We start from the raw sequence: 72089 nt of genomic DNA, 5'->3' as shown, positions 1-72089 counted from the left end.
TGACAGCTATGGGGAGAGGGGGGGGGGGGGGCTGGTTCCGGTGCCTCCACTCCTAAAGAGCATCAAGCCAGGGGACACACTTGAAATAATTTGGTATATGTGTATGGGCCCACTCATATTTTCTTTACCAGCCATATATTGGTCCTATAACCTTGTCGGACATGATGTAGATCTCACCACTTCGCATATATCACTCTTGTTTCCAATACTACCCTGCATACATCCTCCTCGACCTCACTGTATCTTACCTGTATTCACCATTACCAGGCAGGTATTGCGCCTATAGCATTGTGTATGACACAGATGTTGTTACCAGGTCTCATGATAAAGCAACATAAGAGTTTGTGTGCAGTATGGCAACCAAGAGGTTACAGGTCTCACCAAACCAGCTTTTGACTCCCCTTCCCGCTAGCAGGAAGGGCTAGTGTTGTCAAAAACTAAAGCTCTCTTGGCTTAATTGAGGAAATTCCTTTTTTTCTTCAGGAATGAACTCCCATTAACGCATTATATTAAAATGGCAGATGCGCGGTGATTTGGTATCCATGTGCTCGGTGGTGTCCGTAGGGGCGAGGCTTATCAGAGCTGGTTATTTTCAAAGACCAGTTATACACGTAACAAGACTTGCCCTCTCTGAAGCCGTGGCTGAAACAAAAACAATCTGCGCCTCCGGAGACGGTATCGGCGGGGTGTCCATGCTTCCGGATCCGACTCCCAGCAGCGTTAGGATGCGGACCCGCTGCGGCCGGCGGCGCGCGCGGCCCGGGCCACCGGACCCTTTCCTACAGTCTGGAGGTCACCACTGGCTCCTTCCGACGGGGCTGACTGCGTGCTGTGACGCGTCAGCCGGCCGATGCTGCAAGCTTCTGGTGAACAGAAGCGCTGACGCGTCACGTGGTGCAGCAGTCAGCAAATGAGGGAGGAGGGAAGTCTGTGAGGCAGCAGTGTCACTGATTTTTAGCCTCATAGACTTCAGTGAAGTTTCCCTGTTACAAATCAGCACTTCTATTAAAGTGTAATTTGTGTGCCCAGAACCCTCAAATTGCACAGATTTTGGTCCTTGGAGGTTGTCACCTGCACTGGAACTTTATTTACTCAGCTACTGTGCTGCGGGAGGGAGGGAAGTCTGTGTTCAGTGCATGCTCTTTCTCCGCCCCCCCCCCCCCTTCCAGATGTCTGTTTGCCGGGAGCTGCAGAGACTGGGTTGGGGGTGGCGGGGAGCTGCAGAGACTGGGTTGGGGGTGGCGGGGAGCTGCAGAGACCGGGTTGGGGGTGGCGGGGAGCTGCAGAGACCGGGTTGGGGGTGGCGGGGAGCTGCAGAGACCGGGTTGGGGGTGGCGGGGAGCTGCAGAGACCGGGTTGGGGGTGTCGGGGAGCTGCAGAGACCGGGTTGGGGGTGGCGGGGAGCTGCAGAGACCGGGTTGGGGGTGGCGGGGAGCTGCAGAGACATTGCCACCCCCTGACCAGTTTTGGCCACGCCCCCCGACCTGCTTGGCCACGCCCCTCGCTCTCAAAAATGCTCCTTGTGGACCGCAAATAGCTTCAAGTGCCTCTCCACGTGCCGCCTGTCTGCAGTGCGGGCGCGTGGTCTGAGGCAGTGGGGCCTTAGTCTTCCGGGACACTTTGTCCTGGTGTCTGAGACCATAAGCTTTGCTACATCTGTAAATAGTCATTGACACCTTTCCCTGAGGGTCATACCTAGGCCATCTTATTATTAAAGACCATAAATAAGAGTTGTGTGCTACCTCTAGCTGTCACTTATAAACCTGTATAACCTCGCCAGAATCTGTCATAATGTGAGAATCTGTATAATGCTGCGATGACACGGCAGATCATTAATTTCACACACAAGGTTACAAACAAGTCTGTCACATGTGGTACCTATGCATCCAGCAATAATGTGGGTACCATGAATTCGTTCACCAGTGAGCGAATTAAGTATTTGATACTCCATGATTAAGTTTATTTATAGTGCTCTACGGGAAGGTGTCAGACAAATGGGTGGCCAGTTATTAACCCTGCGTGCGCATATGCACACCAGTGTGGGGCCAGGCATGAATCACCCTTATATCCATTGATGCACTGCATGTTTCATCCTTAATACCTCTATGTATCTCTACCCATTGATACAAGGCCCTTATAACATTATGTATCACCCTAAATCCATTCAATGTGATCGTATAAACCTCCAGCCAATGAGCACCCACAGAAGACCTGTTGGCTAGAGGAATTCTGGGGTTGTAGTCCAGATGTTATGCTTAAAACAATAGGACCACATTGTGACGGGAGCTTTGTGACAGGCTATAATAATACGCACCAAATATAACTGGGTTGAACTGGACGAGACTTAGATAAAATATAATTTATTCCTTGAAAAAGGTGAACACACGAGATATACAAATAACAGACAAAATATGGACACTTAAAGGTTAGGACAAGAAAAGCCATCAGGATACAGGAAAGGTTAGGACAAGAAAAGCCATCAGGATACAGGATGGGCCATTTCTTCCATAATTCAGTTTCAGATGTTGACATCACAGCAATACATGAAGATCATGCATGAAGACCCATGAAGACATGAAGGACAATAGCCATAGGCTGAGCCTGGTTCTTATACAATTATTTCCCATTGAACACAACCTAAACCCAGCCCCTCTCATAAATCAGTGGTGAGGTTGACAGTTTTCCTCAGAGTAAAACTCCTCCCACCCAAGGATGTTTAAAAACTGCTTTTCCTATCTAAATAACTTCATAACTTCAGTTCAGTAGTACTTACTGGCACGTGAGACATATTAATACATTCCGGCACGCATGACACTCCCAATAAGACTAAATATTACTGTGTAGTACTAAAATGAAGAGATATTAATATCTGGCTCTTAGTTCCAGCTAAACATCATGTGTCTGTAATCATTATTTGCGGCTCGGTCCCCCGGTTACACATATGTAACTCGTAGCATGTTCAGCCGAGGACATCTCATAATATTCTTATATTTAATAAGGTCACTGATTCTGATATCTCCTTGGGTAACCGAGCAAAACAAAGCTGTATGGTGCTCTAACATAGACCTGACCAATATAGGTTGTAACAATATAATGAAAAAAATCAATCCATTCCCAGAGATATCCCACACTATATTGGACCATCTATAATCTGAAACATCACATCCATTTGATCAATATACCAGAAGAGTAACACCTTTGTATTGATGACTACTCACACTTGCTTGTGTCTGATCTGTAACATTGAAAGGGATTCCTGTGGTGTTAACTGGAGTAATTCACTCACTTTTTGCAGATTGGTCTTCAGTGGGTTCTTCATAGGTGTGTGCTGCTGGTTCTCCAGAGTAGTAGACAGGTTCAGCAGGGAGAGATGGAGCACTACTGGAAAAAATTGCTGGAGAGTGTGTTCCCAATAAAAATAAGGTTTATTGGATCAGAGCATGACAATGAGGATGAGCCCCAGGGCCCCCACCAACGCGTTTTCGAGCTTCCGCTCTTTCTCAAGGTGATAACACTCTGATCAAATCTCTTACCTTATAAAGGCGGGAAAATGAACCTTTATAAGGTAAGAGATTTGATCAGAGTGTTATCACCTTGAGAAAGAGCGGAAGCTCGAAACGCGTTGGTGGGGGCCCTGGGGCTCATCCTCATTGTCATGCTCTGATCCAATAAACCTTATTTTTATTGGGAACACTCTCCAGCAATTTTTTCCGGTAGTGCTCCATCTCTCCCTGCTGAACCTGTCCTTGGGTAACCGCACCCCTGGCCCCCATCAAGAAATCCTTTGAAGCAGGGACTCCTGTGTAGTGAACATTTGTCACCAGTGCTATATTTCACACCCAATGCCCCAGCCTGGGTCCTAGCAGTCTACCAGCCAGATGTGTTAACATAGACCAAACCCCCTATGTACTTTTCACACCCAACTTCAGTCAAGCCTTTTGAAGCCCAGATATTTCTGAAAAGACACCACGCATCCTAATGTATTTTCCTAGACTGCAGCTCATTAACCCCTTAAGCCCCAGTGTGTGTGTGTGGGGTGCAGACACGGGCCCAGAAACAATACATTTATACAGGGGAATAAACAGTTGGATGGCTGAAGCAAGGCAAAAACACATTACTGGACCCCAGTCCAGTTAACCCCTTGCTTCCCAGGTGAGTAGAGGGTGGCCCAATGGGGTGTAACCCCTTTAATCCCAGGCCAAATCCCCTCTCTCTTGACACACATTACCCAGCATGCTGTGGCTCCTCTGATTTATAGTACTGATTGTCCCTGCAGCCTCTGGCTCAGTATCCTGGAGTCTTGCTCAGGTCTCTCTCTGTTACCAGGGACCTGCGAGGTGACTTGGAGGTCAAAGGTTACCTGAATCTGGACACTCTGGTACAAAGTGATGTTCGTGCTGTGCTACAGACCCTGCAGTTTTTTGTGAACCGATCCGTGGACCTCAGCTCTGTAACCGTGGACGGTTAGTGACTCCATGCAGGAATATCCCTTTGAGCTGTGTATTCTGAACACTTGTAAAACTGATACTGAGGTGTTGGTGTACAGACCCATCACACGAGAGAGATGACCCCCTGACCCAAACAGCTTACAATATACATGATCAATTAGTGTCAGTCTGTCCCCGTCCAGCACTCGCATCCCTTCCTTCTCTGTTTAGGTCAGCACATGGACCTGGAGGTTTTCCCCATTAACTTCCGGGTCACAAATAGGCCGTTTGTTGTGACTCTGTTGGATTCGTCATCGTCTGAATTCCAGGAGCTGAGCAGGAACCTGTCTGTGGCGGTGAGTCCCAGGATGAGGGATTTATAGAACGTGTACATATGACGCACCTCCCAGCGGATGCCCCGGTTCTCCCCCCACAGCATTTGTACTGTAAAAGTTCTGGGCCATAGGGAGGCGGGATCACTCGCACTGCTCAGTGTCGCCCTGTTTCTACCCAGGTCCGGTCAGCGCTGAGCCTTAGCGACCCCATCCAGGTGATCATTCGGGAAGTCCGGTGAGTTTCCGACTTTCTCTAACTCCTTTTTATTTGTGCATAAGGAGGTAGGGGTGGGGAGAAAGTTTGGGGATGGGGCTTGTGTGGGGGAAATTCGTCTTGATCGTAAACTAACAAGTAAGTCTTCAAATTGTGTAATATACTGGCTGAATCGTGGATAATGCAGTGAGGCTGCCTTCACACTCTGCCCTTTACCACGCTCAGTATGTATGTTCTTGCTGTCCCTGAGACCCCCATTTAGCACGCTGAGTGCTTGAAGACCCCAGATATGTGAATGGTTAGAGTACGGGCCGCCCCTGATGACCTTGAGCAGAAGCCTCACTTCTGGGCAACCAAAGCGTTAAAAGGTCACTTTTCTCCTAGAACCGCTGTACTAAAAGCAGTGACCTGTTTTAGGAGTCCCATGTGGGTGATATTTAATTTTGTTTTTTTAAAGCCGACGAAGCAGCTGCAACTTGTACGGCTGCATAATTACTGCAAACCCAACAATTAGGATATTGTGTTGGTGCGCCCATGAAGAGCTTGGGGTGCATGGGGATGTGAGACTTTGCTTCATGGTGCCTTGTAATGAGTGTTGGGTTATTCTGAGGGGTACACGAGTATGTGGCTTAGCTCTGACTCTCGCTCCCCCTCTTTCCCCCTCCCCCCCCCCCCCCCTCTTAGGAGCGGGTCTGTGCTCTGCAGGGGGGATGTAGTCTATCGGCGCCCGGCTCCTGACAGCGGAGACGTTCTCCGGGATTTCCTCGGTGCTGTGGGTGCTGATGGCATCTTGGGGTCTTCGCCATACAAGGTGGATCCTGCCTCTCTAAGCATCGGCGGTGAGAACCTTTATTACCTCTCGTCCCATGGGATCACTATTCCTGTAAATATATAGGGATTTCTGATGAGTTCTCCCATAGCTTCCAATGGGTCACCCTATTAATTCAGATGGTAATACAGTAGTTTAGGAGTGGCCATGTGGGCAGATAGTTTCATCTGAATTTAACCTTATTAAGGTTTTTTCTATTTACACATTATATTAGATTGTAAGCTCCCTGGGGCAGAGATTGCCTTTCTATTGTCTTGCTTTGTCTAAACTTTGTCCTCCCTCTGACACTGTACTGTGCTGCAAAATATGTTGGTGCCATATGGATAAAAGATGATTTTATGCTTTTCTCTTTCCCCTACTAAGTTTATTTACCATCTCCCCAACCCACTCCCTGCAGATTCTCCCCCTCTCCTCCCACTCCTCCCTCCCTCTCCTCCCTCCCCTCCTGCAGATCGCCCTGTGCAGCACTCACGCTCTTCCCCTCCCACCTCTGATTCCAGACTCCAGCCCCGAGCCTCGCTCCGAGTACCTGGACTTCCCCGGCTTTGCTGTGGCCATAATAGTGATGTGCGGACTCTGTATCCTGGCGATTCCAACCCTGGCCTTCCTGGTAAGTGATTTTATATCCCGGTTACCCTGTCTCCCTCTACCTGTGATTAAACACCAAATACCGCTTTAGCTTCCCTCCCTTCACAGGGGTTGCCCTCTACTGTTCAGTTTTCTGCTAGTTACTGGCACCTGCCTCTTATGGAGTCTCGCTTGAATGGACCTTCCGGCACTGAATGGACCTTCCGGCACGGAAAGACATGGCATAGCACTGCTTGGTGAACATGGGCCAATTTGTTTAATGTTAATGTGAGCTGATTGGCTCCTGTTGACCCCATGCCCCGGACCTCTGCTCTGGCGTTTTTTCTCCTGAATGGAGCGTTCTGATTGGTCTGTCGTTGCGGTCCGGGGGTTCTTATTCTGGCTTCGGTAATAATGGCTGAGACGGTGTTCTTGCTCCATCCCTGTAGTACATTAGAACTGGGATGCTCGGACACCGGAGTAAAGCGACCATCCAAAGGCCCTCTGATCCCGAGGCCCAGAACCACCAGTTTGAGATGGATAACCGGGCTTTCCGGGCCACTATAGAACAGGTGAGAATTGTTTTGGGAATTTTTTATTTATTTTTTTTAAACCCTGATCCCACCCAGCCCTTCCAACAGACCTCGGACAAAAGGGGGCAGCTTGAGCATATCGGGCCCCCTCCCACATCTCCACTTTAGAAAAAACTAACAAAGGCCTAAATCACCCAGGGGTGAACTTGTAAACACGTCACCTATTAGTACCCTTTGCCCTTAGGAGGGACTGACCCCTTAACCCTGTTGCTGCCGTTAGTACACTTTTGGCCTTGGGAGGGACTGACCACATGGGGGGTGAGTGGTAGATCTTGATTGTAAGGTCTTTGGCTTCGCTGGGCCGTGTGCGCCTCTGCTGCTGGCCCTGTCTTTTTCATCCCACTTTGTACTCTGCCATGGTATGTGTTTGCATCCTACAGAGAAGTCCCAGAGATGAAACTAGCTTTCTTTTTTTTTTTTTTTTTTTTTTTTTTTCTTCCGGTTTAGCCGTAACCTGCACGGACTGGACCAGCGATTGGAAGTATTTTACTGGAACACAGAAGTCCGGGAGCAGCTGTGTGACTCACAGGAGGTGACGACCAGTCGGAGCTCTGTTTTTAGAAGGTTTCGTCGGAGTAGTTATCTGCGCTACATGCGGGGGCTGCAGATGCTGGACTGAGACTCCCACATTTTATCTGTCTGGTGGTTTGTGTGCATGGGCATCTCTCTGCAGCACAGGACGGGTTAATAAACAGAAGGGCAATTATCCGGTGAAGTTACGGCTTCTATTGGAGTCTGCATCATTTTCAATCTGGCCCCATATCCTTAATGGGATAAATGACCGGGTTCCACAATTCCTTGTTCCAACGAGACGGGTTCGCAATTCTAGAACATGTCCATTGTTTCAGATCGGCTTGCAGTTCTAGAAATTGCTAATTTTGCTGGCATCGCAGCTCCAGAGCAGGCCAATTCTCTATAGATGGAGTTGGATTCACCGTTTGTAGAACAAGTCCATTCGGTGTCATTTCAGCTTGTTTGGCAATTCTAGACTATCAGTTCTAGAACAGGACACTGTGTTAATTCAGCTATATTTTGCCATTGTAGATAGGTCAATGCTGGATCTGGCAGTTCTAGACAAGCCCAATTGCGTGCACAGATCTAGAACTGCAGAATTGACAAAATTCTTCAAACTCTAGAACAGGTAAATTCTTGGTAACTTTATCTGGAGTTACAATTCTTGGCCTCACTAGACAAATACGGGATTTACACCACAATCCTTTCTGCGCTGGGTTTCCACAGTTGAGGGGTTTGGTTTATGGAATAAGTTATTGTCCCTTTATGTCCACCAGGGGGAGCTGTTTCATGGTTTTACCCCACTGTACGTTTAAGATGAGCAGTGATTCATGATGTGTAATAAAGTCATATAAACCTCTTTCTTTGTTGCATTGTTCTTGGTGTGACTCCGGTTCAGTGGTTTTCTAGACATTCCCCCTCCATAGTTTGTTTTTCTTCCTGGTTCATTGTGAATACAGGATTTTGGGACCCTGAATACCTTTCACCTGCTGTTGTGTGAGTGACTCTTCCATCGGGTCTGCAGTAATTTAATCGGGGTTCCCACAAACCAAGCTATTTACTACACGGCTACAGAGCAATAGTGTTTGGTTAATCGTAAAGGGATAAAAAGCCGAGGTGAGCACATATCCCTGATTTACCACCACTGGTAGTTGCAGGAATACGAGACGTCTCGCATCAAGCCAGCATTTAAAGCTGCAATTCCATATGGTTATACAGTAACTAATACAGGGTTGCATTATATGAACAGAGGTTATACAGTCAATACACAGACATTTTCATGGACGGATAGAGTTGGAAAATTGGGTACAGGGGGTAAAATGGTTGAGTTTCAGATTGAAATAGAGAAGCTTTAACATCAGCAAATGGCTCACACCCTTTAGCTGCGCCAAAGGCTGTCCGCCTTTGGGGCGACTCAGATGTACGCTTAAGGGGTTCAGATTGAATGCAGCTGCGAATTCAAAGTTCTTTGGGTGGGGTTAGCCCTTAGCGCGTTTGTCCTGTGCAGAGGGGAGCAGCTCTTGGAGTGCCCCATTTGGCGTCTGCCTTTTGGGGCGGCGCAGATGTAAGCTTTGCTCCTTGGAAGGACTGACCCCTTAACCCGGTGACTGCAATTAGTACACTTTGGCCTAGGAGGGACTGACCCCTTAATCATGACACAAATTAATTCAGTTTGGCCCTAGGAGGTACTACCTTAACGAATAAGGACAAAATCCTGTAGGGTTTGGCTGTAGTGATCACATTACTACAGTAGCACACAGGGAAGCTTTCTTCCTAGCTTCTATTTTGTGCTGTTATTGCACCCATACAGTATGTTTTTAAAGTCTTTAGTAAAGGTTCTGTTTTATTCTGTCATTGGGTTGAAGTGCAGTTAAAAAATATATTTTTAAATATATAAATGTGTAACATATTCTCTCCCCCACGCTGGGAGATCTTGCTGCTACATGGAGTGTGGTGGTGCATACCTGCTATCTCACAGTAGATTTGAGTCTCCCGCATGGTGGTAGGGAATGCCAAAACAGGCTTCTGGGGTAACAACTAATTCGTACTCACGGTGACAGCGCCTCCATCTCTTGCAGGCCCCAGGGGTGAGGGGAGAAATCCCTGCAGGAGAGTTTCCTTGCTCTCCTTCCTGATCAATTTCAGTCTCCGGCAAGAAGGTATACTAGAACACTTTATTCACACTGTAGTTTCCACAGCAAACCCATCAACGGTAGAGCTTAAGGCCTTCACCCTCAGGATGTTCCTGGACCTGCACTCCCAGCCTAGGGCACCAGAAGCAGTCCCAGCTCTTCTCTTACTCCCTGGTGGAGTAAGAGGAATGAATAGTCCTCCTGCTGCTCCCCTAAGGGAGGGCCCACAGATTGGCAGAGCCCTGCACAACTGGTTTGGGTAGACTGACCTCTGTCAAAGGTAGAGACTAACTGAACTAAATCAGGAAGTGCAGCTTATTAAGTGCAGGAACCAGGTCTGAGTCCCTGATTGGACACAAGGCCTGGTTGCAACGCCTCCCCTGTGACTCACTGAAGCTGCATAGGAGTGGGGAAAACCCATGATTACTCCTTGCAGGCCTGCTCTTCTGGGGCTTACTCCCAGGAAGTAGGACAGATTGGTAGCCCAAAACCAGCCAGGGCTACATAAACTATTCAGATCCGAGAGATACAGGACCATCCTTTCTGCACTGGGTTTTCACAAGTGATTAGATGATCACTTTGCCCTCACTTGTATGTTCTGAATGGATTAAAAACCTTGTTTTTACGGCACTTTATTGCTTGGTCCCTGCTTTTTGCTGCTGTGCTCTTCTGGTTCCCTGCTTCCAGCCGGATCAACTAGGAAACCCTTCTTCGTTTCACAGTTGAGGGGTTTGGTTTATGGAATAAGTCATTGTCCCTTTATGTCCACCAGGTGGAGCGGTTTCGTGGTTTTACCCCACTGTACGTTTAAGATGAGCAGTGATTCGTGATGTGAAATAAAGTCCTATAAACCTCTTTCTTTGTTGCATTGTTCTTGGTGTGACTCCGGTTCAGTGGTTTTCTAGACATTTCCCTCCCCCCCCCCCCTTTTTTTTTTTCCCCCTTCCTTTTCCTGGTTCATTGTGAATACAAGATTTTGGGACCCAGAGTACTTTTCACCTGCATCATATTTCCTGTTACAGCAGTATTTATAACATCATGCGGTATAATGTTCCTTTCCATATCTTGGTTTACACAATGTTCTCAAATACACCTTCTCCCTGTAGCCATTATACTGGCATGCTCTGTGTTTAGTTTCCTGGACCCCAGTCCCTCATGGTTTTTGGCATAGCTGTTGGATACATCCCTCTCGCGTTAACTTGCTGTGTGGCTCTGGACATGCTCTATTCCCCCTTTTCTTTTCTTCTTTTTGTCTTTATTATTTATTTATGAAATGTTTTACCAGGAAGTGATACATTGAGTTACCTCTCGTTTTCAAGTATGTCCTGGACATAGTCCAGTATCTCGTCTTCTCTTCTGGGAAAAGGAGCTGGTCCAAGTACAGTAAATGGTATGTTTGGTAGCTGGGCGACCATGAACCAAACACAACCTATTAAACCTTAAACTAACAAACACACGTCTGTTTCAAATCTATTTTGCAGTTGCTCCCTGGCATATCCTCGGTTTCATTATACAGGTGCGCCGACGAGTATTCTAAAACTTGCCTTTGAAAATCTGGGGCTATCACCAACAAGATCCAGGTACATGCTGGGTACATGCTGCAACATGTCAGTGACATTTCTGCAGAGACTAATGGCCCATCGGATTAACACAGCAGGGGTCAGTTTGAATGGGACAGCCAGGGACCCCCGCTGTTAATCCGATGGGCCATTAGTCTGTCTGCAGAAATGTCACTGAGATGTTGCAGGATGTACCCAGCATGTACCTGGGTCTTGTTGGTGATAGCCCCAGATTTGTTTTAGAATACTCGTCGGCGCTACAGTATATTAGTTAATAGTATTTCCTCCCAGATTTCTCTATTGATGAATTGATTGCCCTCAGAATGTCCAATGTTTGATCATCTTTGAAGTAGGCCCCTAAAGTACACCATTTGTACTTTCCTGCCACTTATTTTCCCTAGTCTTCCCTCCCCATATACAGTAATACCGGTGGAAATTGTATGTATTTTCTTAATATCTTTGTTGGGTAGGGCGATGGGGGACATCACTGGGTAGAGTAGTTGGGGGAAGATTTACATTTTTATCCGGTTTCCCCCTTCCCCAAAATGAAAAGTTTGTTCCGTAATGTAAGTTTTTTCTTTCACTTCCCCAATTATAGGGGTAACGTTAAGTGTACAACTGCTATAACTAGATATTTGATATACATGGGGGCCCATTTGAATGGAAAGGTAGCTCCGATATTGGGGTTTTGTCACATCGTGGCGCACTGTGAGCGCTTCCGACTTGCTAAAATGTTATGTAGAAAACAAGAGTCCTTCGCGCTGGTCTTGGATGAAGGTGCACAAGAAACAAAAAATAAAAATATGAATCTTCAGTGATGTATACCACACACACACACACACACACACACACACACACAATACTTGATATGATGGGAATATATATATATATATATATATTCAGCAGGTGAAAAGGAACCTTATACATCGTCTTTGTGGTGTATAAGGTTCACTTTCACCTGTTAAATGTATATATATTTTTCCATCACCAAGTTATATATGTCACTTTGAGAATTTGAATCCATTGGCACTGTGAGGTATTTTACACACTTAGAGCAAGAAACAACATTTTTTTTTTGATCAGCTGCTCAGCTTCTCCTCCGGTTGCATTCACCGGCCGGCCTCCCCTCGGGACGTCATCCATCACCGCTGGGGGATCTCCGAAACACTCCTGTGTTAACCCTTCACCCTACGCGTTTCACGACTAGAATGTCGCTTCCTCGGGTGCTAGGCCGGAGAAGAGCAGCTGATACAGCACGTCCACAACCAAACGAATAAGCCAGCCGGGATCCCCAAACACACCGAGACCATCTGCATACCTGGCGCATGTTCTAGATATTTCTAGTGAGTAGATTGTAATTTTACCCACCGTCGTCGTCGTCCAGAAAAGATGTCAGCTAATATATGTTTTTTTTTTTTTTAAAAACCTTGTCTATTCAACTGCTTTTAAAAATTTTATTAAATATTGTTCCTCGGGATCACAAGTCCCACTCTGGTTTATATCAAGGATACTAATTCATTTTCATCCCAAGTAATGACAAATGCGGATCACCCGGGATAATGCACTATGGTTGCACTTTGTTCTTGTATCCATCTCTCGGCATGTGCTGTATGTCAGCACTGCGATAATCACTGAGGGTTTCCAAGCAGCAGAGCTGATTTCCAAGGACAGCCACGACGGGTTTGATTTAAGTGTGTGATTTATTAACCGTTCAAGCGCCATAAAAGTCTTTGTTCCAGGTCTGCATTCTGATTTCCCCCAGAAAATCGGTACACGTTTTAGACGGCTCATGGACTTCTTTGCATTGGACGTTTAAATTGGTTGTTCATTATTAGACCCTGGATCATTTTGTTGCTTATTTGTGCACACTATATTTGTTGGCACTTATTATAGATTCACAAGTATAACTAGCGCTTCACACTAATTATCACTTAATTGCCATAACTAAGCTGTCTCCCGATATTGCTGGTAAGAATGTGCCTGCTTTATTGCCATATATATGGTATTTACATTTATTTATGCTAATCTTTTCAGTAGGATTAATTCATGTTCTCTCTTTGCTTGCAAGAATGTTTCCTTATTCCCCCGATGAGGGGTACAGTAAGTTTTTTAAAGTCGGAAAGGCCCACGTGAGTGTTGCAGCTGTTAATACGGATTAATTTGCTTTCTTTTTGTTCAAGCTGACATAACTAGTAATATTCCCTCTTCGTGCCGTTTCAGCGGTTTCCCAGAATAGATGTCCTGTGTGCTCTTTGCAAAGTGGTTTCATGCTGTCTGCCAAAGTGTTTTGAAGTGTTTATTTGCTGCTTACGTTGCTGGGACTCTCTCTCCTCCATGTGAGGTGAGCTCTTTGTCCCACTCTGTCACGAAATACACTGGGGCGTGATCAGAAATGGTTAAGATTCCTAAGCTAGCTTTGGTAACCTGGAGAACAGCAGGTGAGTTGGAGTAAAAAGTAAAGTCTCGCTCTGGGGTGGTTAAGGTGTCTCCAGGTATCAGTGGGGTTCAGCATATTACTAACATTTTGTCGTTTTTGATTTTTCTTTTCAATTCTTTGACTTTTTCTATCTAATTTTTCATCAAAGACTAGATTGAAGTCCCCTCCCAAAATCCAAGGGGGCTTGGGTTGGAGTCGGACTTTATACAGTATTTTTTTTGTTAGTATTTCAGAGAAGAAGCTTGTGTTGAGGCTGTTAGGGGCATATATGTTCGCCAAAAAGATGCTCCTGCCAACCAATGTTTATTTATTCATTTATTTATAAAATGTTTTACCAGGAAGTAATACATTGAGTTACCTCTCATTTTCACGTATGTTCTGGGCACATCCACATCGACATAGCTACCATTACAGTCTCTCTCCATCTTATTGACCGTATAATTGTAACCCCCCCCTCAATGGGGTTGCTGTGATGAGTTGATAGTGTGTGCTGGGCCACACCCTGTGTTACCATGGGCATACTGATGTCAGAAGGGATGTAAAAAGATAGGGGGAAGGGTCTTGAAGTCGGGTTCCTGGAGGACAAGGGGAGAGGAGCCTCGGGGGAAAGTAGATGGGGATGTTCATAAAGTAATAGCAGAGACTAGCCGTCCGTGCTTTATTATGTTGAAGATAGGGACAGTGCCCCTCAAAGTTAGGATCCCAGAAGAAGGCTAATGGAGTCCAACATATCTCAAAGATAGGAAAACAGCATGCCATAGAGGGCCTCAGGAAAGAGGGCTTCCAGGGTTCGTCGGATCAGCTCTAACAACGGATCCACATTAATATTCCTCTTTGTATGGAAGTGGCAGTTCCCAAACAGGAAAAAGGTATTGTGCTCACTTGCAAAGGACCAGCCAGGATTCCCATATTGGCCTAGTGTAAACCTAATGAAGATCCCGAAAAAACAAAGGGGGGCCGGGTCCCACACAAAGTAAAAGTAAAGTGAGTAAGTCAATGCACCTCCACTTGAGTGTTGAGTGGGCACTAATGGAAGCCCTGTATTTATGTATGTCTGTTGTAAAACCAGTACAACGTTACCATGTACGTGTGACTCGTCCCCGTGCCTGGGGACACGAATAAAAGACAGTTGAACTACAAACGTTCCTGGCACCCATTATTTTCCATCCTTGCTGCCTCATCGCCCAGCCACCTGAATCCAGGACCCTGAGTTGAGGTAACCCCTGTTCAGTAGCCAAATGTACACCAATGTAATCTCTCTAGAAGCTGGGTAGGGAGGGTTATATAATGTAGCCCTTCTCTGATTATAATAGCTACTCCCCTCTTCTTCCCATTAAAGGAGGCTGACCAGCATTCCTGTACCCATTGTGTTTTTAACTTACTGTGCTCTGATTTCGCCTAAGTGGGTTTTCCTGAAGTAATGTCACACCCGCCCTTGAAGCTTTTAAGTGTTGTGGCATTTTGGCTCTCAGTAGTTGTGTGTGTGCCTTTCACATTCCATGTAACAAATTTGAGCTTGCTCATGGAGACGGAATACTATTTGATTTGGAATCAACGGAGAGTGCTCTGCAGGTTCTATACTTACTGTGTCTGCCCAAACGCCGTCAGCCTCCTTTACCGGGGATTTCACCCCCGTGCATCATCCAAATGACGCCACATTAGGATCACCTAATGTCCTGGGTTTCTCAATTTCTTGAGCACGCCTGAAATGTTTTGTACAGACCTTCGGTAACAAACCGAAATTAGTAAACAGTAACAGCTAACATACAAACTAATTACAGGCATACCCCGTTTAAGGACACTCACTTTAAGTACACTCGCGAGTAAGTACATCTCGCCCAATAGGCAAATGGCAGCTCGCGCATGGGCCTGTCAGCACGTCCTGAACAGCAATACTGGCTCCCTACCTGTACCGAAGCTGTGCGCAAGCGGGGAGACTATAGAGCCTGTTACACATGCGTTATTTACATCAGTTATGCACGTATATGACGATTGCAGTACAGTACATGCATCGATAAATGGGGAAAAGGGTAGTGCTTCACTTTAAGTACATTTTCACTTTACATACATGCTCCCATTGCGTACGTTAATGCGGGGTATGCCTGTATTCTATTCAGTATTGTGATATGAAATCACAAATCCTGATTTAAGTTTCACTCTGAATGTTTTTGATGGTATAGTTTTGAGGGGGGGGGGGTATGGAAGTGGGGGGGGGGGGGGAAAGCTTGTCTATAGTCCTAGTTTCTGTCTGTAATGAGCCATCTAGGTGCTGTTGAAAGTTTATATATGTGTTGGCTCTGATATCGATTCTTTCAGTTGTCCTCTGTCTTTTACATCATTGAACCTGTGTAGAAACGCCTGTGCTTCTGCTGGGCTGTTTATGAATACACTTCCTTTTTCGGGTTGCTTCTGAAGTTTAGCCGGATACAGAAGTGCAAACTTGATCTCCTTGTACAGCTTGGAGCATACTTCTGCTACTTCTTTTTATTTTTGTGAAACCTGCATGGAGAAATCTTGGAAGATCAAAATGTTGTTGCCATCTACTTGGTTTTGTATGCTGTGAATAGTTTGTTCCTCTCTGCCCAGTCCAAGAATTGGGCGATTGCAGGTCTCGGTCTACTCACTGATTCTGATCTGGCCCTATTTTGTTTGTTTTGTGGGCCCTATTTGATGGAAGCGTTCTATTTTGAAGTTTCGCTTCCATATTCAATTCTAGATATTCCGGGATGGTTTTTGCTAGTAGTGTAGCTAGCTGGCTTCCTCCAATTGTTTCTGGAATTCCAAAGAACCTTAAGTTGTTCCTTCTGGGCCTGTTTTCTTCGTCTTCCATTTTGTCTTTGAGTATTGTTTGGGCCTCTTCTAGTTTCTGGAGGTTGTGTTGTAGTTGTGTGATTCGTGTCCTCCAAATTAACAAATTATTTTGCTTCCTTCATATTCTTTTTCTGCGTGGCTAATTGACCCTGTATGCTTTTTAATGACATTTTTATGGGCTCCAGCTTGGCGTCCAGTATTGGTGTGATATTCTTAATCGCTTGTCTTGCAATTGCCTCACGCTGGCAACCTCAAGCTGCTTCTCCGTTGTCTTATCTTGCTTCGAGTGCTTTGGAGCCATTTGGATTATTTACTTGAGGTCATGGATTTTTCCGCCATGGGTTTACTGTAGTTAAGCAAGAGCGTCATGTCCCCCCTCTACTCTGTTGGGATTTTATTAGGATGAGAATTCATGCTGTGGGGTTCGTTCTGTGAGGATCGGGCTCGGGCGTCGCCCCCGAGACGGCAGCATCAGCAGCAGACTCCGCTCCAGACTTTGATGCAAACTGACTGCTGCTAACTCTCGTCACTAATTGCTGTGCTGAGCTCTCTCAGCAACGAATCAAGAGGCTGACTCCTCTGATTGGCTCATCTCCCTTTATATGCTCAGCTAGTGCTGCTCCCAATTTGGCTGAGCATAGTTGCTCTCTCCCTCTGACGTTGTGCTAGTCGCAAGCACTTTACTCCTGCCTTGCCTTGTCTTGCCTGCTTTGCTGTCCTTTTATCTTTCAGCTCTACGGAAACCACGGCTACCTGTCAACGATCCCGTCTCTCTCCAACCCTTGACTACAGCTAGTGACCCCAACGATCCATACCTCCTCCCACCAATGACCACGGCAAGTAATACTACGATTCACCCTTCTCCAACCCTGACCCGGCTACCGACGACCACAACTCTGCATTCCGGACGCGACCTCGCGGCCTCAGGTCGGTGTTTCTGTATCCCCACCTCAGCCTCGCGGTTCATTCCAGTTTGTGGCAGGCACCTGTTACAGGTTCTCATTTTCCCATATTTACTTTATGATGAAGCGTGGCAAGTCATATGGGTCTTCAGTTTGAAAGGCTCCTTATATATATAATGGTGTATATCCTGTCTATGGGGTCTTCTGTGTTCTGTTTTCTGAGTGTGCCTGATCTGTGGGTATTTTGGGTCCCGCTATCTCTCTCTCTCCTTAGGTAGAGCTGGGGGGTCCCCAAACCGAAAGGACCAATACGTGTGTGTGTGTGTGTGTGTGTGTGTGTGTGTGTGTGTGTGTGTGTGTGCATGCTGAGAGGGAGATCTTACCTTCTCCAGAGCGCGAGTCAAAACAAAGATGGGGATCATAAGATCACATGGAGTCCCTAATGTATGCACTCAAATGTATATGAAAGAAAGTCGGACTAAGTTTGTCCTGGGATCCCAATATCCCTCCAGGGGTCAGACTGATGTATTACTACAACAAAAGACAGAAAAGCCAAATACAATACACAGTAAAATACTTGTATATGCTCTTGAATAAGGGTCATTTAGTTAAACCCTTTGGCCAAAGCATTATAAGACTGGAAGCCCCATCAAGGCATAACCAGTATGCAGGTCCTAACACTACCTGTGCAAATTCTCATTTTCCTCTGCTGGGGGGAGAATGGCCACAAAAGACCTGTACTGCACAGGACCATGAAAAAAACCTGCTACTTAAAAAGTGGGGAGGGGTGAGCTTAAACCCTGGGAGGAGGGACCACTAACCTCCAAAAAATTGACACCAGTTGAAAATCAAATTAATAAACACAATCCCAGAAAGCTCAGAACCCCAAAACATCATACATATATACTGTGTATATTAGTGTCAACAGGGGCTTGCAGGCTTCTAACGCTTTGGCCAAAGGATTTAAATAAAATCAGGGGTCCCTAACTCCAGTCCTCAAGGACCACTAGCAGTGCAGGTTTTACGGATACCCCTGCTCTAATTAGAGCACAGGTGGTTCAGTCAAAAGGATTGGGACACCTGTGCTAATGAGAGGATAGCCTTAAATCCTGCACTGTTAGCGGTCCCTGAGGACTGGAGTTGGGGATCCCTGAACTAAATGACCCTTATTCCAGAGAATATATACGTATTTCACTGTGTATTTTATCACATTGGATGTAGCATTGGGCTCGTCTGTCTTTTGTTGTATACATTTGGCCACGCTCCGTAGCACTCCTGTTGACACTAATGTGGGTGTGTGTGGGGTTTATTAATTTGATGTATTAATTGTCAGTAATATCTGAGGCCAAGGGGCATATGATGTAGTTCGTAAAAGCCAGTAGGCAAAACAATATAATTTTATTCATAACATATAACAAAGGGAATCCGGCGCCTGAAAAAATGTCCAAATATCAAATATTTTAATCTGCCCACACTGTCTGGATGATCCGGGAGCCTTCAGATGTGTCTCGAAGACGATCTCATAATGTGGAAATAAAGTGAGAAAATCCTAATGTATAACTGAGGTGAAACACGGACTGACGGACTGACGGGTCACTAGACGGGTCACTAGACGGGTCACTAGACGGGTCACTAGACGGGTCACTAGACGGGTCACTAGACGGGTCACTAGACGGGTCACTAGACGGGTCACTAGACGGGTCACTAGACGGGTCACTAGACGGGTCACTAGACGGGTCACTAGACGGGTCACTAGACGAAATAAACAGACTAACAAAACATTAGACAACACCTAATGATAAGCTAGAAAGCTAATTTAATAAAATATATGATATAAAACAGACGTATCTTAATCTCAAGGCAAGGAGGACTTTGCTGCTGCTCATCCAGTGACAAAAATTGGAATCCAGATAGCATCGGGGAAAGTCTTTATCCTGTGCTGCTTGCTTCAAATGGATGCTGGTAGTATCCCTTAGGTGTGATCACACAACACCCACAGACGCCGCATGTAACGGCGTCTCCTGCGATCTCCTCACAGACCGCTCTGGAAGGCGCTCGCTCGGACGCCGAACGTACCGATGCTCCGGTGCCTCCTGAACTCTCCTCGCGGTCCGCTCCGGTGCGTGCGCAACACGAAAGTAGTAATTACTCTCCGCTTAGTTCAGTCAGATGTCCCAGGATCAGCCGTGGTGAATGCCTTCACCTCCAACCCGAAGCGAGTAAGAATGTGGCCTCCATATGACCCTCGGCAATACCAAAGTGTTGTTCAACAAATGGGGGAACTCTTCTCCGGAGTGGCATCGCGTTCTCATGGCAACCCGATATCAAACAGCGCTGCAACATCACATCATATGGTGACGCGTTGCAAGGACACAGACGCCTCATCAAGGAATCGCCAAGGCCGGTTTGTACCTACAATCTGCCCCTTATTGTCTTGTAGAGCATAAGGTGATTTTTTTTTCTTCTTCTTGCCAGCCCTGCTTTGTTATGTTATAGGTACTTGGGAGAGAGGTTTTATGGCTCTTAATTAGGCACCCTGATATGTATGTATGTATGTAACGGGTATTCCCTGTGAATACAGACGCTACTACTGCTGTGTATACCTGTATGGCTCTGTATTACACGAGACACAATTCTAGAGGCCATTGTAGATCCATATGGAATACCTAGATGTACTGTATAGTTCCGTATTTGTATACACTGTAATCAGTAGCAGTTTGAGTTAATACCCTAATCCGCAAATTGTATCCGTGCAAAGGTGTATATAAGGGCCACATGAAGGTGTTGCAGACTGGGTGTTTGTCTCAAAATGGTAACTAGTCCGCTCTCATATGCATATATTAGTTCACGCAATCATTGATATGTATCTTGTTGTATCAGCTACCACCCACAATAATACAAAAGTATTGTAAACAAATGAATACCGTGCACTCAAAACATAGTGTGTGATAAATCACAGTCACGTGGATAGCTCCAGAGACACTGGGATATATATTAGGTGTGTGTACACATAATTAGGCACATTTCGGAACAGTGCAGATCAATATCACTCCAAAGACGCAATGCCTCTTGTAGCCATATACATGGATCCACTATCAGTTGGTAAATACTGTGGCAAACGCGTCTATTCTGTATAGTGAGTCGTAAGGAACATACCCTGTGCTCAGACTCCCTGACGAGAGCGATATGGAGGCGAAGTGACGTCTCTCATGGAATCTGGTTTATTTGTGGGGTTTGAACACAAGCCAGAAATACCTCTGTGTGTTTTCCCTGCAGGCTGAGGTGGGGCATAGATACAGAGTCATATTTACCAAGCAGTCTTCTGCCTTAAGGCAGCTGCTGGAAGACCTCTACAGCTCGGTCAGTGCAATGCCGGGTAAGGGTCCTCCAGCAATGGAAGTGGCTTCATGGGCAAAAAGACTGATTAGAGGAGAGAGAAATGTGCCCGTATTTACTAACCTCGCCCCTCCACGTACTAATGACAGTGATATTCTAGCAGGAGCAAAGTGTCCTCATAGCAGTGACATGGTTAAAAGTCACATCTCTCTGATTTATGTATTTTTTTTACCCAAATCTGACTCCTATATGTATTTTTTAAATTAGTTTGTAAACACAGGGAGCTGAGACTTGGGAGGGGGCTGATTTCCTCGCGCAGCTCCCTGGTGTCTGACGTCTGTGTTCAGCAAGGGTTTGCACAGGCAAAGCCCCCACCCCTTATCTGTATTGTCTGTCTGATAAGGACAGGGGTGGATAAGGGGAAAGGTAATGCTTGATTGACAAACCCTCCCCATTGAGGCCCCTGAAGAAATTAGGGAGCGCTGACTGTGCATGCGTGATGAGTGATTGCCGGGCCCGCGCATGCGTGATTGAAGGTTACCGGTCACGTATGCGGACCCGCAGCCGGCAAGCGAAAAAAAAGAGAAAAACCGGGACAGTGGCCAGAAAAGTTGAGACCTGGGACAAACAGCTGAAACGGGATGTCTGGTCACTGTGTGTGTGTCACTGTGTGTGTGTCACTGTGTGTGTGTCACTGTGTGTGTGTCACTGTGTGTGTGTCACTGTGTGTGTGTCACTGTGTGTGTTGTTAAACCTGTACCTGCTAATTCCTCATTATCAGATCCCATGAAATGTCATTCTCTAATCCCAGGATCAGATTGAGTGGATTAGTGAGGCACAGGAGGATAGGTTCTAAACTCTCAGTATACAGAGAGCTAAATCTCTGTACACAGTCCATAAGGTGAACTCCACAACAGACAACGGAGCGTGGTTGTCGAGATGGGCTGAGCGCTACAGCATTGTTGAAGGGCTTGATCGACAAATGGAGTACAATGGACGAGACTGAAGCAAAGGTCAGGCAGACTGAGGTCAGGGCAAACTAAGGTCATGATAATAGTCAGGCAGGGCATGCAGAGGTCAGGATAATAGTGTGGGCAGGCAGAGGTCTTTTCAGGCCGTGGGCTAAATTTAAATTGGGGACCCCACCCACAAAGGTCACATTTAAATACAATGGCATAGTTACAATTACAGAATGTTTTTATTGGACATTTAACATTTTTATTCTCCAAAAATTACGACAAACACAAACATTTTATCTACGCGTCTCTTTCTATTTGTTTATTTGCAAAAGTAAAAGCACAACTAACATCATTACATTCGATTTTATGAATATATCTAATTCGATTGTCATCGGGGAATGAGCGCTGAATGTTGGCTGAAGCAGCGACTGCGAAATCGTTTTTTTAATAAGTTTCTACTTTGATAAAGCTCTTTCACCGTCGCAGTTTGCGTCAAATCATCAATAGCACAATTCCTAAAGTAATTTCAAAGTTTGCAAATGTTGACTCCAGTTTGCCACGCTGAAACTGTGTGCCACGCTGAAACTGTGTGCCACGCTGAAACTGTGTGCCACGCTGAAACTGTGTGCCACGCTGAAACTGTGTGCCACGCTGAAACTGTGTGCCACGCTGAAACTGTGTGCCACCCTGTAACTGTTTTTTGGTTTGCGTTATTTAAATACATTTCCCACAAATCAATTCTACGACCTATTCCATAAAAAAAATTGCAGAAAAATTCTTTGAATAATTTGTTTTTCAGAAAATGTTAGGCTATATCAAATTAAAAGCAATATACTGTTGTAATCCCCGCCCAAAAAATACATTAAAAAAAAAAATCATAATTAAGTAATGTGTGCTGCGTTCAGTTAGAACTACAAATTTAAAATAACCTGACCTCAGAGCCTGCGATGCTGCCCCCCCCCAACATCCCGCAAATACAGCGCACGCGCTCACGCACGCACGTCTGGAGGTACAATGGCCACTGCTTTTACTTATATACAGCAAAAGGGGAGGTGCTAATCGTGCCAGAGTGCTGCACCCACAGGTAAGGCTAATCGCTTAAATCACAGCCTGTTAGCTGCAACCATCCCAAGTCCCAGCTGCTCAGCTGACCCCTGGTCAGCCGTTAGATGGGCCCTAGGTCCTCAAAGCACAATGAGCCCTGCCCACTTACCCACCATGCCACCACCAGACATTACCATAACTGAGCCCCGTCTGGCAAGGTTACAATGTACTTACCCCCCCCAAACAGCCTCCACCAACGGGCTATTTTACCCCTTAAACTTGCCCCGGACTTCCAGACCTGCCAAAACCTTCCAAATCCTATCTGAAGGAACATTAACCAAGCCAAACAGTGCGATAATCACCCAGCGCAGACGGCTCTACATTGACGCCAATGGACTGCGACGCACGTCTAAGCATCCTTCAGCTAAAGCTAGTCACCACCCCGGCCGCTAAGCCAACTCGTCGTTGGATGTGTTTGGCAAAGAGGAGACTTGAAGGAAAATGCCCGTGCTGCTCCCTCATCGCTGTCAAGGAAGTCCACCCGACCTCCCACCTAGGTGTATACACCCATTCACTCCAACACCCTAAGCCAGTGCACCTGCTGGGTGGGAGCCGTCTAGAAGAGTTTGTTTATGTTGCTGTAATAAAATAACTCTCTTCATAAATGTCCCTGGTGCTCAGGCTCACTCCTTGCTAGAGTTGCCCTGCCCAGCTAACATATCTTCTAGTGACCACACACCAGAGCTCCTTCACGGATGTCCAGTACGCAGTAGCCTCAGTGGCTAGTGACCGTCCTCATACACTTCTGACCACTACCTTCAAAGGCTGTATATAGCACAATATATTTCATTGGGCTCACCGAGAGGGCCTTTTGGGTGTAAATAAAAGCTTTGAAACCCATGAGAAGATGTGGGGCAGAAACTTCCCCCGAACCTCAGACATAATAACATCGCAGACACAGATTATTTTTTTCTTTGTAGCAAACATTTATTTTTGCAGCACTTTCATTTTATAACACATACATTTAAAAAAAAGTGTTCTTTTCCTGAGTACTGGTATATCCAACAGCTAGTAACATGGAAAGCACTAATATAAACAGATGTAATTGCTATTCGTCATACAAAAATGATATGAAAGAAACAGAGACGTCAGATGGGCAGTTACTGTAATGTGTGCGTGTGCGTGTGCGTGTGCGCGACTGATTCTTCTGTCTCCCTGTTCTCTGTATAATTTAAATGTATAACTGCATAAAATAAATACAAGTCATTTGTGATTGTATACAAATCACATACAATTGTGCGGTAGCTCAATAATTCTATATCTCCCTGCTACGCATGACCTCCGACCCCTCTGACCTTTTCCCCTCCCACTTTAAGAGCCATCATATAGGTCAAGAAGAAGCGTTCCGATTGGTTAATCCCCAGACCGGCGTGTTACATCCTGTGAGCTGTTCCCTTTAATACATCTCTAATAAAATAATTATTTGGAAGCGAAGTGGGGATTAAAAACAAACAGCAGCATAATAAAATGATCCAGCATTTAGAGGGAGGACGGTCTGCATTATTGCACAGTACCACTACGTTTATTCATGGCCTTAGCTACTGCGATAACCCGACCGCCGAGATATAAGGTTCTGTATCAAGCATCAGGCTCGCTAATCAGACGAATGAAACTCTAATTCATGCTTTAGTCTATCACATGGAAGAAATATGTTTTTATGGCACAGTATTGTGCTTAATAAATATGAATACATTGATGTCTCTTTACCAAAGTCTTCCATCTGCAAAACTAGGACTAGGAAACCAGTCCAAAAAAACCTGCCGGAATTCCCTAACACTTTTCTGGGGGAAATTGGTTCGTTTTTTCACACCGGTTCTTAACGAGTTTGGCTTCCGGAAGTCCCCTCTAACATGGAATGGGGAGCCTGCCCTGAGTAACGGGGTGAAGCGTAAACCAGTAATGAGTTGTAATGTAAATGTGAGACCAGCCTGTGTGCGTGATACAAACACCCTATATAACTACAAGCTTGGTTCTCTCTGTATATACAGGTAGAGGGTCCCATGCGTTGTGGGTCTGTCTTTCCGTTGGATGCGGTCAATGTGGGAGATCGTACGAGTGAGTCTAGAGAGAGGGAGAAAATGGGGAGAGCATTACGACCATGTGCACTGGTGTGTGGGGAGTTCTTCTTGCCTGCGTGCTTGTAGCTCACAGCCCAATGGTTTACAGCTCTCTTGCAGAGCAAGTTCAGAGTTAATCCCTGCAGAATAATCTTGCTTTGAAAGCATTGCTCCTCCTGGACAATGCTCCTGGCCATCCCGTGTTCCTGGATGATTTGCATCCACACATTATGGTGGTATTCATACCGCCCCAACACCCCCTCATTGATCCAGCCTTTGGACCAGGGGGTATTGCTTCCTTCAAGGCCTACTATTTTAGGCGAACATATTCCAAGGCCATCAGGACAACTGATGAGGAAGGAAGTTCAACCGTAAAAGAATTTTGGAAGGATTTCAACATACTTTCTGCAAAACCTTTACACAAAAGAGGAGGGGAGGGGGTGGGGTGGGGTATAAACCCTCTCCCACGGCTCACATGCTGTACTTTGACACCCCAAGAGCTTATCTTTATGGGGAGGCCCATTCCATTTTTCACCTCAAGCCAATCTCTGGTGTTGTCCTGGGAATTCCAGAGAAGTAATTGTCCCTATTGGGAGGCTTGTAACTACTTTAGCAGGTTCGGGACAGCCAGACCTCCCATGGCAGTGGGCCATTGGAGAATCAAGGTTTTTGGCCCTGGGCTTCCTACCTCCCCATATGAACCTGGACATACATGGCTGCATAACCTTTAGATCACAGCTTTACACAGGGATCAAATACATCAACCTTGAGAGAAGGTTCCTCTTCACCGAGGCTATTCTACGTATCCAAGAGATGCTGTATTTCGTAATAATAATAGCATGTTCTTGTATAGCGTTGCTATTTTACGTAGCGCTTTACAGAGACATTTTGCAGGCACAGGTCCCTGCCCCGTGGAGCTTACAATCTATGTTTCGGTGCCTGAGGCACAGGGAGATAAAGTGACTTGCCCAAGGTCACAAGGAGCCGACACCGGGAAGTGAACCAGGCTCCCCTGCTTCAAACTCTCAGTGCCAGTCAGTGTTTTTACTCACTGAGCCGCTCCTTCTCCCATGATTCTAGATTGTCATTGAGGAGCTTCATTAGTGTAGGATAATTAGCTCTATATAAAGTTTCAACTGATCCGCTAAGATGAATTCCTAGGTAGGGGAGGGACTACTAAACTTCTATAAGCAATGACAACACAAATGGGACACTGCACCACATACTATTGTATAATATTCCCATACTTCAGAGGAGGTCACAAGTGAAGTATCAGAGCACATATTCATGAAGCTGTGTTATTCCACTTTACAGAACATTATGCTGTCTTCTGGAGCCAGAAGGTGGAATATAGAATTGCACAGCTTAGTAAAAATTGCCCCCGATACTTTACTTGTGACCTTCCCTGAAGTGTCCTGTAAAAGGCAAAGGGGGTAATGAGCTTAACATGCGATCAGAGCAGCAGAGAAGAAGTTCTTACCCTGTAATTTGTGAATTTGGTTCCTTGGTTGGGAATTACAATCCCCTGATAGGATGTATACGGGGGCTTGAGGGAACAAGCGTTGGAGAGTTTCTGGCACACGTCAGTTCTCAGACCCTAGAGAAAGAAGAAAGGAGGAGTGTGAGGGGTCTGATGAGTGTGAGGGACACATTGTGTGTGAGGGACGCGATGAGGAGCACGAGGTACATGATGAGGGACATGATGAGGAGCATGAGGGACACGAAGAGCCTGTGGGACATGATGAGGAGTGTGATGGGCACGATGTGTGTGATGGACATGAGGGACATGATGAGGAGTGTGATGGGCACGATGTGTGTGATGGACATGAGGGACATGATGAGGGGTGTGAGGTACACGATGTGTGTGATGGACATGATGAGGAGTGTGAGGGACATGATGAGGAGTGTGAGGTACACGATGTGTGTGATGGATATGAGGAGTGTGAGGGACATGATGTGTGTGATGGATATGATGAGGGGTGTGATGGACATGATGAGGAGTGTGATGGACATGATGAGGAGTGTGAGGGACATGATGATGTGTGATGGATATGATGAGGGGTGTGATGGACATGATGAGGGGTGTGATGGACATGATGAGGAGTGTGATGGACATGATGAGGGGTGTGATGGACATGATGAGGGGTGTGATGGACATGATGAGGAGTGTGAGGGACATGATGAGGAGTGTGAGGTACACGATGTGTGTGATGGACATGAGGAGTGTGAGGTACACGATGTGTGTGATGGACATGAGGAGTGTGAGGGACATGATGTGTGTGATGGATATGATGAGGGGTGTGATGGACATGATGAGGAGTGTGAGGGACATGATGAGGGGTGTGAGGGACATGAGGAGTGTGAGGGACATGATGAGGAGTGTGAGGGACATGAGGAGTGTGAGGGACATGATGAGGGGTGTGAGGGACATGAGGAGTGTGAGGGACACGATGAAGAACATGAGATGTATAAGGACTGTGAGGGACTCTGTGTATGAGGAATGTGCCAGAAGAGCTAGCACTTTGCAAAGCAGCATCATAACATGCAGCGCAATGTATCGTTGTCCCCCCGGCATAAAAAGGGTTACGGACGCCCGCTGCCACTTATATCTGCTGACTGGCAACTTAATGCCACCACGGGCGGCTCTTTAACCATGGCAGAAATTCACTAACACACCGAGACACACACCGAGACACACTGATATGCACACACATTTACACACCAGCAGTGATAACACACCGAGACACATACAGACACACTGATATGCACATACATTTACACACCGGCAGTGATAACACACCGAGACACATACAGACACACTGATATGCACACACATTTACACACAGGCAGTGATAACACACCGAGACACATACAGACACACTGATATGCACATACATTTACACACCGGCAGTGATAACACACCGAGACACATACAGACACACTGATATGCACACACATTTACACACCGGCAGTGATAACACACCGAGACACATACAGACACACTGATATGCACACACATTTACACACCGGCAGTGATAACACACCGAGACACATACAGACACACTGATAGGCACACACATTTACACACCGGCAGTGATAACACACCGAGACACACACCGAGACACACTGATATGCACACACATTTACACACCGGCAGTGATAACACACCGAGACACATACAGACACACTGATAGGCACACACATTTACACACAGGCAGTGATAACACACCGAGACACATACAGACACACTGATATGCACACACATTTACACACCGGCAGTGATAACACACCGAGACACACACCGAGACACACTGATATGCACACACATTTACACACCGGCAGTGATAACACACCGAGACACATACAGACACACTGATATGCACACACATTTACACACCGGCAGTGATAACACACCGAGACACATACAGACACACTGATATGCACACACATTTACACACAGGCAGTGATAACACACCGAGACACACACCGAGACACACTGATATGCACACACATTTACACACCGGCAGTGATAACACACCGAGACACATACAGACACACTGATAGGCACACACATTTACACACAGGCAGTGATAACACACCGAGACACATACAGACACACTGATATGCACACACATTTACACACAGGCAGTGATAACACACCGAGACACACACCGAGACACACTGATATGCACACACATTTACACACCGGCAGTGATAACACACCGAGACACATACAGACACACTGATAGGCACACACATTTACACACAGGCAGTGATAACACACCGAGACACATACAGACACACTGATATGCACACACATTTACACACAGGCAGTGATAACACACCGAGACACATACAGACACACTGATAGGCACACACATTTACACACAGGCAGTGATAACACACCGAGACACATACAGACACACTGATATGCACACACATTTACACACCGGCAGTGATAACACACCGAGACACATACAGACACACTGATAGGCACACACATTTACACACAGGCAGTGATAACACACCGAGACACATACAGACACACTGATATGCACACACATTTACACACCGGCAGTGATAACACACCGAGACACATACAGACACACTGATAGGCACACACATTTACACACAGGCAGTGATAACACACCGAGACACATACAGACACACTGATATGCACACACATTTACACACAGGCAGTGATAACACACCGAGACACATACAGACACACTGATATGCACACACATTTACACACAGGCAGTGATAACACACACCGAGACACATACAGACACACTGATATGCACACACATTTACACACAGGCAGTGATGACACACACCGAGACACACACCGAGACACACACCGAGACACACACCGAGACACACTGATATGCACACACATTTACACACAGGCAGTGATAACACACCGAGACACATACAGACACACTGATATGCACACACATTTACACACAGGCAGTGATAACACACCGAGACACATACAGACACACTGATATGCACACACATTTACACACCGGCAGTGATAACACACACCGAGACACATACAGACATACTGATATGCACACACATTTACACACAGGCAGTGATAACACACCGAGACACATACAGACACACTGATAGGCACACACATTTACACACAGGCAGTGATAACACACCGAGACACATACAGACACACTGATATGCACACACATTTACACACAGGCAGTGATAACACACCGAGACACATACAGACACACTGATAGGCACACACATTTACACACAGGCAGTGATAACACACCGAGACACATACAGACACACTGATATGCACACACATTTACACACAGGCAGTGATAACACACCGAGACACATACAGACACACTGATATGCACACACATTTACACACAGGCAGTGATAACACACACCGAGACACATACAGACACACTGATATGCACACACATTTACACACAGGCAGTGATAACACACCGAGACACATACAGACATACTGATATGCACACACATTTACACACAGGCAGTGATAACACACACCGAGACACATACAGACACACTGATATGCACACACATTTACACACAGGCAGTGATAACACACCGAGACACATACAGACACACTGATATGCACACACATTTACACACAGGCAGTGATAACACACACCGAGACACATACAGACACACTGATATGCACACACATTTACACACAGGCAGTGATAACACACACCGAGACACATACAGACACACTGATATGCACACACATTTACACACAGGCAGTGATAACACACACCGAGACACACTGATATGCACACACATTTACACACAGGCAGTGATAACACACCGAGACACATACAGACACACTGATAGGCACACACATTTACACACAGGCAGTGATAACACACCGAGACACATACAGACATACTGATATGCACACACATTTACACACAGGCAGTGATAACACACCGAGACACATACAGACACACTGATATGCACACACATTTACACACAGGCAGTGATTACACACCGAGACACATACAGACACACTGATATGCACACACATTTACACACAGGCAGTGATAACACACCGAGACACATACAGACATACTGATATGCACACACATTTACACACAGGCAGTGATAACACACACCGAGACACATACAGACACACTGATATGCACACACATTTACACACAGGCAGTGATAACACACCGAGACACATACAGACACACTGATATGCACACACATTTACACACAGGCAGTGATAACACACACCGAGACACATACAGACACACTGATATGCACACACATTTACACACAGGCAGTGATAACACACACCGAGACACATACAGACACACTGATATGCACACACATTTACACACAGGCAGTGATAACACACACCGAGACACACTGATATGCACACACATTTACACACAGGCAGTGATAACACACCGAGACACATACAGACACACTGATAGGCACACACATTTACACACAGGCAGTGATAACACACCGAGACACATACAGACATACTGATATGCACACACATTTACACACAGGCAGTGATAACACACCGAGACACATACAGACATACTGATATGCACACACATTTACACACAGGCAGTGATAACACACACCGAGACACATACAGACACACTGATATGCACACACATTTACACACAGGCAGTGATAACACACACCGAGACACATACAGACACACTGATATGCACACACATTTACACACAGGCAGTGATAACACACACCGAGACACATACAGACACACTGATATGCACACACATTTACACACAGGCAGTGATAACACACACCGAGACACACTGATATGCACACACATTTACACACAGGCAGTGATAACACACCGAGACACATACAGACACACTGATATGCACACACATTTACACACAGGCAGTGATAACACACACGGAGACACATACAGACACACTGATATGCACACACATTTACACACAGGCAGTGATAACACACCGAGACACATACAGACACACTGATATGCACACACATTTACACACAGGCAGTGATAACACACACCGAGACACATACAGACACACTGATATGCACACACATTTACACACAGGCAGTGATAACACACCGAGACACATACAGACACACTGATATGCACACACATTTACACACAGGCAGTGATAACACACACGGAGACACATACAGACACACTGATATGCACACACATTTACACACAGGCAGTGATAACACACACCGAGACACATACAGACACACTGATATGCACACACATTTACACACAGGCAGTGATAACACACACCGAGACACATACAGACACACTGATATGCACACACATTTACACACAGGCAGTGATAACACACACCGAGACACATACAGACACACTGATATGCACACACATTTACACACAGGCAGTGATAACACACACCGAGACACATACAGACACACTGATATGCACACACATTTACACACAGGCAGTGATAACACACACCGAGACACATACAGACACACTGATATGCACACACATTTACACACAGGCAGTGATAACACACACCGAGACACATACAGACACACTGATATGCACACACATTTACACACAGGCAGTGATAACACACACCGAGACACACTGATATGCACACACATTTACACACAGGCAGTGATAACACACCGAGACACATACAGACACACTGATATGCACACACATTTACACACAGGCAGTGATAACACACACGGAGACACATACAGACACACTGATATGCACACACATTTACACACAGGCAGTGATAACACACACCGAGACACATACAGACACACTGATATGCACACACATTTACACACAGGCAGTGATAACACACACCGAGACACATACAGACACACTGATATGCACACACATTTACACACAGGCAGTGATAACACACACCGAGACACATACAGACACACTGATATGCACACACATTTACACACAGGCAATGATAACACACACCGAGACACATACAGACACACTGATATGCACACACATTTACACACAGGCAGTGATAACACACCGAGACACATACAGACACACTGATATGCACACACATTTACACACCGGCAGTGATAACACACCGAGACACATACAGACACACTGATATGCACACACATTTACACACAGGCAGTGATAACACACACGGAGACACATACAGACACACTGATATGCACACACATTTACACACAGGCAGTGATAACACACACCGAGACACATACAGACACACTGATATGCACACACATTTACACACAGGCAGTGATAACACACCGAGACACATACAGACACACTGATATGCACACACATTTACACACCGGCAGTGATAACACACCGAGACACATACAGACACACTGATATGCACACACATTTACACACAGGCAGTGATAACACACACGGAGACACATACAGACACACTGATATGCACACACATTTACACACAGGCAGTGATAACACACACCGAGACACATACAGACACACTGATATGCACACACATTTACACACAGGCAGTGATAACACACCGAGACACACACCGACACACTGATATGCACACACATTTACACACAGGCAGTGATAACACACACCGAGACACATACAGACACACTGATATGCACACACATTTACACACAGGCAGTGATAACACACCGAGACACATACAGACACACTGATATGCACACACATTTACACACAGGCAGTGATAACACACACCGAGACACATACAGACACACTGATATGCACACACATTTACACACAGGCAGTGATAACACACACTGAGACACATACAGACACACTGATATGCACACACATTTACACACAGACAGTGATAACACACCGAGACACATACAGACACACTGATATGCACACACATTTACACACAGGCAGTGATAACACACACCGAGACACATACAGACACACTGATATGCACACACATTTATACACAGGCAGTGATAACACACCGAGACACACACCGACACACTGATATGCACACACATTTACACACAGGCAGTGATAACACACCGAGACACATACAGACACACTGATATGCACACACATTTACACACAGGCAGTGATAACACACACCGAGACACATACAGACACACTGATATGCACACACATTTACACACAGGCAGTGATAACACACACTGAGACACATACAGACACACTGATATGCACACACATTTACACACAGGCAGTGATAACACACTGAGACACATACAGACACACTGATATGCACACACATTTACACACAGGCAGTGATAACACACGGAGACACATACAGACACACTGATATGCACACACATTTACACACAGGCAGTGATAACACACACCGAGACACATACAGACACACTGATATGCACACACATTTACACACAGGCAGTGATAACACACCGAGACACATACAGACACACTGATATGCACACACATTTACACACAGGCAGTGATAACACACCGAGACACATACAGACACACTGATATGCACACACATTTACACACAGGCAGTGATAACACACCGAGACACATACAGACACACTGATAGGCACACACATTTACACACAGGCAGTGATAACACACACCGAGACACATACAGACACACTGATATGCACACACATTTACACACAGGCAGTGATAACACACGGAGACACATACAGACACACTGATATGCACACACATTTACACACAGGCAGTGATAACACACACCGAGACACATACAGACACACTGATATGCACACACATTTACACACAGGCAGTGATAACACACCGAGACACATACAGACACACTGATATGCACACACATTTACACACAGGCAGTGATAACACACCGAGACACATACAGACACACTGATATGCACACACATTTACACACAGGCAGTGATAACACACACCGAGACACATACAGACACACTGATATGCACACACATTTACACACCGGCAGTGATAACACACACCGAGACACATACAGACACACTGATATGCACACACATTTACACACCGGCAGTGATAACACACACCGAGGCACATACAGACACACTGATAGGCACACACATTTACACACCGGCAGTGATAACACACACCGAGACACATACAGACACACTGATAGGCACACACATTTACACACAGGCAGTGATAACACACACCGAGACACATACAGACATACTGATATGCACACACATTTACACACAGGCAGTGATAACACACCGAGACACATACAGACACACTGATATGCACACACATTTACACACAGGCAGTGATAACACACCGAGACACATACAGACACACTGATATGCACACACATTTACACACAGGCAGTGATAACACACCGAGACACATACAGACACACTGATATGCACACTCATTTACACACAGGCAGTGATAACACACACGGAGACACATACAGACACACTGATATGCACACACATTTACACACAGGCAGTGATAACACACCGAGACACATACAGACACACTGATATGCACACTCATTTACACACAGGCAGTGATAACACACAGAGACACATACAGACATACTGATATGCACACACATTTACACACAGGCAGTGATAACACACCGAGACACATACAGACACACTGATATGCACACTCATTTACACACAGGCAGTGATAACACACAGAGACACATACAGACACACTGATATGCACACACATTTACACACAGGCAGTGATAACACACCGAGACACATACAGACACACTGATATGCACACACATTTACACACAGGCAGTGATAACACACACCGAGACACATACAGACACACTGATATGCACACACATTTACACACAGGCAGTGATAACACACACTGAGACACATACAGACACACTGATATGCACACACATTTACACACAGGCAGTGATAACACACTGAGACACATACAGACACACTGATATGCACACACATTTACACACAGGCAGTGATAACACACGGAGACACATACAGACACACTGATATGCACACACATTTACACACAGGCAGTGATAACACACACCGAGACACATACAGACACACTGATATGCACACACATTTACACACAGGCAGTGATAACACACCGAGACACATACAGACACACTGATATGCACACACATTTACACACAGGCAGTGATAACACACCGAGACACATACAGACACACTGATATGCACACACATTTACACACAGGCAGTGATAACACACCGAGACACATACAGACACACTGATAGGCACACACATTTACACACAGGCAGTGATAACACACACCGAGACACATACAGACACACTGATATGCACACACATTTACACACAGGCAGTGATAACACACGGAGACACATACAGACACACTGATATGCACACACATTTACACACAGGCAGTGATAACACACACCGAGACACATACAGACACACTGATATGCACACACATTTACACACAGGCAGTGATAACACACCGAGACACATACAGACACACTGATATGCACACACATTTACACACAGGCAGTGATAACACACCGAGACACATACAGACACACTGATATGCACACACATTTACACACAGGCAGTGATAACACACACCGAGACACATACAGACACACTGATATGCACACACATTTACACACCGGCAGTGATAACACACACCGAGACACATACAGACACACTGATATGCACACACATTTACACACCGGCAGTGATAACACACACCGAGGCACATACAGACACACTGATAGGCACACACATTTACACACCGGCAGTGATAACACACACCGAGACACATACAGACACACTGATAGGCACACACATTTACACACAGGCAGTGATAACACACACCGAGACACATACAGACATACTGATATGCACACACATTTACACACAGGCAGTGATAACACACCGAGACACATACAGACACACTGATATGCACACACATTTACACACAGGCAGTGATAACACACCGAGACACATACAGACACACTGATATGCACACACATTTACACACAGGCAGTGATAACACACCGAGACACATACAGACACACTGATATGCACACTCATTTACACACAGGCAGTGATAACACACACGGAGACACATACAGACACACTGATATGCACACACATTTACACACAGGCAGTGATAACACACCGAGACACATACAGACACACTGATATGCACACTCATTTACACACAGGCAGTGATAACACACAGAGACACATACAGACATACTGATATGCACACACATTTACACACAGGCAGTGATAACACACCGAGACACATACAGACACACTGATATGCACACTCATTTACACACAGGCAGTGATAACACACAGAGACACATACAGACACACTGATATGCACACACATTTACACACAGGCAGTGATAACACACGGAGACACATACAGACACACTGATATGCACACACATTTACACACAGGCAGTGATAACACACGGAGACACATACAGACACACTGATATGCACACACATTAACACACAGGCAGTGATAACACACACCGAGACACATACAGACACACTGATATGCACACACATTTACACACAGGCAGTGATAACACACGGAGACACATACAGACACACTGATATGCACACACATTTACACACAGGCAGTGATAACACACCGAGACACATACAGACACACTGATATGCACATACATTTACACACAGGCAGTGATAACACACGGAGACACATACAGACACACTGATATGCACACACATTTACACACAGGCAGTGATAACACACCGAGACACATACAGACACACTGATATGCACACACATTTACACACAGGCAGTGATAACACACCGAGACACATACAGACACACTGATATGCACATACATTTACACACCGGCAGTGATAACACACCGAGACACATACAGACACACTGATATGCACATACATTTACACACAGGCAGTGATAACACACCGAGACACATACAGACACACTGATATGCACACACAGGCAGTGATAACACACACTGAGACACATACAGACACACTGATATGCACACACTTTTACACACCGGCAGTGATAACACACACCGAGACACATACAGACACACTGATATGCACACACATTTACACACCGGCAGTGATAACACACACCGAGACACATACAGACACACTGATATGCCCACTCATTTACACACAGGCAGTGATAACACACCGAGACACATACAGACACACTGATATGCACATACAGGCAGTGATAACACACACTGAGACACATACAGACACACTGATATGCACACACTTTTACACACCGGCAGTGATAACACACACCGAGACACATACAGACACACTGATATGCACACACATTTACACACCGGCAGTGATAACACACACCGAGACACATACAGACATACTGATATGCACACACATTTACACACCGGCAGTGATAACACACACCGAGACACATACAGACACACTGATATGCACATACATTTACACACAGGCAGTGATAACACACCGAGACACATACAGACACACTGATATGCACACACAGGCAGTGATAACACACACTGAGACACATACAGACACACTGATATGCACACACATTTACACACAGGCAGTGATAACACACCGAGACACATACAGACACACTGATATGCACACACAGGCAGTGATAACACACACTGAGGCACATACAGACACACTGATATGCACACACATTTAACACAGGCAGTGATAACACACACTGAGGCACATACAGACACACTGATATGCACACACATTTACACACAGGCAGTGATAACACACCGAGACACATACAGACACACTGATATGCACATACATTTACACACCGGCAGTGATAACACACAGAGACACATACAGACACACTGATATGCACATACATTTACACATCGGCAGTGATAACACACCGAGACACATACAGACACACTGATATGCACACACAGGCAGTGATAACACACACTGAGACACATACAGACACACTGATATGCACACAGATTTACACACAGGCAGTGATAACACACACTGAGGCACATACAGACACACTGATATGCACACACATTTACACACAGGCAGTGATAACACACCGAGACACATACAGACACACTGATATGCACACACATTTACACAGAGGCAGTGATAACACACACCGAGACACATACAGACACACTGATATGCACACACATTTACACACCAGCAGTGATAACACACACCGAGACACATACAGACACACTGATATGCACATACATTTACACACAGGCAGTGATAACACACCGAGACACATACAGACACACTGATATGCACATACATTTACACACCGGCAGTGATAACACACCGAGACACATACAGACACACTGATATGCACACACAGGCAGTGATAACACACACTGAGACACATACAGACACACTGATATGCACACACATTTACACACCGGCAGTGATAACACACACCGAGACACATACAGACACACTGATATGCACATACATTTACACACCGGCAGTGATAACACACAGAGACACATACAGACACACTGATATGCACATACATTTACACACCGGCAGTGATAACACACCGAGACACATACAGACACACTGATATGCACACACAGGCAGTGATAACACACACTGAGACACATACAGACACACTGATATGCACACACATTTACACACCGGCAGTGATAACACACACCGAGACACATACAGACACACTGATATGCACATACATTTACACACCGGCAGTGATAACACACACCGAGACACATACAGACACACTGATATGCACACACTTTTACACACCGGCAGTGATAACACACACCGAGACACATACAGACACACTGATATGCACACACATTTACACACCGGCAGTGATAACACACACCGAGACACATACAGACATACTGATATGCACACACATTTACACACCGGCAGTGATAACACACACCGAGACACATACAGACACACTGATATGCACACACAGGCAGTGATAACACACACTGAGACACATACAGACACACTGATATGCACACACTTTTACACACCGGCAGTGATAACACACACCGAGACACATACAGACACACTGATATGCACACACATTTACACACCGGCAGTGATAACACACACCGAGACACATACAGACATACTGATATGCACACACATTTACACACAGGCAGTGATAACACACGGAGACACATACAGACACACTGATATGCACACACATTTACACACAGGCAGTGATAACACACCGAGACACATACAGACACACTGATATGCCCACTCATTTACACACAGGCAGTGATAACACACACTGAGGCACATACAGACACACTGATATGCACACACATTTAACACAGGCAGTGATAACACACACTGAGGCACATACAGACACACTGATATGCACACACATTTACACACAGGCAGTGATAACACACCGAGACACATACAGACACACTGATATGCACATACATTTACACACCGGCAGTGATAACACACAGAGACACATACAGACACACTGATATGCACATACATTTACACATCGGCAGTGTTAACACACCGAGACACATACAGACACACTGATATGCACACACAGGCAGTGATAACACACACTGAGACACATACAGACACACTGATATGCACACAGATTTACACACAGGCAGTGATAACACACACTGAGGCACATACAGACACACTGATATGCACACACATTTACACACAGGCAGTGATAACACACCGAGACACATACAGACACACTGATATGCACACACATTTACACAGAGGCAGTGATAACACACACCGAGACACATACAGACACACTGATATGCACACACATTTACACACAGGCAGTGATAACACACACTGAGACACATACAGACACACTGATATGCACACACATTTAAACACAGGTGCAACAAAGAGTAATCACAGACACTCAGATATATACAAAAATATACCGATATTTGCACAGTCACACAATACACGAAGATATAGACAGACCCACACGTGCTTTATATTCGGTTGACATCGTCAGCCTGGGCTTTTGTGTGTATATGGGTGCTATTTATATTGAGATAAACCCGATCATAACTCACCAGGAAGATGAGCAGAGGGATGGCCAAAATCACCAGGATGCACATGACAATGATAGCTACGGCATAGCCCGGGAATGTCTTGGGGGGCACGGGAGCTGAGAAGGTCGTAGGAGCGACTGAAACAAAAAAATTGGATAGAGCGGAAGCAGGTGACTTTGTGTCTATGCAACTCATGGACTCACTGAGGGTCACCGAGTGGTGTTAGACCAGGGGAGCGCAAACTTTTGCAGCTGCGCCCCCCTGCCTTCCCTCCGCTGGTGCTCGCGCCCCCTCGCTTACCTTGATGCGACTATTCGCTACTTAATGCCCAGCCTGCCTTCCGTACTTACTATATAAGCCGCATGGGCAAATGATGACATAGATTACAAATTGGCTCATGCATGATAGGGGTTGTTTGATCTCAATTAAGGAACTTAAAAAAAGACCCCGAAGCCACCTAGTGACAAGTGGCACAATTAGCACTTTTAAAACGTCCCGGTTTGGGCAGTGAGGTCATATCAATCAAATCGGTTCTCACCAGCCAGTTCGTTAATGTTCTTTCCTCTTCCATACGATTTGGGCGGCCATCTTGGATAACAGGAGGATTCACGTTTACCAGAAACGTCCCACCGCAAACCCCTACCATGTAAATGCCGAGGAAAGAACCGGAAGGATTGTTTTATGTGGTATTTGCTCCACTTGCTGCTACTTCATGTTCTTCTCAGTTCCTTTTGTTAATATTCAAGTCACACCTTCCATACATGAGCCAAACCATGAGCCGCCACGGCTTATATGTTACGTAGAGCAGGGATCCCCAACTCCAGTCCTCAGAGACCGCTAACAGTGCAGGATTTAAGGGTGTCCTCTCATTAGCACAGGTGGCCCAATCATTGTGACTGAACCACCTGTGCTCTAGCCAGGGTATCCATAAAACCTGCACTGTTAGTGGGCCCTGAGGACTGGCGTTGGGGATCCCTGACGTAGAGAAGACAGAACGGACAATTCAGGGCAAATAACATTACTTAAAACAGAAAAGTTATTTTCCCTGAGTTATTGCCTTCTTCGCTAAAGTAATTATATGCAAAAAAAAACAACGGTCATAATTGAGCTAATTAGAACAGGGTTAACGTTACGTTATTTTAGGATAAGATTATTTAAGTCTTCGTGTTACTTCCATCCCGGACCATAACATTGGGACTTTGCTGGGAAGAGAGAGAGAGAAATAATACTGTTTTTATTCTAACTCCTACCTAACTCTGGCGTTACTCTCACCCGGACACTGAACTGTAGCAAAGTGATGTCGGAGTTAGGAGTGACGTAAAACGCGGTGTTGTTTCCCTCTCCTGCCCTGGTTTGGGGCCGGGATGGGAGTAGCACTATCCCAGTGTTATTCCTGGCATGAAACTTAATGGCGCTTTGTGACTATGGGAGGAATATCATTTTAGACCACTGGTACCCAACCCTTTTTTAGCCGCGACCCCTAAATTTAAATATCCACTTGTAACACCACCCTCCCCCCCCCTCGCGGCCCAGGAAAGATCAGAGGATTAACTCTGCGCGTGCCGCTGCTTCTGAACCCACACAGGGTTAATCTTCTGATAAACTTGAGAAACTAACGTACTACAGCAGCCTGTCTCCCTCTGTCTCTCTCTCCCTCCGTCTCTCTTGCTCTCTCTCTCTCTCTGTCTGTCTCCCTTTCTCCCTCTCTCTCCCTCACCTGTCTCTCCCTCCCTGTCTCTCTCGCTCTCTCTCCCTAACTGTCCCGCTCTCTCTCCCTCTCTTTCTGTCTGTGTCCCTTTGTTTCTCTCTCTCACTCCTTGTCTCTCTCGCTCTCTCTCCCTGTCTCTCTCGCTCTCTCTCCATCTCTTCCCGTCTGTCTCCCCATGTCTCGCTCTTTTTCCCCGTTTCTACCGTCTCTTTTTCCCCCTGTCACTCTCTCCCCCATATCTCTCTCTCCCCCATATCTCTCTCTCCTCATATCTCTCTCTCCATAGCGCTCTCTCTCACTCTCTCTCCCCCTCTCTCCAAAACTATCTCTCCCTCTCTCCCCCTCTCTCCATAGCTCTCTCTCCCTCTCTCTATCTCTCTCCATAGCTCTCTCTCCCTCTCTCTATCTCTCTCCATAGCTCTCTCTCCCTCACTCTATCTCTCTCTCTCCCTCTCCATAGCTCTCTCTCTTTCAGAACATAGCTCTCTCTCCGTTCAGCGAGGATGGTGATGTCGTAGATCCTCGAATATCGGCAGATCCATATTTGGGCATCTACGATCTCACCACCCTCACTGAACGAGCGGAGAGAGAGCTACGTTCTGACTGCGTCTGCTGGGGAGAGAGACAGGGAGCGAGGGGGAGGGAGGGAGAGAGAGAGAAAGGAACAGAGGGATACACGGGCTAAAGGGATCATTTTGCGACCCCCCCAGGGATTTCCCAACGCCCATGGGTTGCGCACCAGTGACTTAGAATAGAATGAGCTAATTTGCATATAATTTAGAAAATAACGCGACACTTTTTACAGGAATAAAACCTGGTTAATGTCCCGTTATTTGCTTTAGTAAATACTGCGTTATGGTTAATAAGCCATAACTCAAGTAAACGTCCCATTAAATAGGCTAACGGAGCTTAGTGATGGGAGCAGATGGCCCAAGACCACTGGGCAATCCTCCCAGATAAGAAACGTGAAAAGCCCGTTATGTGAACATTAAAACATTATGTTTCTTTGAAACTATCTGTGATTGCCTGAACAGCTGTTTTTACACATAATGTAATTGTATGTATTCCTTTATTTATATAGCGCCCAGAACTGTACTTAGCGCTTTACAAGAGAGACAGTACGGGGAATGTTATTCCAGTATTACAGTTAGATCACGCTATTAAAATAAATCAATTGCCCCCTTACACTTTAATGGGATCAGAAAGGCTGTGGAAACGGGGGCGCTTGCTGCAACGTGCTAATAGTATACTCTAAATTAGAGCAAAGTGTGAAATGACGAGTGAACAAAAGAAAAAAAGGACCAAAAGGTATGAAAATATACCGGCCCCAAGCTTTTGCTGCTGCTCAGCTGGAAGAGGATCCTCCTTGTCTCCACTTTAATGGGATCGCCTTATAAAGTCAGGATCTCCCTTTAACGCACATAGGCTCAGATTCATCAAGCGCTGATATGGGTGAGCGCCTCTGAAATGGTTTTAACTCTCAGTCAAGTCAATGGGAGTTAACGCTGGATCGTGTGCGCTAACCTGTGTCCCGCCACTTGATGTATGTGCCACATTCTGTAGGTTTCAGTAGGGTCACCATGCTACGGTTGGGTTTCCCCTGTTACACAGACTCTCCCATACATTTAACGGTCACACTGTCAGTGTCAGGACCTCCATACTGCATGCACCATTTGGTCCCACACCCCCCTGTTGTCTCACTCACTGTCCGATTTGATGCTCTCGGGTGCTAGTGCGAGGGCACCGAGGTTGTTGCCGTTGGGTCCAATCCTACTGAGCAGAACCTGGACGACGTTATCTCCTGAGGGGGGCGCCTCGGTGTTTGCAAACGAAATGTCCGACTTAACATCCACAGAGCCGCTTCTGAAAAACACAACGTACCAGAGTCGAATTAGAGATGATTCCTGCACCCCGAGTAACTGTCCAAACTACGTGTCAGTATGATCATCACCCCATGTTAAAAAAAAAACCCTGTGATATGCGATGCCGTCCAACGTAAAAGGACTGTCCCAAAAGCAAAGGATTGTCCCAACAGTCACAACTCTACGGGCGCCAGAGGGGGAAGAAGAACAACACACAGTGTAGTATTGTAAGTATTGCCACATGGCATTAAAATGTAAGTAATGCACTCACCGAGTTAGTGCTTCACATGGAGCGTGTTACGTGTATGGTTCCACGTTGATCAGTCCCACGTGTGAGTGTAAGAAGGGCAGAACCGAGTATACCCGGGTGCTGCTTTAATATAAAATCAGTGAGAAGGAATCTCACTCCCAGAAGTAATATCGGAAATTGCAGTGTGACCGGACAAGGTGACAGCGGGAGCCTCTCGGGTGATGTGGATCAGTGTCTCTGCATGCCACCTTGGCCCCCTGCAGACGCACTTACCAGAAGACCCTCCATCTGTCTTTGTAAGTTCTCCCCTCTTACCACTTAGATTGTAAGCTCTGCGGGTCAGGGACTCCCTTTTCTATTGTTTTATGTCTGAAGCGCTTATTGCCATTGTATTATAATATTATGTCACGCGTGATGTACCTGGCTGGTGCTATATAAATAAAGATATACATACATGCTGTACATACAGTATACATGTCGGGGTGATGACCTCCCACCCGCAGATTTAAATATCGATATAGATCTGGGGTCTTCCCTCTACAATAATATTATTGTTACCAATGTATTTCCCTTTTTCATTATTTCTTTTAAGAATAATTCCTGTTTCAGTTTTTCACATTACAAATGGGACACAAACCTTACGTTTTATTGAAATTCCCCCAGTCATTTTATTTATATATTTTTTATATATGAATAACTAATCAAATGGGTAATTGTATTATCTCTATGGGGCCTTAACATGGGATACCAGGTTATTTACACCTTTTTACCAGCATCATTCATTGAGCAAAACAAGGTCATTACATAAATTGTAATTTATTCTGCATAAATTCGCTTACACACAATGGAACACAAAGTACAGACAAAAAGACACACTTACTTTGGGACTGGGGTGGAAAACTAGACTTTCCTAGGTGCAGGGAACCCTATGGGAGAGTTTTACACTGACCGAGACTTAGCCCGGAATCTCCTCGAACCCAAATCGCATTAAAATTTCATACACCCCCGCTACGTTCTCTTCTGAGAACTTGGTCCCTCCTGACCGCGAGTCAGCCCAAATCTCCTGGAACTCAAATCGGCATAAAATCCCAGCCACGACCGCTACGTTCGTTTCTGAGAACTTGGTCCCAAAAAGCTGGAATTAGACTCTGTCGGGGGCAGGCTTGCTATTCACAGAAGCAACTTTGAATCTGATTGTCTCATCGATTTTCTTATAGTATTTTCAGTTTTATTCACAAAATTATACAGCCAATCAACGCGTGGGAACTTTCCCAAGCAACCAATCAGAGCCAAGCTGGCTAAAAAAGCCGGGTCAGCGGCAAATCCGAAATAGCCAAAAGACATGCACAAGCCTGCCACCTTTCTCCCTGGCTATCTCATTGCCACCCGCTGGGCAGGCTCCACCATGTCTGGCAGAGCAAGTGGCATCCCGGAGGACTGCTACTGATCTCCGGATGGTACTCCGCCTTTCCCCGCTAACCAAATGCTAATCTCACCTCTGGACATCCTCTGACTGCTTTGAATTCCGATGTCCAGCAGACTTACCGGCGCCTATGGGTTAGCTCGGGCAGCCTGTTTGGACATCGGTTCCGAATGTAAAAAGCATATTACATTAAAGTATCTTTTAATACACTTCTGAGTCTTGGGGGACAAGGAACAGAAAAGGAAAAATGTTGTCATTTTATTTCTATCTGCCTTATTCCCCGCACACTTCCCCTCTGGCTTCGTTTGGACTCTGAGTCCCCCCCCCCCAACCTTATATACGGTTGGGGCACCCACAAACCCTATACTGGTTATGGGTCACCTTGGCACTAGCTGGGGTACCCCCCCCCCCTAACCTAGGGATTCCCTCAGCTACAGGGATACCTATTTATCCCGTTGCCCCAGTCTACTTTCTGGGCTGAAGCAGGGTACCCTAGCTGTGAGTCACGCTTGTGTTTTCAAGGGGAGGTATTGCCCGAACAATGTGCCTACATGTATCCAAGAATCAGGCATGATTCCCGGGTACATTTATAGGTAAACCGACAACTCCAGACCCCAACCACAACTCCAGACCCCAACCTCCTAGGCACATTCTGACAACGGTTCCTCCGCAACCCCCCCCCCCTGAAACGCATACCCTAGCAATCCCTGCTTGATTGCATGCCCGGAAAGGGAAAAACACAAGAAATGCTTTTATTACATACAGTACATTGGAATGGTGCATTGTTACTGGGCCCAAGAGCTAACTCTCTTGGACCCTTGTACACGGAGCAGGGGTAACCAAAACGGGCTTGACCATTATTGTATAGCCTGGTTACCGCTTCCCGTCCCATGCCTATTCTTGTAGCTCCGAAGTTGTCATTGGCAAACCGCGCAGTCCGGGACGTTCAGAAGGAGCGCAATGAAATGTCAGAAAAAAACCCTGCTATCTATTGCAAATCTAAACGGCGTCTCTAAAAAGGGACAAACCGCCCGGGTTAACAGCCAAACCGCCCGGGTTAACAGCCAAACCGCCCGGGTTAACAGCCAAACCGCCCGGGTTAACAGCCAAACCGCCCGGGTTAACAGCCAAACCACCCGGGTTAACAGCCAAACCGCCCGGGTTAACAGCCTAACCGCCCGGGTTAACAGCCAAACCGCCCAGGTTAACAGCCTAACCGCCCGGGGTGTACTTGCTTTAGGAGCGCAATGAAGGGAGATGGTGCTAACTCCATCACCCGTCTGACTTATGGGGTTTGTTCTCTCGGCCAATACCATATTTCAGGCTCCGGATATACTGTGCAAAACAGAAATTGTGAGGCGCTACTAATGAAGGTGAAAATAAATAAATAAATCAATAAATAAAATTATGTGATATATAAGTGTGCTCAAATATAATAATGGCAAACTTCGCTGCTCAACCCTCTTTGGAGAAGTTCCAGTTTCTCGTATCTTGAATGTTGAAGAGAAGCTTGTGGGGAGCGCAGGTGTCACCATATATATATGCAAAGGAAAAATAAATATAGTGTGGTATGTCTATACAGGTACAGCAATCAACACAGGAATCATGAATGGAAACTCACATTCTGCCAGTTGTAATACAGCTTTTGAAACAGCAATAGATGCAGTGAATGGATTCAGCACTGTGTGGGGGGTCTGGCTTGTGGACACTCCCTGATGTCAGCAGGACAACCATGAGCAACTTGTGCTTAGACACATAAAAATCGATGCGCGTGACGCATCGGACTCTGTACCTGTATAGACATACCACACTATATTTATTTTTCCTTTGCATATATATGGTGACACCTGCGCTCCCCACAAGCTTCTCTTCAACATCCGGATATACTGTAACTGGCAATACCAATTTCGCCATCTTTGACGTGGTGTGAAAAAAATGGGAGTTTGTAGAAGCGGTTTGCATAACAGAGCTGCGGAGAATCGCAGTTGTCGTCAAGAAATGCGAGTTGGAGGCTTTTTTGAGATTGGCAGAGCCGGCGTGAAACCGCTTCTGAAAAAGCCTTTTCTATACGGATTGGACATCCGAGAAGGGCTCACAGCATAGCAAAGCATGCCAATCCGGACGGAAAACGCTCTTTAGAAGAGGATTGACACACTTAGGAGCAACAAGAATAAGCCACTATATCTCTTATTTTTTTTATATATCTTTAATATATATATTTATTATATTTTTTATATATTTTGCTTATAACTATCTTTCGATACTTTAAAATATCTGTAATAATGAACATTATCTGTGTCCTCCTATAAGTCACATGCCTTTTAGATTTTTATATTGTTTCACTTTGGCGTATATTATTATGTATTAGTTTATTTGGTTAGGAAAAGGATTAAAGTAGAAGTATGTATTGAAGTCAAGAACTCCCATGATCATACCCCTGATGAAGCAATAATTATTTTGCGAAACGTGTTATTCTGTGAAACACGTTGGGTGAGCTTTGGAGGAACGAGGGATGAACTTCCAGTGATGTTCCAGGACTTTATACCAGGCACATAATAGTGACGTTATCAGTGCGATGGAGTGGGTAGACAACATGGTGACATACAGACATGCCAATCCATATCTCCCTACAAGAGGCTCCTGGTGTCACCTTGTTCATTAACACTGCAATTTCCGATATTACTTCTGTGAGTGAGATTCCTTCTTACTGATTTTATATTAAAGCAGTACTCGGGTATACTCAGATCTGTCCTTGTAACACTCACACATGGGACTGATCAACGCGGACCCATACATGTGACAGGCTCCATGTGAAGCACTAACTCTGAGTGCACTACTTACCGTTTAATCTCATTTCATAATACTCATGTGTTACAATGTTCTTCTTCCTCTTTCTCCTCACCTCTGCACCTATCGAATGTTGACGGCTGAGTATGACCATCATCACAGCATGCCACAGGGCCAGTGCTAGGACTAGGCAAACTAGGCGGTCGTCGAGGGTGGTGCATTTTGGGGGGTGGTGGCGTTGGGTGATGGCAGTGGGAGCAGAGAAGGAAGTGGGGTGGTAATGGGTTAAAAAGGCGGAGAGCAGAGCAAGGAGGGAAGCGTGCAGTGGTGGGTGAGGGTGGCGGTGGGTGAGGGTGACGGAAGGCAGCAGGAGCAGAGAAGGAAGCGTGGCAGTGGTGCGTGAGGCCGGTGAGTCGAGGGTGGCCGATGGCAGTGGGAGTAGAGCAGAGAAGGAAGCGTACAGCTGGCTAGCTGCTGCAGAAGAGGACCTCTGCCACTCCACTCCACAGCCAGGCAAGGAATTTTAACTAAAGAGGGGGGCGGGGGGGTTGAGAGAGATGAGGAGGAGGGGGTGAGAGAGATGAGGGGGGTAGTGAGAGAGAAGATGAGGGGGGGAGAGAGAGAGGATGAGCAGCGGGAGGAGGGGGTGAGAGAGAGGAGGGGGAAGAAAGAGGACGATGAGGGAGGGTGAAAGAGAAGTTGAGGAGGGGGGTGAGAGAGGGGATGAGGATGGGGAGGAGAGAGAGAAGATGAGGAGGGGGGGTGAGAGAGGATGAGTAAGGAGGGTGGAGAGGATGAGGAGGAGGGGGAAACAGATGATGAGGAGGGGGATAAGAGAGATGATGAGGAGGGAGTGAGAGATGATGAGGAAGGGTTTTTACCCCATTGAATCGCTCCTTAACTCCTCCTATTAACCAATGTATCCGTGTCCCCTGTTACCTCCTGGCCATGGAGGGCTACAGAGGTGCTCGGGTGCCGCAGGAGCCACGGGCGGACCAAGCTAAGTGCAGGGAGCCACTCCGGCTTAGCGCTTCCGCAGTGTGGTCCTCACGCATGTGCATTGGACACGAGTTGCGGCGGCCATTACAGAGGCTCCGCGTGGGACTACATGTACCAGAGTCCTTCAGGAAGAGGAGGGCACATGGGGCCAGGGCAGCCAATAGGGCTCCCGGAGGAGAGAGAAGGAGTTAGATACCTTTTGGCACGAAGGAACCGTGCGCTCAGTAAGGAAGAGGACAGCAAGGGGTAAGGTAGTGTCCGGGTTCCTGTGGCTCCCGGACTAGGCCAGAATTCCCCTGCAGGTCCCAGTTAGGTTTCCCCCCCCCCAGGCACAGTATTGTAGGGAAGGCCCCAGGCAGAGATACTCCCCTATTACTGTGTAGTATTAGTTCACCGGTGAAGAGACGCCACGCGGTGGCCTGCTGTCTGGGACCAGACCACAGACACACTGAGACATTAAGGGACACCCTCCAGCTGGAGCTCCCTTAAGAGGTGGACACCTTCGGTGCGGAGCGAGAGGAGTCAGCAGAACCCTCTTTGTGGGATCACGTTGCGGCCTGCGGACCCATCATCTTCCATATACCCTGGTTTGGACGGATTCCTCCTATTACTTCATATAACCCCTCCCTATAACTCCTCCTATTACTCCACATAACCCCTCCCTATAACTCCTCCTATTACTCCATATAACCGCTCCCTATAACTCCTTCTATTACTGCATATAACCGCTCCCTATAACTCCTCCTATTACTCCATATAACCGCTCCCTATAACTCCTCCTATTACTCCATATAACCCCTCCCTATAACTCCTCCTATTACTCCATATAACCGCTCCCTATAACTCCTTCTATTACTCCATATAACCCCTCCCTATAACTCCTTCTATTACTCCATATAACCCCTCCCTATAACTCCTCCTATTACTCCATATAACCCCTCCCTATAACTCCTCCTATTACTCCATATAACCGCTCCCTATAACTCCTTCTATTACTCCATATAGCCGCTCCCTATAACTCCTCCTATTACTCCACATAACCCCTCCCTATAACTCCTCCTATTACTCCATATAACCGCTCCCTATAACTCCTTCTATTACTCCACATAACCCCTCCCTATAACTCCTCCTATTACTCCATATAACCGCTCCCTATAACTCCTATTACTCCATATAACCGCTCCCTATAACTCCTCCTATTACTCCATATAACCGCTCCCTATAACTCCTCCTATTACTCCATATAACCGCTCCCTATAACTCCTCCTATTACTCCATATAACCCCTCCCTATAACTCCTCCTATTACGCCATATAACCTCTCCCTATAACTCCTCCTATTACTCCATATAACCCCTCCCTATAACTCCTCCTATTACTCCAGATAACCGCTCCCTATAACTCCTCCTATTACCCCATATAACCGCTCCCTATAACTCCTCCTATTACTCCATATAACCGCTCCCTATAACTCCTCCTATTACTCCATATAACCTCTCCCTATAACTCCTCCTATTACTCCATATAACCTCTCCCTATAACTCCTCCTATTACTCCATATAACCGCTCCCTATAACGCCTCCTATTAACCCATATAACCTCTCGCAAGTAGAGTGATTTACTCTTACTCTAGAGTGACTTACTGCGCGTCTCTTACAGACAGGTGGAACCCGGTAGGACTCACACAGCACGAGTCCCATACAAACCCAGGGCCCCCCGATGTTTTAACCCGATGGGCCATTACAGCCTGCTATGGACCATCTTGATGAGTTTTTGGCGAGATAGCCACGCTTTTCTCCCGTGATGCGGTAGAGAACAGTTACATCTGTATTATTCCTCCAATTGCCCCATATAACCGCTCCCTATAACTCCTCCTATTACCCCATATAACCCCTCCCTATAACTCCTCCTATTACCCCATACATCCTCTCCCTATAACTCCTCCTATTATCCCATATAACCCCTCCCTATAACTGCTCCTATTAGCCCATATAACCCCTCCCTATAACTCCACCTATTACCCCATATAACCCCTCCCTATAACTCCTCCTATTACCTCATATAACCCCTCCCGATAACTCCTCCTATTACCCTGTATAACCCCTCCCTATAACTCCTCCTATTTCCCGATTTAACCACTCCCTATAGCTCCTTGTATTACCCTATATAACCCCTCCCTATAACTCCTCCTATTACCCCATATAACCCCTCCCTATAACTCCTCCTATTACCCTGTATAACCGCTCTCTATAACCTAGCACTCACTTACTTGAATCCTGTGACTTTCGCTTCTTTGAAATTGTTAAATTTTGCCTTGAAGGTGTTTGTCAGCTGCAAAAAAAAATGGAAAAAAGTTTAAATCAGTAATATTATGTAATGCAAACAGTAATTATAATAATAATAATAATAATAATAATAATAACAGTAAGGATAAAACACTCATCAATTCATCACCTGCTTTTCCCACCGGATGCGTTAAACAGTGGTTGCAATGTCTGTCATTTTTATTTATTTTGTTTTTTAATTTAATTTATTTTTCCCTTTAATATGTGCATCAATACAATCCACACAATGATAAGTAATTAGCTAAGTTGCCAATCGATTCGTTCTCCTGTGATCGATCAGCAAAGATTCGTCTCGGGGTTCACTAAATGGCTGCAGAGGAGTATTCTGCAATCAGTGGAGGACATTTGCATATTAATATGACAAAGTTCTGTGGGGAAGATCATGTGACCAGGCAGTCACTAGATACAATTGGTGCACTGCTAGAGAGAGGGCAGGGCTAAAAAAAATGGGCCAGATCCTGTTTCAGAAGAGGAAGGGGATGTGACTTTGTAAATGGTTGCTATAGAAACAAAAAATGCTTGTTACATTATAATACATTACAAATGTCATATAGAGTGGTTTAAAAAAAATGCTACAGGTATTTTCCCATAGTACAGAAATGATTTATTAAAAAAAAAAATACATGTAGGATATTGCTTGGACTGCAGCTTTAAAGACCCTGGAAATATTACTTTACGTTCAGCCTTTTGCCTGGTGGTGACACTAAGCACAGCAATTCTGTAACCATTATGTTTATTACAAAGAGTAGTGTTACTTTTGCTGGTACAAGCAAAAATCCAGGAACAAGAGAATGAAATATAATATAAATAATACATTATTAAATATAGATGTAGACTTGCGGAAACGGGGGACGCCCGGCAAAGCGTGCAAGCTAATGACAGGTTATAGCCTCGAAAGAAAGGATTATTGCATGTTCTTATCTTTAGACAAGTATAATAGGTTATTATATCGTAAGCTACTGGGGCAGGGATTCTTGTCTCGCCTCTACCAAAGGTCAGGGAATGTGAACTGGGTCAGGACCGAAGAAAGACCACAAAAAGCCTTTGTAATAAACTCAGACGTTAGCATGTTAAATCAGCTGTACAACAGGCAACCTCTGGGGGTGGGGGGGTTACCTCATTCTCCACCTCGTTCTTCAATTCCTTGTAGTAGTTAGACTTTGGGTCGTTCAAACTATCATTAAATTGGCGATTTTGGATCTTAAACTCCAGAGGTAGAGTGGTGATCAGAGGACTGGTGGTGGTTGGTTGTTTGGTTGAGTTTGTTACATTACTTTGGTTAGAAGGTGTAATTCCAGGTGTCCGAGTAGTGTTGTCTGACACAGCCGTGATGTTTGACACAATGTTAGTGGGAGAGGCTGTGGCTGGTACTGAACTTATGTTGGAGGAGGCTGTGGCTGGTACTGAACTTATGTTGGAGGAGGCTGGTACTGAACTTATGTTGGAGGAGGCTGTGGCTGGAACTGAACTTATGTTGGAGGAGGCTGTGGCGGGTACTGAACTTATGTTGGAGGAGGCTGTGGCTGGTACTGAAGTTGCGTTGGATGAGGCTGTGGCGGGTACTGAAGTTGCATTGGAGGAGGCTATGGCGGGTACTGAAGTTGCGTTGGAGGAGGCTGTAGCTGGTGCTGAAGTTGTGTTGGAGGAGGCTGTGGCAGGTACAGAAGTTGCATTGGAGGAGGCTATGGCGGGTACTGAAGTTGCGTTGGAGGAGGCTGTAGCTGGTGCTGAAGTTGTGTTGGAGGAGGCTGTGGCAGGTACAGAAGTTGCATTGGAGGAGGCTGTAACTGGTGCTGAAGTTGCGTTGGAGGAGGCCGTGGTGGGTACTGAAGTTGCGTTGGAGGAGGCTGTGGCTGGTACTGAAGTTGCATTGGAGGAGGCTGTGGCTGGTACTGAAGTTGCATTGGAGGAGGCTGTGGCGGGTGCTGAAGTCACGTTGGAGGAGGCTGTAACTGGTGCTGAAGTTGCGTTGGAGGAGGCTGTGGCTGGTACTGAAGTTGCGTTGGAGGAGGCTGTGGCGGGTACTGAAGTTGCATTGGAGGAGGCTGTGGCGGGTACTGAAGTTGCATTGGAGGAGGCTGTGGCGGGTACTGAACTTATGTTGGAGGAGGCTATGGCTGGTACTGAAGTTGCGTTGGAGGAGGCTGTGGCTGGTGCTGAAGTCGCATTGGAGGAGGCTGTGGCGTGTACTGAAGTTGCGTTGGATGAGGCTGTGGCTGGTACTGAAGTTGCATTGGAGGAGGCTGTAGCTGGTGCTGAAGTTGCGTTGGATGAGGCTGTGGCGGGTACTGAAGTTGCATTGGAGGAGGCTGTGGCGGGTACTGAACTTATGTTGGAGGAGGCTGTGGCTGGTACTGAACTTATGTTGGAGGAGGCTGTGGCTGGTACTGAACTTATGTTGGAGGAGGCTGTGGCTGGAACTGAACTTATGTTGGATGAGGCTGTGGCTGGAACTGAACTTATGTTGGAGGAGGCTGTGGCTGGTACTGAACTTATGTTGGAGGAGGCTGTGGCTGGAACTGAACTTATGTTGGATGAGGCTGTGGCTGGAACTGAACTTATGTTGGAGGAGGCTGTGGCTGGTACTGAACTTATGTTGGAGGAGGCTGTGGCTGGTACTGAACTTATGTTGGAGGAGGCTGTGGCTGGTACTGAACTTATGTTGGAGGAGGCTATGGCTGGTACTGAAGTTGTGTTGGATGAGGCTGTGGTGGGTACTGAAGTTGCGTTGGAGGAGGCAGTGGCTGGTACTGAAGTTGTGTTGGAGGAGGCTGTTGCGGGTACAGAAGTTGCATTGGAGGAGGTTGTGGCTGGTACTGAAGTTGCATTGGAGGAGGCTGTGGCAGGTGCTGAAGTCACGTTGGAGGAGGCTGTAACTGGTGCTGAAGTTGCGTTGGAGGAGGCTGTGGCTGGTACTGAAGTTGCGTTGGAGGAGGCTGTGGCAGGTACTGAAGTTACATTGGAGGAGGCTGTGGCGGGTACTGAAGTTGCATTGGAGGAGGCTGTGGCGGGTACTGAACTTATGTTGGAGGAGGCTATGGCTGGTACTGAAGTTGCGTTGGTGGAGGCTGTGGCTGGTGCTGAAGTCGCATTGGAGGAGGCTGTGGCGTGTACTGAAGTTGCGTTGGATGAGGCTGTGGCTGGTACTGAAGTTGCATTGGAGGAGGCTGTAGCTGGTGCTGAAGTTGCGTTGGATGAGGCTGTGGCGGGTACTGAAGTTGCATTGGAGGAGGCTGTGGCGGGTACTGAACTTATGTTGGAGGAGGCTGTGGCTGGTACTGAACTTATGTTGGAGGAGGCTGTGGCTGGTACTGAACTTATGTTGGAGGAGGCTGTGGCTGGTACTGAACTTATGTTGGAGGAGGCTGTGGCTGGTACTGAACTTATGTTGGAGGAGGCTGTGGCTGGTACTGAACTTATGTTGGAGGAGGCTATGGCTGGTACTGAAGTTGTGTTGGATGAAGCTGTGGTGGGTACTGAAGTTGCGTTGGAGGAGGCTGTGGCTGGTACTGAAGTTGTGTTGGAGGAGGCTGTGGCGGGTACAGAAGTTGCATTGGAGGAGGCTGTAACTGGTGCTGAAGTTGCGTTGGAGGAGGCCGTGGCGGGTACTGAAGTTGCGTTGGAGGAGGCTGTGGCGGGTACTGAAGTTGTGTTGGAGGAGGCTGTGGCGGGTACAGAAGTTGCATTGGAGGAGGCTGTAACTGGTGCTGAAGTTGCGTTGGAGGAGGCCGTGGCGGGTACTGAAGTTGCGTTGGAGGAGGCTGTGGTGGGTACTGAAGTTGCGTTGGAGGAGGCTGTGGCTGGTACTGAAGTTGCATTGGAGGAGGCTGTGGCTGGTACTGAAGTTGCATTGGAGGAGGCTGTGGCGGGTGCTGAAGTCACGTTGGAGGAGGCTGTAACTGGTGCTGAAGTTGCATTGGAGGAGGCTGTGGCTGGTACTGAAGTTGCGGTGGAGGAGGCTGTAACTGGTGCTGAAGTTGTGTTGGAGGAGGCTGTGGCGGGTACTGAAGTTGCATTGGAGGAGGCTGTGGCGGGTACTGAAGTTGCATTGGAGGAGGCTGTGGCGGGTACTGAACTTATGTTGGAGGAGGCTATGGCTGGTACTGAAGTTGCGTTGGAGGAGGCTGTGGCTGGTGCTGAAGTCGCATTGGAGGAGGCTGTGGCGGGTGCTGAAGTTGCGTTGGATGAGGCTGTGGCGGGTACTGAAGTTGCGTTAGAGGAGGCTGTGGCGGGTACTGAACTTATGTTGGAGGAGGCTGTGGCTGGTACTGAAGTTGCATTGGAGGAGGCTGTAGCTGGTGCTGAAGTTGTGTTGGAGGAGGCTGTGGTGGGTACAGAAGTTGCATTGGAGGAGGCTGTGGCGGGTACTGAAGTTGCATTGGAGGAGGCTGTAACTGGTGCTGAAGTTGCGTTGGAGGAGGCTGTGGCTGGTACTGAAGTTGCATTGGAGGAGGCTGTGGCTGGTACTGAAGTTGCGTTGGATGAGGCTGTAGCTGGTACAGAAGTTGCATTGGAGGAGGCTGTGGCTGGTACTGAAGTTGCGTTGGAGGAGGTTGGGATCGGTGCTGAAATTGCATTGGAGGAGGCTGTGGCGGGTACTGAAGTTGCATTGGAGGAGGCTGTGGCTGGTGCTGAAGTTGCATTGGAGGAGGCTGTGGCTGGTGCTGAAGTTGCATTGGAGGAGGCTGTGGCTGGTACTGTAGTTGCGTTGGATGAGGCTGTAGCTGGTACTGAAGTTGTATTGGATGAGGCTGTGGCTGGTGCTGAAATTGCATTGGAGGAGGCTGTGGCTGGTGCTGAAGTTGTGTTGGAGGAGGCTGTGGCTGGTGCTGAAATTGCATTGGAGGAGGCTGTGGCTGGTACTGAAGTTGCGTTGGATGAGGCTGTAGCTGGTACAGAAGTTGCATTGGAGGAGGCTGTGGCTGGTACTGAAGTTGCGTTGGAGGAGGTTGTGATCGGTGCTGAAATTGCATTGGTGGAAGCTGTGGCTGGTACTGAAGTTGCATTGGAGGAGACTGTGGCTGGAACTGAAGTTGCATTGGTGGAAGCTGTGGCAGGTAATATAGTTGTGTTAGTGGACATGGTTGTGGCTGGTAATGAAGTTGTGTTAGTGGATGAGGCTGTGGTTGGTAATGTGGTTGGTAATGTAGTTAAGTTAGTGGCTAAGGCTGTGGCTGGTATTGTAGTTAGATTAGTGGACAAGTTTGTGGCTGGTAATGAAGTTGTGTTGGAGGAGCCTGTGGCTGACACTGAAAGTGTGTTGGTTGCAGAAGAGGTTGTCTCATTAGAATGTGTAGAAGTTGATTGGCCCAATGTTGTTATTCCAGATGATGTGGGGGTGGTAAGGGTTGTGAGTACAGATGCGTTGTTTACACTAAGGGTTGTGTTGTTTGGTTTTGCAGAGGTGATTGACTCAGTGTTAGTTAGGGAAGCTGCAGATGATAATGAAGTTGGGTTGGTAGCCGGCAATGTGGATGCTTCTGTGCTTGCAGTGGAACTATTGGTAGGCAGAGCGGTGGTTGTATTTTCTGTGGCTACATATGCAAATGATGTGGACGCTGTAAGTACAATAAAGATACAATATTTATATTATATTTATTTGAATAAACTTTAACACATATTACAGAAACAGTCTGTGTAGTTCTTTTTTGGGGGGGGGAAGGGGAGATGTTTTTGTTTTTTACCTGACTGTAGGGGTTCCTCGGAGACAATACATGCCCCCCCCATGTCTAACTAATACTTGACTGGTGCTCCAAATATGATCATCTGGATCAGCTTTGCGTGGGGCAGAAAAATAGATGTGACATTGTGGGATGTGAAATTGGGCGAGGTGACACTGTGAGATATGCCATTGTGAGATGTTACATTGGGATATGAGACACTGAGATGTGACATTGGGCTATGAGACATTGTGTGTTGTTACATTGGGTGATGGGATATTGGTTGATGAGACATTGTGATATGTTACATTGGGTGATGGGACATTGTGAGATGTGACATTGGGTGATGGGACATTGTATAATGTAACATTAGGAGAGGTGACATTGGGTGCTGGGACATTGTGAGATGTAACATTGTGAGATGTGACATTGTGAGATGTGACATTGGGTGATGGGACATTGTGAGATGGGACATTGTGAGATGTGACATTGTGAGATGTGACATTGGGTGATAGGACATTATGAGATGTAACATTGTGAGATGTGACATTGTGAGATGTGACATTGGGTGCTGGGACATTGTGAGATGTGACATTGTGAGATGTGACATTGGGTGCTGGGACATTGTGAGATGTGACATTGGGTGCTGGGACATTGTGAGATGTGACATTGGGTGCTGGGACATTGTGAGATGTGACATTGGGTGCTGGGACATTGTGAGATGTGACATTGTGAGATGTGACATTGGGGGCTGGGACATTGTGAGATGTTACATTGGGTGCTGGGACATTGTGAGATGTGACATTGGGTGCTGGGAGATTGTGAGATGTTACATTGGTTGCTGGGACATTGTGAGATGTGACATTGGGTGCTGGGACATTGTGAAATGTGACATTGGGTGCTGGGAGATTGTGAGATGTTACATTGGGTGCTGGGAGATTGTGAGATGTTACATTGGGTGCAGGGACATTGTGAGATGTTACATTGGGTGCTGGGACATTGTGAGATGTTACATTGGGTGCTGGGACATTGTGAGATGTTACATTGGGTGCTGGGAGATTGTGAGATGTTACATTGGGTGCAGGGACATTGTGAGATGTTACATTGGTTGCTGGGAGATTGTGAGATGTTACATTGGGTGCTGGGACATTGTGAGATGTTACATTGGGTGCAGGGACATTGTGAGATGTTACATTGGGTGCAGGGACATTGTGAGATGTTACATTGGGTGCTGGGAGATTGTGAGATGTTACATTGGGTGCAGGGACATTGTGAGATGTTACATTGGGTGCTGGGAGATTGTGAGATTTTACATTGGGTGGAGGGACACTGTGAGATGTGACATTTGGGTGATGGGACATTAGGCAATGGGACATTGGTTGATGGAACATTGTAAGATGTTACTTTGGGTGAAGGGACACAGTGAGGCGGGACATTGTGAGATGGGTGACAGGTCATTTGGGTGATGGGACACTGGGTGACGCGTTATTTGGTTACAATGGTCTTTCTATTGATGACCCCATGGTTATATGTATAGTTTTCATGTGTCACATACAGGCACAAAATACTTCAAACATCTTGGAGAAGCCCCATCTTGAGTTCACCAAAGGTCAGGGAACCACAGATCCGCTCTGAGGATGCCCTGGCACAGGTGAATTTAGAACAAAAATATTTTAAAAATGGGGACTGCCGCTTTAAAATATAATGTAAAAAAAAAAAAAATCACATAAATCATCACAAGATTGTATATAAATGAATAGGCACGCTGCACTTTCAATGTGGGCTTAATTAATGATGGGACATTATTTCAGCTTTAGTGCAATCTAGATAATTAGGGCCAACTATAAAGATTACGTCTAGAAAGTGTCTTACAGACTTAATGTGACTAGAAGACACCTTCCGGCGACAAAAATGCATTTCCACAAAACACACTCTGATTAGTAGTAATAGACACGTAACAGGCAGGTAAAAGGCAGGTAACAGGCAGGTAACAGGCAGGTAACAGACAGGTAACAGACAGGTAACAGGCAGGTAACAGACAGGTAACAGGCAGGTAACAGGCAGGTAACAGGCAGGTAACAGGCAGGTAACAGGCAGGTAACAGACAGGTAACAGGCAGGTAACAGACAGGTAACAGACAGGTAACAGGCAGGTAACAGACAGGTAACAGGCAGGTAACAGACAGGTAACAGGCAGGTAACAGGCAGGTAACAGACAGGTAACAGGCAGGTAACAGGCAGGTAACAGGCAGGTAACAGACAGGTAACAGACAGGTAACAGACAGGTAACAGGCAGGTAACAGACAGGTAACAGGCAGGTAACAGGCAGGTAACAGGCAGGTAACAGGCAGGTAACAGGCAGGTAACAGACAGGTAAATAACAGCTGGTAATGATTTTGATAAGGGCCATTATTAGCCCCAAGTTAACGAACCTCTATGAATCTGGCACATAATGACACGTCCGCGCTGCGTCGGATACATTTTTGGGCTGATACAAAGCGACTTAATTCTGCACTAATGCAATTAACTGACTTTTTAGGGTTCATGTTAACCTCGGCGCGGGATTCTGACGCACAGAAACATTATTTTCTAGTACATGCAATTAACATCTGTACGCCCAGCACCGCCATTTCTGTGCACCCAGCGCCGCCATTTCTGTATGCTCAGCACCGCCATTTCTGTGCACCCAGCGCCGCCATTTCTGTATGCTCAGCACCGCCATTTCTGTGCACCCAGCGTCGCCATTTCTGTATGCTCAGCACCGCCATTTCTGTGCACCCAGCGCCGCCATTTCTGTATGCCCAGCACCGCCATTTCTGTGCACCAAGCGCCGCCATTTCTGTGCACCCAGTGCCACCATTTCTGTGCGCCCAGTGCCGCCATTTCTGTACGCCCAGCGCCGCCATTTCTGTACAGCCAGCGCCGCTAACTCTGTACGCCCAGCGCCGCCATTTCTGTGCGCCCAGCGCCACCATTTCTGTACGCCCAGCGCCGCCATTTCTGTACGGCCAGCGCCGCTAACTCTGTACGCCCAGCGCCGCCATTTCTGTGCGCCCAGCGCCACCATTTCTGTGCGCCCAGCGCCACCATTTCTGTGCGCCCAGCGCCACCATTTCTGTGCGCCCAGCGCCACCATTTCTGTGCGCCCAGCGCCACCATTTCTGTGCGCACAGCACCACCATTTCTGTGCTCCCAGCGCCGTCATTTCTGTGCGCCCAGCACCGCCATTTCTGTACACCCAGCGCCACCATTTCTGTGCGCCCAGCGCCACCATTTCTGTGCACCCAGCGCCGCCATTTCTGTATGCCCAGCGCCACCATTTCTGTGCGCCCAGCGCCGCCATTTCTGTACGCCTAGCGCCACCATTTCTGTGCGCCCAGTGCCGCCATTTCTGTGCGCCCAGCGCCGCAATGTCTGTATGAGCGCCGCCATTTTTGTGCACCCAGCACCGCCATTTCTGTACGCCTAGCGCCGCCATTTCTGTACGCCCAGCGCCGCCATTTCTGTACACCCAGCACCACCATTTCTGTACGCCCAGCGCCAACATTTCGGTGCGACCAGCGACGCCATTTCTGTACGCCCAGCGCCACCATTCTGTATGACCAGCGCCGCCATTTCTGTATGACCAGCGCCACCATTCCTATGTGCTCAACACCGCCATTTCTGTATGCCCAACACCGCCATTTCTGTGCACCCAGCGCCGCCATTTCTGTGCATCCATCGCCACCATTTCTGTATGACCAGCGCCACCATTTCTGTACACCCAGCACTGCCATTCCTGTGTGCCCTGCACCACTATTTCTGTGCGCCCAGCGCTGCCATTTCTGTGCGCCCAGTGTCTCCATTTCTGTGCACCCAGCGTTGCCATGAAACAAACAAATCTTTGACGCTGCTGGTGCAGACGGAGAAGTGACCGGTCAGTACAGAGGCGCACACTGGCGGAGAAATGACCGGTCAGTACAGAGGCGCACACTGGCGGAGAAATGACCGGTCAGTACAGAGGAGCACACAGGTGGAGAAATGACCGGTCAGTACAGAGGCGCACACTGGCGGAGAAATGACCGGTCAGTACAGAGGAGCACACAGGCGGAGAAATGACCGGTCAGTACAGAGGCGCACACAGGCGGAGAAATGACCGGTCAGTACAGAGGCGCACAAAGGCGGAGAAATGACCGGTCAGTACAGAGGCGCACACAGGCGGAGAAATGACCGGTCAGTACAGAGGCGCACACAGGCGGAGAAATGACCGGTCAGTACAGAGGCGCACACAGGAGGAGAAATGACCGGTCAGTACAGAGGCGCACACAGGCGGAGAAATGACCGGTCAGTACAGAGGCGCACACAGGCGGAGAAATGACCGGTCAGTACAGAGGCGCACACAGGCGGAGAAATGAACGGTCAGTACAGAGGCGCACACAGGCGGAGAAATGACCGGTCAGAACAGAGGCGCACACAGGCGGAGAAATGACCGGTCAGTACAGAGGCGCACACAGGCGGAGAAAATGACCGGTCAGTACAGAGGCGCACACAGGCGGAGAAATGACCGGTCAGTACAGAGGCGCACACAGGCGGAGAAATGACCGGTCAGTACAGAGGCGCACACAGGTCGGAGGAATGACCGGTCAGTACAGAGGCGCACACAGGCGGAGAAATGACCGGTCAGTACAGAGGCGCACACAGGCGGAGAAATGACCGGTCAGTACAGAGTCGCACACAGGCGGAGAAATGACCGGTCAGTACAGAGGCGCACACAGGCGGAGAAATGACCGGTCAGAACAGAGGCGCACACAGGCGGAGAAATGACCGGTCAGTACAGAGGCGCACACAGGCGGAGAAATGACCGGTCAGTACAGAGGCGCACACAGGCGGAGAAATGACCGGTCAGTACAGAGGCGCACACAGGTCGGAGGAATGACCGGTCAGTACAGAGGCGCACACAGGCGGAGAAATGACCGGTCAGTACAGAGTCGCACACAGGCGGAGAAATGACCGGTCAGTACAGAGGCGCACACAGGCGGAGAAATGAACGGTCAGTACAGAGGCGCACACAGGCGGAGAAATGACCGGTCAGTACAGAGGCGCACACAGGTCGGAGGAATGACCGGTCAGTACAGAGGCGCACACAGGCGGAGAAATGACCGGTCAGTACAGAGGCGCACAAAGGCGGAGAAATGACCGGTCAGTACAGAGGCGCACAAAGGCGGAGAAATGACCGGTCAGTACAGAGGCGCACACAGGCGGAGAAATGACCGGTCAGTACAGAGGCGCACACAGGTCGGAGGAATGACCGGTCAGTACAGAGGCGCACATAGGCGGAGAAATGACCGGTCAGTACAGAGGCGCACACAGGTCGGAGGAATGACCGGTCAGTACAGAGGCGCACACAGGCGGAGAAATGACCGGTCAGTACAGAGGCGCACACAGGCGGAGAAATGACCGGTCAGTACAGAGGCGCGCACAGGCGGAGAAATGACCGGTCAGTACAGAGGCGCGCACAGGCGGAGAAATGACCGGTCAGTACAGAGGCGCGCACAGGCGGAGAAATGCCCGGTCAGTACAGAGGCGCGCACAGGCGGAGAAATGCCCGGTCAGTACAGAGGCGCACACAGGCGGAGAAATGCCCGGTCAGTACAGAGGCGCACACAGGCGGAGAAATGACCGGTCAGTACAGAGGCGCACATAGGCGGAGAAATGACCGGTCAGTACAGAGGCGCGCACAGGCGGTGCTTAGTACACCGTCCCCAGTGTGTATTCATTGTCTTGATTGTATGTTAATTTCTTAACCCTTTGAGGGTGAGGGGGCCACAGCACGATCACCTGACCTCTTCTGTTTCCCAGGCAACCAGGTCATGTCCAGCGCTCTACACGAGCGCAAAAAGTGAGCAAGTGACATCACTACTGCCTCATGGAGCACCCAAGGGGTTACAGCACATCACCGGCTCCTCTAATGCTAAGTATGTTCCTTACCCACTATAAGCAGGATCAGGGTGGCCGATCTCCTGCAGGGCATTCTGGGAACTCCAATCTCTCCCTTGTGACTCCTACACAGAAACAATGGATTAGTGCACGAAAGCGTAACTCACTTTAAGTTGCGATACTATAATACACCGGCCCAAGAAACAACCTTTTGTAAACAATTGAATTGGCTTCCTTAAATCTAACCATGCTAAAAGCAAATATTTTTTTGTTATAGCTCTTTTTTGTTTCTCTGGAAATCAATTACACTAAACTATTTCTTCGGGGCCTTTGAATGTTTGTCAGTCAAGTAATTTATTTACTCTTATTTAATCCCGTTCTTATCAAATGGTCGATAAGGGGAGGGGGAGAGAGGGGGCTTTACCTGTGCAAACTCTTGTTGTTGAACACACAGAGACGTCAGAGACAAGGCGCAAGGAAATCAGCCCCCTCCCAAGTCTCAGCTCCCCGTGTTTCTATAATAACTTTAATAAGGATTTAATCATACTTATAGGGGGCAGATTGTGGGGGGAAATGCGTCAATCACCCAGATGTGACCCCTTAACCCTGTCACTGCCATTAGTACACTTTGCCCCTAGGAGGGACTGACCCCTTAACCCTGTCACTGCCATTAGTACACTTTGCCCCTAGGAGGGACTGACCCCTTAACCCTGTCACTGCCATTAGTACACTTTGCCCCTAGGAGGGACTGACCCCTTAACCCTGTCACTGCCATTAGTACACTTTGCCCCTAGGAGGGACTGACCCCTTAACCCTGTCACTGCCATTAGTACACTTTGCTACTAGGAGGGACTTACCCCTTAACCCTGTCACTGCCATTAGTACAGTTTGTTCCTAGGAGGGACTGACCCCTTAACCCTGTCACTGCCATTGGCACACTTTGCCCCTAGGAGGGACTGACCCCTTAACCCTGTCACTGCCATTAGTACACTTTGCTACTAGGAGGGACTGACCCCTAACCCTGTCACTGCCATTTGTACACTTTGGCCCTAGGAGGGACCGACCCCTTAACCCTGTCACTGCCCTTAGTACACTTTGGCCCTAGAAGGGATTTAGCACAGTTCGATTTCTGGAAGCCAAATAGATTGTTAAATTGTTTAGAAATGGTTGTTTTATAGCTGATTACTTATTAATCCCCCCTGCCCCCCAATAAAAGCAGCCAAATCTTTGCTTTTAGCACAGTAATAATAGTTTAAGGAAGCCAATTAAAATGTTGTGTATTGCAATTCTTTAATCAGTTCTGTAATATGAAAGTACTGTCACAAAACCCCAGATTTGAAGAGGAAGAACAAAAGATACGAGCCCACCCTCCTTAATGACCATGCTGCTATACACAGTATGACCATGCTGCTATACACAGTATGACCATGCTGCTATACACAGTATGACCATGCTGCTATGTGGAGTATGACCATGCTGCTATACACAGTATGACCATGCTGCTATACACAGTATGACCATGCTGCTATATACAGTATGACCATGCTGCTATATCGAGTATGATCATGCTGCTACAGGGAAAAGGGAGACCAAAAAGCGCACCAGCACAAACGGAGCAGGAAGAAACCAGGACAAAAAAATGATTAAAAGGGCACTTTAATGTGGCAAAAGACCCATCCAATGCATTTCGAACGTCGCAGCGTTCTGCACCATCCCCCCTCTGCATTCCCCCCTACACCCCCTTTTGCACTCCCCCCACTGCACCATCCCCCCACTGCACTCCCCCTGCACCATCTCCCCCTCTGCATTCCCCCCACTGCACCATCCCCCCTCTTCACTCCCCCCTGCACATCCATCCTCTGCACCCACCTGCACCCACCTGCACCCCCACACTGCACTCTCCCCTGCACCATCCCCTCTGCCCTCCTCCCTGCACTCCCCTCACTGCACCCCCCCCCTCTGCACCATCCCCCTTCTGCATTCGCCCCTGCACCATCCCTCCCCCTGCACCTTTCCCCCTATGCACTCCCCCAACTACACTAACCCCCCTCTACACTATCCCCCCTCTGCACTCCCCTCCTGCTCCATCCCCCCTCTGCACCTACCCCCCCCCCTCCCAACTGCCACATACAACCCCACGTAAGCCTCTGATAAAGGGATTTTACTTCCAGCACTGAGCACTTATCCGTGACCGATTAAACAGACACGGTGGTTCCTTGCAGGTCACACGGATGACAAATGCACAGTATTGTTGCCCTGTCTCTACCATTGTAGGATCCAGATTTTCAGGTAACAAATTCCAGCACAAATACAGCAGGTACTTCAGTAAGGATCTGTGTGTCCACTATTCACTGCTCAGGGCAGTACTGTCCGTACCTGCTGCCGCCACGCTCCACTTACGTTTGTCCATGCCAGCACCGGGAAACCCATATATAAAGTTAGGACAGCAGGAGGGGGTCGCTGGTTAGCTATGGAAGCTTCCATCTTAAGTGTGACCCGCACAATTCCCAATTTTTACTGAGTTTGCTGTTTCTTTGTACAGAGAGGCTTTATATGCAGTTCTGAGCAAATACCCAAATGGCGGCCATATTAATAAAACCCCACATTTTAATTGCCTATCAACATTTCCCCTGGGGTATAACAGTGGAGCAGGGTTTGCTGAAGCTGAAGCTAGTTCATCTCTGTGAAAACCTCCAGAGAAAAGTCTTCACTGAAAATGAATACTCCGCATTGTATGCGAGTGCTGAGTATATCGCCACAGCTGGCCAAGGGTTACGGAAGCCCCATTCGGTAGAAAGGGATTTGGCTTCTGTACGGAGCCCGGGTCCTGCCCCGCAGAGGCGACGGGGCTGTTTGGGAGAGTGGGGCATTACTGAGGGGTATAATTTTCAGAAGTTTTTTTGGGGGTGTCGGTCACCCTGTTAGCCGCCCTTTGTGCAAAGAATCAATCAGGGAATAGAACCCACAGTCTGCCACCTACCTGCTTTGTCTCTCTGCTCCGTACACACACGTTGAGCTGTATACACTCGGTGATCTGTATTCACACGATGGGCCGTATAACTCGGTGATCTGTATCCACACAATGGGCCGTATACACTCGGTGAGCTGTATTCACACGATGGGCCGTATACACTTGTGAGCTGTATACACACGATGGGCCGTATACACTCGGTGATCTGTATCCACACAATGGGCCGTATACACTCGGTGAGCTGTATCCACACGATGGGCTGTATACACTCGATGGGCCGTATACACTCGGTGAGCTGTATACACACGTTGATCCGTATACACACGTTGATCCGTATACACACGTTGATCCGTATACACACGATGGGCCGTATACACACGATGGTCCGTATACACACGATGGTCCGTATACACACGATGGGCCGTATACACTTTGGGATGATTCCTCAGGCAGCTTCTCACCTTATCAGCAGGTGCAAGCAGAAGTAAAACTTGTACAGACTCTGAGGGACTTAAGTCTGAAGGTGTGGCAGCTCACCTGTCCCCTGTCACAGGAGAACGTTCTGTCCCTCCCCCTCACATCCACACACCTGAACCCCACTCACACAGGGTGACTCTGCTTGTGTGACATGCAGACACGGGGACGCGATGTATGTCCCAGGGACCCCTGTACTCTGCTGTTTGCAGTTACACTGATGCATGTCCTTATTTTCTGGCTATTTTATCTTCATACGGAGCTGACCACGTGCTCAACTCTTTACTGTACATATGGATACGATGCACAAAGGGGATACAGATACAATACAAAGAGAAGAGCTGACACTCTGTATACAGACACAGGGAGAAGAGCTGACATTAAATGAGGATACAGGGAGAAGAGCTGACGCTATATACAGATACAGTAAGAAGAGTTGACACTATATACAGATACAGGGAGAAGAGCTGACACTCTATATACAGATACAGGGAGAAGAGCTGACACTCTATATAGAGATAAAGATATAGAGCTAACACTCTATATACAGATACAGGGAGAAGAGCTAACACTCTATATACAGATACAGGGAGAAGAGCTAACACTCTATATACAGATACAGGGAGAAGAGCTAACACTCTATATACAGATACAGGGAGAAGAGCTGACACTCTATATAGAGATACAGGGAGAAGAGCTGACACTCTATATACAGACACAGGGAGAAGAGCTGACATTAAATGCAGATACAGGGAGAAGAGCTGACGCTATATACAGGTACAGGGAGAAGAGCTGACACTCTATATACAGATACAAGGAGAAGAGCTAACACTCTATATACAGATACAGGGAGAAGAGCTGACACTCTATATACAGACACAGGGAGAAGAGCAGACACTCTATATACAGAACAGGGAGAAGAGCTGACACTATATGTAGCTACAGGGAAAAGAGCTGACGCTATATACAGATACAGGGAGAAGAGCTGACGCTCTATATACAGATACAGGGAGAAGAGCTGATACTCTATATACAGATACGGGGAGAAGAGCTGACACTCTATATACAGATACAAGGAGAACACCTGACATGCTTTATACAGATACGGGGAGAAGAGATGACACTATATACAGATAGAGGGAGATAATCTGACAGTATATACAGATAGAGGGAGATAATCTGACACTATATACAGATACAGGGAGAAGAGATGACACGATATACAAATACAGGAAGAAGAGCTGACACTCTATATACAGATACAGGGAGAAGAGCTGACACTCTATATACAGATACAGGGAGAAGAGCTGACACTCTATATACAGATTCCGGGAGAAGAGCTGACACTCTGTATACAGATACAGGGAGAAGAGCTAACACTCTATATACAGATACAGGGAGAAGAGCTAACACTCTGCATACAGATACCGGGAGAAGAGCTGACACTCTGTATACAGATACAGGGAAAGGAGATTACACTCTGTATACAGATACCGGGAGAAGAGCTGACACTCTGTATACAGATACAGGGAGAGGAGATTACACTCTATATACAGATACGGGGAGAAGAGCTGACACTCTGTATACAGATACAGGGAGAAGAGCTAACACTCTATATACAGATACAGGGAGAAGAGCTGACACTCTGTATACAGATACAGGGAGAGGAGATGACACTCTGTATACAGATACAGGGAGAGGAGATGACACTATATACAGATACCGAGAGAAGAGCTGAGACTCTATATACAGATATAGGGAGAAGAGCTGACACACTGTATACAGATACAGGGAGAGGAGATGACACTCTATATACAGATACGGGGAGAGGAGATGACACTCTATATACAGATACAGGGAGAGTAGATGACACTATATAGCGATACGGGGAGAGTAGATGACACTATAGAGATACGGGGAGAGTAGATGACACTATAGAGATACAGGGAGAGTAGATGACACTATAGAGATACAGGGAGAAGAAATGTAATGTTTAAACTGTGAGATTTTTACATTCTTTAACAAACAAAACAAAAAAAACCTTGCGTGTGTTTCTTTTTTTTTTTAAATGATCTTTTTTATTTTAACGGTGCACATTTCGTTCCGGCTGCACCCCTCCCCGAGCCTGTGACTCAGCGCCCGACCAGAACGTCACATATTTGGAAGAACAGGAATTGTCTGAATGTCATGTTTCTGAAAGAAATGTTTTTCTTATCTTTCAAAGGCACCTTTAGGATCACGTAGTGTTGTTTTGGCAACACACAAGACCATAATCGGGGTATTCCTTAAATGACTATATATTTAATGAGAAATCGCCCGAAAACCACAAGCAATTTGATGTAAGACAAACCTTGCGTTTTCACTTTATTTATTAAGATTTAGTATGCATCCAAATTCTATTTAGATAGAATAAAATAGGACTTTTATTGGAGTGTGCAGTGATAACATGTTATTTACTGATACAGGCGGCAGTGATAACATGTTATATACTGATACATGGTACAGTATGTGGCTATATACTGATACAGGCGGCAGTGATAACATGTTACAGTATGTGGTTATATACTGATATAGGCGGCAGTGATAACATGTTATATACTGATACATGGTACAGTATGTGGCTATATACTGATACAGGCGGCAGTGATAACATGTTACAGTATGTGGTTATCTACTGATATAGGCGGCAGTGATAACATGTTATATACTGATACAGGCGGCAGTGATAACATGTTACAGTATGTGGTTATATACTGATACAGGCGGCAGTGATAACATGTTACAGTATGTGGTTATATACTGATACAGGCGGCAGTGATAACATGTTATATACTGATATAGGCGGCAGTGATAACATGTTATATACTGATACAGGCGGCAGTGATAACATGTTACAGTATGTGGTTATATACTGATACAGGCGGCAGTGAAAACATGTTACAGTATGTGGTTATATACTGATACAGGCGGCAGTGATAACATGTTATATACTGATACAGGCGGCAGTGATAACATGTTACAGTATGTGGTTATATACTGATACAGGCGGCAGTGAAAACATGTTACAGTATGTGGTTATATACTGATACAGGCGGCAGTGATAACATGTTACAGTATGTGGTTATATACTGATACAGGCGGCAGTGATAACATGTTATATACTGATACAGGCGGCAGTGATAACATGTTATATACTGATACAGGCGGCAGTGATAACATGTTACAGTATGTGGTTATATACTGATACAGGCGGCAGTGATAACATGTTACAGTATGTGGTTATATACCGACACAGGCGGCAGTAATAACATGTTACAGTATGTGGTTATATACTGATATAGGCGGCAGTGATAACATGTTATATACTGATACATGGTACAGTATGTGGCTATATACTGATACAGGCGGCAGTGATAACATGTTACAGTATGTGGTTATATACCGACACAGGCGGCAGTGATAACATGTTACAGTATGTGGTTATATACTGATGGTTATTAGTTAATTTAGTGAGGGCTGTTTCAGTGGACTGAGCAGTGTGGAAGCCGGATTGTAGAGGGTCTTGGAGAGAATAGGTGGGGAGAAAATGGAGCAAGCAAGAGAATACAAGACTTTCAAGGAGTTTAGAGGCAAAAGGCAGGAGGGAAACAGGGCGATAATTAGAGAGATAGGTACGGTCAAACTTGCTGTTTTGAGTAAGGGTATAGCTGTTGCATGTTTGAAGGAGGAGGGAACGGTAGGGAGGAGTTGAAAATATGTGTGAGTGTAGGGATTAGAGTAGGAGCAAGAGGTTTGAGGAGATGGAAGGTAATGTGGTCAGGATGGCAAGTGGTAGAGGGGGGAAGAGGAAATCAGCAGTGGCCCGTCCTCCTCTGTGACAGTTTAAAATGAGTAAAGGAAGGCAGGAGGATACAGAGGAGATGTCTTGATGAACGGAATCCACCTTTGTATTTAGATCGTCCACAAAGTCCTGAGGTGAAATGGAGGAGGAAGAACAAGTAACAGACGGTGGTCTGAGTAGAAATTCAAAGACAGAGAAGAGTCGGTGTGGGTTAGACTTGAGTTGATTAGTGAATAAAGATGGGGGGACACAAAGATGAATCAAGACCAGTAGATTAATAGAGTGCAGGCCTCTGCAGACATGAGGGGTACATGGAGGTGAAAAGGGGAGAAGTGAGAGAGACAGACAGAAGGGGGATCGGTAGAGATAAGTGGACGATAGATGACCGCCACCTGGACAGGGAGTGGAGAAAAAAGCTGGACAGTGTGAGCCTCAAAGGAAAAGCAAGAGAGGGAGGAATAAATAGCACGGGTTCGGTGACGGCAGAGAGAGGAGAGGAGGAGCCCCAGGCCGCCACCCCTGCCATCAGGGCACGGAGTGTGGGAGAGAGAAAGGCCACCATAAGAGAGGGCAGCTTCCAGTGCAGAGTCAGACTGAGTGAGCAAGTTCTCGGTTATAGCAAATAGGAGCAGAGAGTGAGAGAGAAAAAAGTCATGTACAGAGAGGAACTTGTTAGAGAGGGAGCGAGCATTCCAAAGGACACAGGAGAAAGGGAGAGAGGAGGGAGGGTGACAGGGGATGGGTATGTGGTTGGAGGGGTTCACACCAGGAGAAGAAGTTGGATGTGGGAGGCGAGGACGAGAACACGTAGAAATAAGGCAGGGACGAGAATTGGGAGTGATATCCCCAGAAGCAAGGAGGAGAAGCAAGATAGAAAGAGGATGTGTGAGGATGATTTGTAGGGGTGTGATTTAGTGCAGGGGGTATAGCTGTGTGGTGTCAGAGGACGCAGGTAAGAAAGGAGTTCATGTGAACTGAGAAGTGGAGAAGGGAGGAGAGATGGAGATATGGGAATGGTGTTAGAGGAATAATGAGGCTGGTATTGTAGAAAGAAACGTATAGTTTGAAAAGAAGTGAGGTCAGAGCAAATATAGATAGTAGTGGAGGCCTGGCAGTGGTAGCAGTGGTAGCAGTGCTGGTAGTAATGCAAGTTCAGTGGTGAGTACTGGGCACTGAGAATTATGAGTTAGGATGAGGACAAAGTCAAGATGTGCTAAATCCAATCTATGAATGGTGGTGCTGTAGAGTGAAGAGTGCCGTGTCTTCTTGAGTCTTTGATAGCAGTTTTGCCTATTTTCAGTTTGCACCCACCTGTTATCACTAGGGCGATCACCGACATACTTGAAACGAGAGGTGTTGCTCAATGTATTACTTCCTGGTAAAACATTTTATAAATAAATAAATACTATTATTTTGGTGTATGAGTGCGGTGACACACACACACACACACACACACACACACACACACACACACACACACACACACACACACACACACACACACACACACACACACACACACACACACACACACACA

General features: G+C 46.7%; 2 protein-coding genes across 3 annotated transcripts in view; one reads left to right on the top strand and one right to left on the bottom strand.

Annotated features, from left to right (window-relative positions):
- The window catches only part of LOC142469189 (uncharacterized), a 13884-nt gene extending 9416 nt beyond the window's left edge, over positions 1-4468 (top strand). Inside the window, exon 6 of the mRNA XM_075576152.1 lies at positions 4327-4468. Coding sequence (XP_075432267.1) covers positions 4327-4468 — 142 coding nt within the window. The remainder of the gene's footprint in view (positions 1-4326) is intronic.
- Positions 4469-23628: 19160 nt separating this feature from the next.
- Positions 23629-66880, bottom strand: LOC142469053 (uncharacterized). 2 transcript variants are annotated; one of them, XM_075575910.1, is made up of 8 exons: positions 66247-66880; positions 63318-63391; positions 52808-57249; positions 51616-51677; positions 43732-43889; positions 40340-40455; positions 26256-26372; positions 23629-24779 (listed from the first exon to the last, which is right to left on the bottom strand). In XM_075575910.1, the coding sequence occupies exons 2-8, from the start codon at positions 63358-63360 to the stop codon at positions 24753-24755; spliced, it is 4965 nt and encodes a 1654-aa protein (XP_075432025.1). In that variant the 5' UTR covers positions 63361-63391; positions 66247-66880; the 3' UTR covers positions 23629-24752. The 2 variants fall into 2 exon arrangements, with proteins under 2 accessions (XP_075432025.1, XP_075432026.1); XM_075575911.1 differs by lacking the exon at positions 63318-63391 and having other exon boundaries at positions 66247-66679.
- Positions 66881-72089: the final 5209 nt, after the last annotated feature.

The sequence above is a fragment of the Ascaphus truei genome, chromosome 18 (genome assembly GCF_040206685.1).
Source record: "Ascaphus truei isolate aAscTru1 chromosome 18, aAscTru1.hap1, whole genome shotgun sequence".
NCBI classification, from domain to species: domain Eukaryota; kingdom Metazoa; phylum Chordata; class Amphibia; order Anura; family Ascaphidae; genus Ascaphus; species Ascaphus truei.
This window is presented reverse-complemented; position numbering and strand designations above follow the sequence as displayed.

Coding starts and splice junctions, on each gene's coding strand:
- LOC142469053 (XM_075575910.1), bottom strand. CDS start 63,360: ATGCCCTGCAGGAGATCGGCCACCCTGATCCTGCTTATAGTGG. Junction 43,890..51,615: donor GCGAAAGTCACAGGATTCAA/GTAAGTGAGTGC, acceptor TGTGTTTTTCAG/AAGCGGCTCTGTGGATGTTA. Junction 40,456..43,731: donor CGAGAGCATCAAATCGGACA/GTGAGTGAGACA, acceptor TTTTTGTTTCAG/TCGCTCCTACGACCTTCTCA.